A 60,948-nucleotide genomic window follows, 5' to 3' on the forward strand; every position below is an offset into this window, starting at 1 on the left:
TCAGTAATGATGTGGGGTGGCATTTCTTTGGAGGGCTGCACGGCCCTCCATGTGCTCGCCAGAGGTAGCCTGACTGCCATTAGGTACCAAGATGAGATCCTCAGACCCCTTGTGAGACCATATGCTGGTGCGGTTGGCCCTGGGCTCCTCCTAATGCAGGACAATGCTAGACCTCATGTGGCTGGAGTGTGTCAGCAGTTCCTGCAAGATGAAGACATTGAAGCTATGGACTGGCCCGTCCGTTCCTCGGACCTGAATCCGATTGAGCACATCTGGGACATCATGTCTCGCTCCATCCACCGTCACGTTGCACCACAGACTGTCCAGTAGTTGGCGGATGTTTTAGTCCAGGTCTGGGAGGAGATCCCTCAGGAAGCCATCCGCCGTCTCATCAGGAGCATGTCCAGGCGTTGTAGGGAGGTCATACAGGCACGTGGAGGCCACACACAATACTGAGCCTCATTTTGACTTGTTTTAAGGACATTACATCAAAGTTGGATCAGCCTGTAGTGTGTTTTTCCACTTTAATTTTGTGTGTGACTCCAAATCCAGGCCTCCATTGGTTAATAAATTTGATTTCCATTGATGATTTTTGTGTGATTTTGTCATCAGCACATTCAACTTTGTATAGAACAAAGTATTCAATGAGAATATTTCATTCATTCAGATCTAGGATGTGTTATTTGAATGTTCCCTTTATTTTTTTTAGCAGTGTATATGATCTTCACAGTACAAACATACAGTTCCGTGTAGTTTCAACAACATTTGTATTGATTAAATGTATTTAGACATACCTGCGCATTGAAACTATGGACGGACTTCCTATTCACATAATCTACTTCTATTTAGTGAGTGTAATCTATGCACCAAATTATGCCTGGAAATCCTAAAATATGAGTAGGTAATTAGTGCTTGGGGTCTCAAAATATGAAACTGACTCAATTATTACTGTCACTGATCTCTGCAGTTCTGTGGAATTCTTATTCGTTTTTGTGGGTCTGTGACGAGGAAACACCACAAAACTGGACAGTAACTGCTTGAGTGCAACAGTAACATTTCTAACTGCACAACATACAGTTGCAGTATTAACAAAAAACTTACTACAGTCAAACTATGTAGCTAGTAATGTTAAACTAAAAATACACAGCAAAAAAAATTTTTTGAAAACCAGTAAACTCAAAACAATAAGAAAATTGATAAAAATGTATAGAGTGGTGACGTTGTTATGTATGCATTTTTTTCCTTCTATCTGTTTCCCGTGTCTTTTTTCTTCTTTCTCCGTGCGGTGTAGGTGTAGTAGCAGACTTCTAGGTTTTGTTCTTGGGTGCTACTTTGCCAGAAAAGAAACATTTAAAAAAAAAAAAAAAAAAAAAAAGGTAAAAATGGGCAAAGAATAAAACTAAAAGACTACTAACTAATAAAAAAAACAATGCAGTGGTATCACAGTCAAGCGTTGATGTGTGCACGTCCATAAACTATGACAGTTGAGGGCATTTAAGGACTACAAAGATGGTGGCGAATGAGTTGTATGGTTTCCAAAGATGGCCGAGGGACAGAAAGCATGGTCATGTCACATCTGGAACTTTGTGGCTCAGTGGAGCCGCTGGTGGCTACTACTAGCATTAGCAGCTAGGACAGACACTACAATTCTGTCCGTTTCTAATGTCCATCCATGCTGGCACATATTTATGTGGGTTAGTGAGAGGACAGAAAGGCGAAAAGAACAAGCTGACAATGCCAGACTACTAGTACTCCAAGCTTCTGATAGCCTTGTTACTTGGACCATTCTGATTAATATTGAAGCACATGGGGTTCGACAATGTCCAATAGGCCTAGAGAAATGTAGCAGTCTCTTGCAGTCAGCACATGGAGCTGCAGTTTCATTGCCGTCTTCTTACAGGCAATGTAATTAGAGACACCCGTCTCTTCTTTCAGAATCTATGTTCCGATTCCCCCGCTGCAGGAGCTCAAAAAGTGTTTAAGTGGCTAGTCCTATTTTTTGGCCAGTAAAGTACACAAATAGCATGCTGTACTTGGGATCCAAAGTTCTTCTGCGAAGATAGACTCTGTCCATCCTAAAGATCACCTTGAGTAAATATTATATAATATAAAACATAAATAAATAGAAAAAAAACATCTAATGTAATATCTGCTAATATATTTATCACAAAATGTGCACCTAATTAAAATAAATATTTTAAAAGTCCCCAAAAAAAGAAAAAGGAAAACCACTTCAAGCAAATGTAAGAACATTTCTGAGAAGCTGAAGGAAATGTTCAGAGATGATCGATTTTTTTGTTACTCATTCAAATGCAAAACTTGAAAAAAAAGCAATTATGGTAATGGGCAGCCAAAGGCAGAAATAAACAAGCATTGAAGTGACTCTGTTCCTGGAATCCATTTGACTTTAACTGATGTTAATTGGTCCAGGAACTGACATCTATTCAACGACATCAAACCTTTGTCCAACAGGCCTTTTTATTGCCTACCCAAAGCAATAAATTGGTTTTGAACATTGACAAATAATCTGCCTTTCACTTTAAAACAAAACCATACCTCTGATTTGATGACCAGCATTTCTTTATCCATTAGAATGACGTAACTCTGCCTTTGTTTTACATTACATTTGTACATTTAACCCCTTCACATATCATCCTGTTTCAAGCTTCTATTGATTTTTCTCCTCTTTGTCTAAATATGCAGTTTTGGAGCTGGTCCAAGGACCAGCCTAGCTCTCAGGTGCAGCATGGTGAATGAACGGTTTTAAATATAAAAAGAAAAACACATGTACAGCATGACATGAGTAGTCTGGACATGGACAGGTATGGAAACAAGCATGCAAACAGTAGAATCCAGCATTGAACAAAGAGAGGTCAGGAGCCTAAACAGGAGGAGAGACAGGTGCTGGCCATGGACTGGAAAGGGTGGCACAAGTGAGTACATCTAGTTGATGACATGGTGGATATGGATGAGGGTGGGAACTAATAAACATGAATAGAGCTGAACAAAGATAACGGGAATAACCTAACAGAGAATACTTGCAGAAATAACAAAGTATAAAGAACATGAGAATAAACTAGAAAGCTAAATGCAGTGAAGTGAAATGATGTGGCAAAACCCAAATGGCAAAAACAATAACAGAATATGGCAAAACTTGCTAGAACAGAGCCAAAAAATGCTAAAAATATATAAACACAAATAAAAACCATAACTTAATACATCAGGATTGTGACAGCTCTCATTTTGCACCAATTCTCAGTTTATTTCATGTTTGAAGCTGGTCAAATTTAGTTGAATAAAGCCACCAAGAGATATAGGAACCTGGTAAAAGCTCTTATTTATGTCTACCACAGTTTATTTCTCATGAAATAACAAGTACAAGATGCAAAACCACACTTTCCACCCCTCCTCCAATTTATCATCTCTTTACTCTTCACATCTCTTTGATTTCACAGCTCTAACATTATCACTGTCACCATCATTGTGCTGTTCTATTAAATCTGTGCATGTATCATTGGTTTGTTGAAGCCAGGGTTTGTTAGACAACAACTATTACACGCAATTAGAAAAATTGCATGACAGCACAATGCAGCCTTACAAGTAAAACAGTTGTAGTACTTTTGTCACTATTACTCACACGTTGAACATAACCACCCACCAATACACATCGAAAGCAACATTATTTAGTTCGGAATATCTCTGACAAAGTTTTGTTCAAGCAATTTACTCCTTAGAACTTCATAGATTCTAAGAGCAGTGAAAACATGTTTAACACACCAATTCTCATCTGAATGTGTCTTAGAACTTTGGTCAGGAACATTTTAGTTGCTCATGTTACCATGAATGTTACTGGCTCCAGAGCTAAGAGCTGGACAAGAAGACTGTAGCAATTAGCATGTTTATACATTATGGTACTTTTACACATTTTGTCAAATTACAACCACAAACTTCAATGTCTTGGGATTTTATGTGAAAAACCAGCACAGTGTAGAGCATATTTGTCAAGTAGAAAGTAATAATAATAATATTCTGAAATCTATTCTGTAATTTTAATATGCCTGCTTTACTCTGATAACCCTAAATAAAACCAATACAACTACTTGTGTCACGGGGGGTTTAGGGTTGGACCAAAGTGCAGACAAGAGCTTGGCAGAAGCATATTGAATAATCTTCAGCTTTATTCAAAGGTATCCAAAATGTAACATAAATCACTGCAGGAATTAACCAGAGTCAAAGTCCAAAAACTTACATCTGCAAGCTCTGCAGGAACATGGAACACATGGCAGTCAAGGGTAAAGACCCAAGCTGAGAAACGAGGAACCAGCTAAGGGCAATGAAACAAAACCACCTAATATACTGAGGGAGAACAAGGCAGGTGATCAAAGGAACTAAGAACAGGTGAGACAAGGAGGCAGAAAGGCAGAGGGAGCAGGTGAACCTAATAAAACTAAAGCATGAGGAAAGGGACTAATGACAAGATAGTGAGCAGACCTAAAAAGAAATTATAAACCAAGATAAAATAAAACATAGAATCAAGAATAAACATGAACTAAAGGGAAATGAGACACTGGGGGTAACACAACAACCTAAGAACTAAGGACTTGGCAAAAAGAAACCATAAAGAAACCCTGACTACAAAAGTAAACAAACCTAAACCAATACTGATAGAACCAACTGAGAAAGTGGCAGAGGAAGCGAGGACAAGAACAAGAGTAAACAAAAGCTAACCTATAAAGGAGGGACTGGAGAATAAGGACAAACTAGAGAAAACAAAGCTAAGAGGGACAAGAAATGTAAAGGGGACTAAAACTGAGTAATAAATAACTAAAAGAGGAAAACTATTGACGAGAGAAGTAACAGAAAATAAACTAATAAATAGGAGAGTGCAAAGGAATCAATACAAAACATGAACATAAAACAAGACTAAAGCTAAAGAACCAGAGGACTATAATAATAATAATGAAACCATACTAAGTACACAAATAGGGGAGAAACACCAAGAGAACTAGGGGCGAGAGGAGAACACACTGGGAGGCCAAAGGAAACCAGAACAGTCAGAAAACATAAAGCCATAAACATGATCCAAAACATGATCTAAAATAAAAATAAAAAAACTAACTGCTCCTCTGTGTAATTTCATCTTAGTATGAACGGGATAATTATTTTCAGTGCACCACACAGATCTGGCATCAAACAAAGAGTAGTAAGAAGAAGGCAATTTTAGGAAAAAAAAAAAAAAACAAGAAGTCCTGTTTGCATTTTGCTACAAGCCAAACAGAGGATATGGCAACCATGTGGAAGAACATGTTTTGGTCAGATAAGGTCATCATAAATTCTTTATAATCCTTCACCTTAACTAAAACAAGGGAATCCTGCAGGGCTTTAGTTGTTGTTCTGGGTTATTTTGTGTTCTCATGGCCAGTTACTCCTGTGATGGTTCCTCACTGTTCCATGTTATTTCCATTTGTTGTTAAGAGCTCTCACTGTGGATAGCCTTTCCAGACTGATTGTGGTGAAGGACTTTGTTCTTATCTGTTCTTAAATCTCACATGATTGGTGAAGGGTGTGTTAATTTTCAAGATCCTTTAGCCTACTTCATGTTGACAGGCTCTTTTGAAATGATTTCCTGATTGTACAGGTCTGGTAGTAATCAGGTCTGGAGAGAGAACCCAGAAAAATGTTCTTAAACACCGTTAATTTATGATCCAATCAGAGGCCGAATTAGTTTTGACAGCTTTTTTTTATCTTAATAAATGAAATAACCAATTGAAAACTGTTTAATTGGATTTACTCAGGTTAGCTTAGTCTGAAATTAAAATGTGTTTCATCAGAACCGTTTAAGTGTGACATAGAAGCAAAAACAAAAGAAATCTGTGGGAAGGCAATTATTAGAGCTTAGTATACTGAGTGGTGTTTCTGTGGAAGTGAAGGTACAAATTGCTGAGCAATTATAAACACTGAGAAATGCTTTATGTTTACTCATATGTTGTGAATAGAAGTTGTCAGGTTATCTTAGATTTCACATTTTAAAAAACTGTCACACTTAAATTATGACCGATGTACATTTTGTGATAGTTTGGGCTCAGGCCCTGCTATGACAAAACTAAGTCAAAATACAACCGTGAAATGTTCAGTCTCCTGAGTGTGTGCTCGGTAAACCAAACATCAGCCTTGGGGATAACGTGCTAAATAAAAAAAGAATGACCCAGATTCAGATCAAAAGTATGTCAAAGTATTTCAGTATCTAACAAGACCATCACATTTCATCAAGCCTAACCTTTCACCAAGCTTAACTTACTGTAATCTTAAGACATTTTTGCTTAGTCCTTAATAAAGATTTAATATCTTTATGGTTGATTTTAAATATTGAAACTTACAAAAAATGTTTGAAATGAGTGTTTATTTGTTGTTAATAATGTTCATGAACTAGCTGGTCACTGTTTGACCTTATTTAACCAGTCTAGCTTGCGTTCAAACGTTGTCTCCCTGCTAGCACAAAGCACACAGAGACTATAATGTCACATAAGGGACACAAATGTCTTTAGGAGCTGCGGGGCAAACCACTGAGCAGAAACAAACGCTTTCTGTGAAGCTTTTCCTTTACTGAAAACTCAAAATGGAAATACCCTGATTGATCACAATGAAAGTAGCACACTTTGGAATCAAAAGGCTTAAATGTTGCTGCTTCAGTTGTTGGTAGAAACTCAAACTTTTAAGTGTTCTGGCGATTCTAAAATGCATACTTAAAAAACTCCTCAATTTTATTTGTTAATGTTATCACATTAAAAACATAAACAGGAAAATAACCAAAAATAATCACAACTGAGCCTGGATTATGGCTTTGAAAGGTAGCACCTTGGATGTTTTCACAAGAAAAAGAGCTTACTGCCCTACCTCAACATAGAAATGTGTTCATCTCACTAATGTGTCAGCACTTCAACAGTTTATTTTCCCTTCCCCACCAGTCATACTGAACACTGTGGGCACCAAACCAGTCCTCTCCCATGGGAGTACCTCTTAGTAACCAGGTGTGCACAAACACAACAGACAGAGGGGCGAAAATTTGATTATTTCAGATTATTATTTCAAAAGACATTATAAGCTCGTATCGCTCAAATAATCAAAAATAGGTCATACTCATAATATTAAGTGAACATCAACTGTTATACGGGGGTTGGACAATGAAACTGAAGCACCTGTCATTTTAGTGTGGGTGGTTTCATGGCTAAATTGGACCAGCCTGGTAGCCAGTCTTCATTGATTGCACCAGTAAGAGCAGAGTGTGATGGTTCAATTAGCAGAGTAAGAGCACAGTTTTGCCAAAATATTGAAATGTACACAACATTATGGGTGACATACCAGAGTTCAAAAGAGGACAAATTGTTGGTGCACGTCTTGCTGGCGTATCTGTGACCAAGACAGCAAGTCTTTGTGATGTATCAAGAGTCACGGTATCCAGGGTAATGTCAGCATACCACCAAGAAGGACGAACCACATCCAACAGGATTAACTGTGGACGCAAGAGGAAGCTGTCTGAAAGGGATGTTCGGGTGCTAACCCTGATTGTATGCAAAAAACATAAAACCACGGCTGCCCAAATCACGGCAGAATTAAATGTGCACCTCAACTCTCCTGTTTCCACCAGAACTGTCCGTCAGGAGCTCCACAGGGTCAATATACACGGCCGGGCTGCTATAGCCAAACCTTTGGTCACTCATGCCAATGCCAAACGTTGGTTTCAATGGTGCAAGGAGTGCAAATCTTGGGCTGTGGACAATGTGAAACATGTATTGTTCTCTGATGAGTCCACCTTTACTGTTTTCCCCACATCCGGGAGAGTTACGGTGTGGAGAAGCCCCAAAGAAGCGTACCACCCAGACTGTTGCATGCCCAGAGTGAAGCATGGGGGTGGATCAGTGATGGTTTGGGCTGCCATATCATGGCATTCCCTTGGCCCAATACTTGTGCTAGATGGGCGTGTCAGTGCCAAGGACTACCGAACCATTCTTGAGGACCATGTGCATCCAATGGTTCAAACATTGTATCCTGAAGGCGGTGCCGTGTATCAGGATGACAATGCACCAATACACACAGCAAGACTGGTGAAAGATTGGTTTGATGAAAAGGAAAGTGAAGTTGAACATCTCCCATGACCTGCACAGTCACCAGATCTAAATATTATTGAGCCACTTTGGGGTGTTTTGGAGGAGCAAGTCAGGAAACGTTTTCCTCCACCAGTATCACGTAGTGACCTGGCCACTATCCTGCAAGAAGAATGGCTTAAAATCCCTCTGACCACTGCACAGGACTTGTATATGTCATTCCCAAGACGAATTGACGCTGTATTGGCCGCTAATAAATTATTGCGGTCTAACCAGGTGTTTCAGTTTCATTGTCCAACCCCTGTAGCTTCTGTGCTGTGTGTGTGTGTGTGTGTGTATATATATATTTATGCAGTTGCAGGCATTTGATCAATTTGTTTTTGTTTTATTCTGGTTCCTCCTGATTTACCATATCTCTGTTCTTTGATAGGACATGACATACGGTGGTGGATTGATGAAGTTAAACACAGGGAAACACAGAAGAGAACAGGACAAGAGCCTGAAATATACTGACAGTGCTACAATGGAATGATTCAGAATGGCCTAATTAAAGTCCAGACCCAAATCCAATTGAGAACCTGGGGCAAAACCTAAAAATTAATGTTCACAGATAAATGGATTGAACTTATATAGCACTTTTCCAGTGCTATAGAAGCGTTTTACACTAGCGCCATATTCACCCAATCGCACATTCATACACCAATACGCAGATCAGTAGGCAACTTGAGGTTAAGTGCCTTGCCCAGGCACATCAACATATGGAATCGAACCCACAACCTTCTGATTGCAAGACGACTACTCTTCCTACTGAGCCACAGTCGCTCAATATGACTGAGCTTGGGCTGTTCTGTAGAGAAGGAGCAGAAATATGCAGCTATAATTGCACTGATCATTTTTAGGCTTTTCCGTTAGTAACGGTAACGTAGAACCGTTACAGTTTTTAGCCATGGACTGAGCAGTAATCATGTCTATTGTGTTTGTGTAACTACAAATCACATCACGTTACTTTTTCAGACTGTGGTGTTGCTATTGATGATCCAGCCCACATTTAGATGCTACTCAATTGTATTATTATTATTCTGAAGATGCTTTTTAACATATAAAAGGCATTTGAATTAGTATTTTATTTACAATTCAGCTGAAATATTTAAGCATGCACTGAACTGTTTCTTTTACCATACCTTCTAGTTTGTTTCTAATATTTTTACTCACACAGAACACTTCAACCGATATCTGTTCAAAATGATTAACTGTTAAAATGCAGACCCACACAACCTTTTTAATATTCAACAGCTGCTGGAAATTTAATTGATATGGAAATAATATGAGTCTTCCTTTTTTGCCCTTTTTTTATCCCGAAATGACACATGTTCTAACCACAATGGAAGAATCCATTTGGGATAAATTGCAGAGCTTTCAGGAGAGCAGGGAGACCACAACTGCAGAGCATAGCATTGGTGTCTGAGGAATTTCCTGCATGTGGGAAAGTCCTGGTAGCAGCAAATTTACATTCTTGTTTACTTATTTTCTAAAAGAGACACTACACTTTATAGAAGGTTCTAAAAACAAAAACATTGCCTTTTTTTCCCAATCAGAGCATACCTGCAGATCAAGCCTAAACGATGCATAAAAATAGATTATTTGCCAAAGCCGCTGCAACATCTTGCAACAAAATGTTTTTCTAAGAATCAAGCTAAAATAATCTAAGGTGTGCTGCTCACAATGCTCAGGAACAAAAAGGCTGAAAAAGGTAAATATTTTCTCACATTCACAACTCAACCTTGTGCCTTAAAACGTGGTTAACAATGCTGAGCCTCTGCTCCCACGTGTTTACCTTTGCTAATACACAGAATTTAAATAACTGGATCATCATCTGACTTCTGAAGAACTTGATCAACCACTAACAAGCTGAAACATGTATGAATAGATAGCACAGTGAGACTGAAAGAGAACTTGTTTACTTGGCCCATACTCGTTAATGTTACGTAGCCACAGTATAAACAAGCTGAATCAAAATATCATTCGTATTGTTGAGTCTCGTGCATGGACCAGTGACTTGTACAAGGTGTACCCAAGACAGTCATGCATTGACCACTGGAGGTAGCCCCAGTTATAACAAGAACCACTTGAGTGAATATTAAGCATAGCATTGATATACTGATAGAAATGTAAAACAATTAGATAACAGGATCCTATCAGTTTGTCATGTCATGTTTTTCAAAAAACAAACAAAAAAGGAAAGTAAAAAGCAGCTGAAACGGTCTAAGCCTGGGTTGATCTGTGGAATGACTGGAGGCAACACATCTGTCTGACAGACTTGGATGTTTTGGAAAGACTGAGTCTTTCGGATCGCTGTGGTACAGCGTGTCTCAATATAACCGCACATAAAAGAGAAAGGTTACTTGTCAGGTTGATAGATGATAAAGAAACCGTCTCTCAGGAGTTAGACAACAAGCAAAGTCTCTTCTCGGGAATGCTCGTACGAACAAATTGTCTCAGAAATGTTCCAGGGGAATTGCTCAATAGTGTTGCAGGCTGACACACAGGAGATGTTGAAAATTAAACAAAATAAAAGATTTTCAAACAGCTCGCTAGAAACAGCTGATTAGACTGGACTGCATTAATAGCATATCTCCTGAATGGATCAAACCTTCACACATTCCTTGCCTTCTTCTTCTGATGTGGAGTTGATGTCACCAACTTTTAAAGGTCTTTCCAACATTATCGAAGCTTCCTGCCACTCGAGACGTTGTTCCAATAAAGTGGAGATACAAACAGAAGATGACAAGTAAAGCTGGGAGAGATTTACGATGATCTCTTGGTTGATAAGCATTGACTAAAGTCATCAAGGACAGAGAAACTTTCATACAAAACCCCAGGAGAATCATCCAAGGGTCAGGATCAGTGTTTGTGTGGCGTTTTTTTCTTCTTGGATTTACAGGTTCCTGGAGGGCAGGGCTTAGCAATGTGCTCCGGCTCAATCTGTGATCTGCTGGAGCTTGCCGATCCAAGTGGGACCTCTAGCCCTCTGAGACCTACTCTAGTAATATTGTTCATGTGATCTGACTATATGCTTACCTCACTCTTGCAGCCTTTTTCTAAGGTTGCTTCCCAGGCACTTCCTGGAAACTGCCCCTTAGTGACGCCTTCAGAAGTTGCTACTCATACCTCCGTGTGCCATGAATCTCCAGAGAACCAGTTTCATGACCAGCAACGTCAGGACTGCCTTCTCTACCGGATCTTCCAGCTGACCTGTCTACCCTCCAAAACTCCTCCATTAACTTTCTTATTGGAGCGTAGCCCACCGCATAAAACCTTACCACAGGACCCTTCTCACTATCCCCACCTTCCTCTTCATCACACAAGTACAATCTGAGCCTATTAACATGCATCAGCATTCTTGTCCTCCATCTAAATCGTTCATCTCTTCACAGTGAGCCGCCGCCAAACGTCTCCTCAGACGCTCAGCTCTTTAAACCTTTTCACTGTCTCCTGAGAGTTCTCTTGTAGGTGGGTCAATAAACCACCATGAGCAATGACACCAAGGTCTTTAAACCAATCAAAACAACATATTAAAAAAAAACTCAAAACCTGCTCAAAATCATCCAAAGTACAATATTCATAATCATTGTAGAGCAGCATATTCATTTAAAAGTACAACACTGTCAAAATTAATAATTATACCCACAAAATATTCATTGGAATATTTCAATGGTCCAGCTTTCTCATTTAGAAAGAGAAAGACCACAGCCTCTCTGTATGTATCACATAAATTCTCTTATCTACCTCAAGGCCTCTGCTCCCTGAATGGAAACAATAACTTTCTCTATCACACCAGGTTTGGAGATAACAGCCTAGGTGAGCTCAGCAGAGAAGGAAAGATTAAAAATGTCACATTTTAGGGTCGCATTATGCTAAAACATATTAAATGCAAAGAAGTACGCTGCCATTAGCTTGTATTGCTAATAGTAACCAGTTTGTCACCGAGCACAAAGATTAGCCAATTTCTCTCTTTTTGCAACCTGGAATTGGAACATGTTTCAGACTTCAGGAGGTAACTAACTTACCAGCACCTCTTTGGTTCACTGTTGTCCCCCTCAGTTTATATAGGAGAATTACTCTCAAATGCAATTTTTTGGGTCGTTTCCCTTTGAAGTAAAGATTAATGAGTTTGAATAACTCATCTTTTTGATGTTTTTTCTACTTAAACACAGCTAATTGGCTTTGTGTTTAACTCGTGATAGGTTGATACCAAAGATTATTTTGCGTACCACAAAGTACCACAAGTGGTAGCTGTGCCACAGTTTGAGAAACTTGGCTTTAGCTCCTCCAAAAAGTAAAGGAGTGCTGGAGCTCACTGATCAGGTTCACAGCTGTAATTGTGGAAACATACAGATTAAGACTAATCTTTTAAAAGCACTTTGTTTTTATTAGAGTAAATGTGGATTCAAACATCCAATTTTATGTAATCAACTAATTCATTGGAGAGGAAGTTAGGTACAAGTTGCAGGACCTGAGGTGGTTTGGGACCAAATAGTCATAAGGTCCCTCTGAGGCGAACTGGTTACTAGATATATGAACTAGTCCCGTGCAGTCCGAAAAGGCCTATATCATTATTGGACTTACTGGAAGAACTTACCATAGTATCCTCAGTCACTTCAAACTCAAAGGAGCAATTATTTATCAAGGTCAAAAAAAAAGATTAAGGTACGCAAACATTAGTCTGCACAGTAAAAGCTTGTGATTGATCACTAGTTGATCAGTGAGTTATAGTCCTTCAGAAAATTTAAATGCTCATCTTAATACTATCTCTCTGGTTTTCCACGTGTTTGTGGCTGGACTAAATTAAGATTAATATCAGCTGTCAGAGAGAAATCAGTTAGCAATAAGCAGAGAATTTTAGCAAGGTGTGTTGCTGACATTTGTTCTTGATGTCTAGCAAGAAAAACCTGTCTGAAGGAGGCATGTCTGTTAACTTCCTTTAATTCCAAATTTTTTAAATAACAGACTTTTTTTCTTTTTGCCAAATGAAATATTTTGCTCAACTTAAGCAATTCCTCCATGTACCTAGAATAGTATTAGGCACACCTTAAAGTTTTTCTTGAAGAGTTTTTATGAGCTACAGGCATCACATTTTCCAGTTTCCACAGGTCACTGAACTCCTCCTCTTTAGGTATTTATGCACATGTTGCCGTCAGGAACAGCAGAATCTATTTAAAATGGGCTGGGCACATCAGTAGCCAATCCACGAGTTATGGCCAACTGAGGTTCCCAGTCAAGACATATTTCTCCACCAGCTGCGCTTCTGCACAGCTATTTATGTCCTTGTTTTATATCTATGGTGCTTTTAAGTGGTCCAAAACTAAAAACAGTTTATTGACAACATAGAAAGTGATTGTTTCATCCAGGCTTTTAAGCAGGTTCCAAGATGGCACTGAGGTGGAGAGGTAAGTGGTTATTGTATAAAGCAATGTTTGATTATTTGTAATGAGTCAGCAAAGGGTGGACATGCTTCAACTTGGAAGAGATCTAAGCCGTGAAGAGATCCGAGGAGCACTGCCAAGAGGATTGAGGGTGAACTCTGGGAAACAAGACAGAGGACTATAGACCAGAAGGAGGACTTTAGGACTGGAGAACGGGTTTCTTCCTGTGAGGAACATGAAGTCAGAGCTTAAACAGATTACTAGAAACCTGATTGCCACTCTGCAAGTTAGGACAATTTAGCATCTGCATCTGGGAGCCCACTCCTCCTTATGCTCCTGATTGATCTGCACAAGCTCCACCTACGAGGACACACCTACCATTCACACCCTGCAATGGAAAAGGTAAAGCACACACACACCGGACTTCCCATGATGCCACCAGCCATATAAAACCCCACTTCTCCCACAAGTCACTCTCTTCTACGTCACCCAGGGGCCTGGACAGACAGACACAGCATGCTAATGTCTCTTTGCTGGCAAACAGACATAACTCTTCAACTGGATCCGAGAGTGTCATACGATCATCGATCATATGCACTGAGTTAAGTACAAATGACTCACTGTTCGTGTATCCGGTAGATTCATTCATAACTGGATAATTAAGGTACCAGCCTGCCTTGACTTTTCTCTCTGAGGCCTACAGAATCAAGGTGTGTTATAGAGAGTTCCCGGCAGAGACGCTGTCTCTACGACTCCGATTGGAGCAGTTTCCCGAAAGAGGACAACAGACGCATCACCGTGGTCACCAGTAACTTGCCGTTTGGGTCGGCGGACAGCGAGCCGCGCCACCCCCATTTTAAGGGGGCAATCACTTAAAATCCGGGTAAAACACTGAAATTGTGATGTCAATGTGACGAAATGTGTATGAAGACTATTGATTGGTGTTGTGGGTACAGTTCGTAAAAATCTGTGGGTCTGCAGTTTTATGAAATCTTTTATGATCTTTTTGTCAAAAAATTTCCATCCAGTCATCTTAAAGCAGCCTTCAATGTGGCCCTTTCTTTGTGGGTCTTTGTTGACATGAGTGCTGCTTCCATGCAGTCAATGATGCTGCAGCACAAACAAAATAAGTACCTACCTTTCGGTAATGAGACAACAGTTAGTCACTTGATACCAACACAGTAACCTTGTTAACCCTTGGGAAGCAACCACTTCCCTTCAGCAGAAAAAAAAAAGCAAACACAAGTCTTCAAAACAATCAGTGTTTGAAATTGAGTTCCAATAAAACATTCACAAATACCTGAATGTATTTTGGTTACCAAATAAGGATAACTTCTGGCAGTTGACAGGAAGGCCAAGAATATTTGCATCTTATATGAATCAAAATGGTGTTCACAGCAGAACAAACAGCTTCTTGCAAATTTACATTTCATGTCCTCTGTTGTACTGGGTAGTTCGTGTTTTAATTTTGAATGAACAGAATTTAGGGATTTATTAAGAATCCACTGTAAATGTTATTTGGTCCAACATCTCCTTCTGACACGCAAAATGCCAACCTCACATGTATGAGTCACTTTCCATTCGTGTGTCTGTAATAAGAGAACCTCACAGGGAGCATTTGAGTGACAAAAGGATCTCATTTCAGTGTCTCTCAAATTGGCAGGGATTGAGGAAGGTCTGAAAGGATGAGTGGCTGACATACTGCAAGTTGAATTATGCTTTTTGTTGCTTGTGTTGTGTGAGCTGTATGGAAAGGATGAGTAGCTAGGTGTATGCTATATGACCCTCAATGAGAAACCCACCATTTCTCTCAAACTTTGCAGAAATGTTTGAACACTTTTTATTAGCATTTTCAGCTTTCAGCATTGTTTTGAAACCTTTTACCAATAAAATATAACTAAAATCTTACACCTTACCTTCTTTTAACAGAGCAAATCTTTTTCTACTTCACCGAGCTTCGGTTGATATAAAACTATGGTTTCACAGTTTCAGTGAGAAGTTTTCATACACTTGTCCAGAGCAGGAATATTAAGTTAAAGCTTTTAATTTTTGATCACTTCTATGATTTCTGTTTATTGTTGTGTTGGTACCCTCAGCTGTGTCCAAGCTTCAACCTTGTAGCTGTTGATTTAAGGTGAAGTTGAATAATCTGGAGTTAGTCCTCCTTCATTTTTCCTTCAACCTTGTGCCAGACATCTGTACCACTGGCAGCAAAACACCCAAACAGCATCATACTACCACTATCATGCATGCTGGTTGTGTCCATGTTTCATCCATCTTGCTAGTAATTTAAGATAAAATTAAAGGTGTGGAGGTGGTCTTCCTCCTTATTAAATCTATCCATTCTGTTCAATTAATCAGTACTCATTGCAATATAGCACCCAAAACCATGATGCTCCCACCACCATGTGGGACAGCTACCACTGGCAGCAAAACAGCTGCACAGCATGGTCCTCTAAATGGTACTGCTTGACATGTGATACTACATACAGGTCTTGGGTTTAAAAACCTCGGCTTGACTCTCTCAAACAAATATCTTGTCATTGAACCCAATAAGGCCAGTCTTTGCCTCCTCCGACCATAGTGTTTTTCTCCTGGGCATTGTGTTGTACAGGGACTTGCAAAAGTATTTACCCCCTTGGCATTTTTCTTGTTTTGTTGCCTCACAACCTGGAGTTATGTGAGAGTTTGCACCATTATATTTACAGAACCTGCCTATAACTTTTAAGATGCATTTTTTGTGAAGCAAACAACAGAAAGGACAAAATAACAGAAAACTTCAGCATGCATAACTGACTATTTGAATAAGTCTCTATGAGCTTGCCATATCTTGGCACGGAGGTTTTTGCCTATTCCCCAAGGCAAAACTGTTCCAGCTCCTTCATGTTTGATGGTTTTTGCTTGTGAACAGCAATCTTTAACAAGGGATTCTCAATTGGATTGAGGTCTGGACTTTGACTAGGCCATTCCAATAAATTTAAATGTTTCCCCTTAAACCTCTCCAGTGTTACATTAGCAGTATGCTTCGGGTCATTGTCCTACTGGAAAGTGAACCTTTGTCCCAGTCTCAAATCAGAGGCAGACTGACACAGGCTTTGCTCAAGAATATCCCTGTATTTAGCACCATCCATCTTTCCCTAAACTCGGACTAGTTCCTCAGTCCCTGCTGCTGAAAAAAATCTCCACATGATGCTGCCACCACCATGTTTCATGTTTTCCTTGAGGTGATAGGATGTGCTGGGTTTGCAATAGATAGTGTTTTCCCTGGTGGTTTAAAAAGTTCAATATTAGTCTCATCTGACCAATGCACCTTCCTCCGTATATCTAGGGATTCACCCACATGTCTTTTGGCAAACTCAGAATGTGTTTTCTTATTTTTAACACTAAGTAATAGCTTTTTTGGCAACTCCTACATAAAGTTCAGCTTCATGGAGTATACAACTTATTGTGGTCCAATGGAGAGATACTTCAGTCTCTGCTGTGGAACTCTGCAACTCCTTCAGGGTTACCATTGGTCTCTGTGCTGCCTCTCTGATTAATGCCCTCCTTGACCAGTCTGTTTTGGGGGCTGTCCCTCTCTTTGCAGGTTTGTCGTGGTACCATGTGCTTTCCATTTGAAGATGATGGATTTGATGGTGCTCCGGGGGAACATCAAACATTTGGATGTTTTTTTTATAACCCCACCCTGACTTGTTTGAAGAAGCTTTTTAATAATTATGATATGTGAAGGTAAATGGTTACACCAGAACTTTTGAGGGGCTTCATTCTTTTTTGTATATATATTTGTGTCATTTAACTTTACCAGCATAGACTATTTTGTGCAGATCCATCTCATAACATAAAATTTAAAAACCTTTAAATTACACGTAATGTAACAAAATAGGCCAAGGAGGATGAATACTTTGCAAGGCACAGAACGTGTGGGTACCTGCAAGTTTCAGTTGAGCCTGAAGATGTCAACTTTGAAGCAGGAGTGTCCTTCTTGGTGGACACCCTCTTAGCGAAACATGAAACTGGTTTTGATGTGGAGAGTAACAAGGTGTTCCAGCATTCTCCAGGTCATGGCTGGCTTGGGCCTTGCTGGGTCTAACTTACATCCTTGCATTTGAGGGGGACAGTTAGGGTCAGATAGTTGAAACCTGAAACCAGTTTGAATGAACTCTTACCAAAATGAGTGCTTGTTAATGGATACAAAGTGTTCGATTTAGGTGTTCCTAGTAAGCAGCGCACTTGCTAAAAACAATTTAACCAAATAGGACTGTATATATATATATATTTCAGCCTGTATGTATATTTTGTACCCTGTGTTGGTTAGAAAAAAACTGGGAATAAATGTAAACTTGTGCACACAAATGTTTAATAACTGAATTAGTTTGCTGTATGATTGATCTATCCTAAGGAAAGATCATTACTAGGTCAAAATTAATATCATTAGTGATTATATTATTATGGCATGCCAATGATTACTGTATTTAAACATCTGACTAGAACTGCATGTCCTTCTGAAAGCATGATTGTATATATACAAAGGAACCTCTGATAGTTTATGAGAACCAGTCCCATTTGGATTATTTTCTCTCTGCACAGACCTTAATCTGAATCTTGACCTAAATCATTAGATTTAAATGATGACTGTTTTTTGACTGAATCCTCTTTATGAAATAAATCAGTGCAAGGCTGGATAGTCTTATGTCAAAACATGAAACCTTTTCTTCTCCAGTTCTGCACATTTTGTGTCTCACCTTACCAGATCTTTGGCTTTCAGCAAAAAGGATGAGTTCAATGAGGAAGAGAAGTTTGAAACAAATGTACACAGCAGTATTTCAAAATTAAAGTCACGTGAACTTCCTCACTTTTGGTGAGAGATCTTATCCCATGACCAAGTGGGTAAAATGTTAGAGACATAATGACTAGAATGATTTGATCTTTTTCAGTTTATGTAACATAGTCTAAACCAGCACCACAGACTTCAGAACAGAAGTCTTCCTTTTTATGGCTTGTGAGTAAAACACATGATACTGAGCATTCTTCACATAGAAATTTTATTTTATTAGTCGCCCAAAGAAAACTAGAAAAAAAAATGCATTTTTCCAAAAATGCAGTGTGAATGCTGTGAGCTGAAATTTTTAGCTGAAACCGAGAGAAAGAAGCTAAGGTCAACAGAAAGAAATTCCAAAAATGTAAAAACAAAATACAGGATAAACTAATAATAATAACAGAAAAAACTGCCAGCTAACAAGCTGAATTCAATGCAAAACCCTCTGTTCAATAGTAAAACATTTGGGAGAAATTTTGAAAACCAAGGCAGAACTTGCAATTGACATACTAAGGATGGAACGTTTTGCTGAAAAAGTTTGAAGTTGATGCAAAAACAGATGTTGAACTACAAAACATTTGTCAAAATTTTATTACAGATAAAGCAGACTTGTCAGCTGATCTGCAGAAAAGTGAATAGGCAGAGCAAAGGTCAGCTCATGTGTGAAAGTAGCTTGTCTTGGTGCAAAATATTCTCACAAATCTAAACTATTAGTGAATCTACTCAGTAATCTGAACAGTCAAGGGTACTGCACAAACAGAGGTTTATATGCTATTTTTAGCTAATATATTAATAAATGTTATTAGCCTTCTACCATGTTTCCCAACATTAAGGTATTTCATCTAGTATGCTTACAACAATTTGTAAAATAAATTGAGCTAAAATGTTTAGGAACATTTATGTAGTCTATCTAGTAAGCTAAAAACAAAATGTGAACTAAAATGAGTTAAAATGCTAATCTTAACTTAAATGCTATGATTAGTATGTGAGCTATTAGCATGTTGACTAACTAACCAAATTCAGGGGCTGCATCTTTCGAAAGCCACATTTGTAGGTTGATTACAACATGGCACGGCGACAAAGGTTTTCTAAATTTAATTTTCCCTCCAAATGTGGCCGACCAATTTATCTTTTTTTTCCACAGATTATAAAGATAGGTCTGGTGTATCCTTCGCAGCCCACCCTATCCCACGATTCATTGCGGGTCGAAGCAGATTTGTCAAACGTAAGTAGCAATGACAGAGGAGAGAGAAAAGCTGTGAATAAAGTTGGATATATTACACATTCTGTGAAACAAAATTAACTTTTACAATGTTTTTATGCGAGGATGTAGCTCTGTAAACCTGAAATGTCTACTCTGTTTAGTAAGATATTGCTTTATTGGTAAAGTGCTCTGACGTGTTCAGAGATGTCTGCTCCCAAAGCCCAGCAGCCAAGTTTCCTTCTCAGCTGTCAGCTGACCCAGCGGGTCAGCGCCACGGTGTTCCCGGTGTTCATTCTCACGCTGGGTTTTACAAATGAGTGGAAGTTAAAAACAGATATAATTCAGTCAGATGATATCTAAAGTTAATGTTTGGTTTGTTTATTAGTATTATACCCTACAATTAATTGATTTAAACTTTGTTCAGAAAGTTAATATGTTAGTGTTTAAGTTGTTCAAAATTTTACCAATAAACTAAACAAATTGTATTTGTAATCGGTTATTTATAGCTCCAATCTCCTCCATGTCTGCCTCTGGTACTGGTGGCCAAGTCTGCGGCTCCTCACAACTGCTACTGAATATTCTTATGGAGAAACCTTATGTACACAAGCGCGCTCACACATACACTCAGGTGTTTGGATGTGTTTACAGATATACAGATGCCCTCTGTATTGAGCTGCAGTTGCCACTGAATACATCTTGTATTAATTGGTACTGTGTACTTTTCAGTAGCGTTGTTGATACATATGCTTTATCCTTTATCTCCTCTCTTCGTATCTCCTCTCCCTTTTAGTTTTTTGCTCCATCTCTCTCCCTTTCTTTCTTCTTTTTTAACCCCCTTTCGTTTATGTGTCCATTGCATTTGAAATAATCCCAAAGCAATTTGTAAAAACGTTTTTTACATACACTACTGGTCAAAAGTTTTAGAACCCCTTTCTCATTTAATAGTTTTCCTTTATGTTTATGACTATTCACATTGTCCAAACACTCACCAGACACTTTATTAGGTACACCTTGCTAGTACTGGGTTGGACCCCTTTTGCCTTCAGAACTGCTTTAATCATCCGTGGCATAGATTCATCAACGTACTGGAAACATTTCTCAGAGAGTTTGGTCCATATTGACATGATAGCATCACACAGATGCTGCAGATTTGTCGGCTGCACGTCCATGATGCGAATCTCCCGTTCCACCACATCCCAAAGGTGCTCTATTGAATTGAGATCTGGTGACTGTGGAGGCCATTTGAGTACAGTGAACTCATTGTCATGTTCAAGAAACCAGTCTGAGATGATTCGTGCTTTATGACATGGCGCATTACCCTGGAGCCTCAGTTTCCTGTTCTTAGCTGACAGGAGTGGCACCCGGTCTGGTCTTCTGCTGCTGTAACCCATCCGCCTCAAGGTTCAATGTGTTGTGCATTCAGAGATGCTCTTCTGCATGCCTTGGTTGTAACGAGTGGTTAGTTGAGTTACTGTTTCCTTTCTATCAGCTCCAACCAGTCTGGCCATTCTCCTCTAACATCAACAAGGCATTTGTGCCCACAGAACTGCCGCTCACTGGATATTTTCTCTTTTTCAGACCATTCTCTGTAAACCCTAGAGATGGTAGTGCATGAAAATCCCAGCAGATCAGCAGTTTCTGAAATACTCAGACCAGCCTGTCTGGCACCAACAACGATGTCACGTTCAAAGTCACTTAAATCACCTTTCTTCCCCATTCTGATGCTCGGTTTGAACTGCAGCAGATCATCTTGACCATGTCTACATGCCTAAATGCACTGAGTTGCTGCCATGTGATTGGCTGATTAGAAATTTGGGTTAACGAGCAGTTGGACAGGTGTTCCTAATAAAGTGCCCAGTGAGTGTAGATTCTCACTGAAGGCATCAAAACTGTAAATAAACACAACTTTAAATATGTTTTATATTTTAGGTTCCTTAAAGTAGCTGCCCTTTGCTGTGATGACTAAAATATTAACCTCTCAATATGAACCTTAATGAAGTTCTTTCAAGACTCTTTGGAAAACTATTTCAGGCGACTACTTCATGAAGCTCATGGAGAGAATTGACTATATAATTCCATATGTGTTCATTCATAGTTTTATTGCCTTTGGTGAGAATCTACAAATAAAGAGACACATTAAGTGAGAAAGTGTATCTAAAACTTTTGACCGGTAGTGTTCATCAAGCGGAGCACTATAGCAAAAGCCATAATGCTCCAAAATTACAAAAACTCAGCCAATGATTGACTAAAGGGTGTTGAAAGCAGGCTTACAGTTATCTGTGAGTACTGTGACAATTAGAAATGGCCTATGCAAAGCAAAGCTGTGGGCAAAACAACCCTGCAAAAGGTTCATTGTTAAAAAACTAAATGTGCTGAAGAGTTTACAGTTTGCCAAAGAACATCTAAAGAGAAATGGAGAAACATTTGAACATTGAATTCCAGCCACACAATGCTGTAAGGCATGGTGGCTCAGACATCATGATATTAGGAATGTTTCTCATTCTAGCGTTTTTGGCCTATTTTTCAAATTCAGTGAATCATGGTTGAGTTGAAATACGTCAAAATAAAAGAAAAATGGCAAATAACTTCTAAGACACCAGCAGACAGGCAGCATCTTGTTTCCAGACCATCAAGATTAACGTTACAATTGAATGCCCAGACCATAAACCAACAGAAAACCTATTAGGTAACATCGAACAGTTTCTGAGGCAAAACTAGGACAAGATATTAGTTTAGTGTTTTAAATGAAAGTTAAATCCTTAAGCATTTTTCTGTTTATTAATGTATATGTTTGAGTTTGCAAAGAAATGTTTTTTTTCTGAACAGCCTAATATTAACTTTTCCTTAGTTTCTGGAAGCTGGTCAGACTGATGGCAAGATAGAGATACATACCAGACAATCCTAGAAAACAAAAAAACAGTCTTATCTACCTAGATACCTGGGCTATTCTGCAAAGAATATGCAAAATCCAGATATAAAAAGCTGGTAAAAACTTATCCTAAAAGACTGGCAGCTATGATTGCAGAAAAAGGTGAAACTACTGCTCTAGGGGAATTGCATATAAATGTGTCCACTACTTAGACTTCATTTGTAAAAAAAATTGTAAACAATATATGATTTTCCTTCTTCTTCTTCGCACTAATACACTGAAGTTTGTGATTGTAACATGACAAAGGGTGAAAAGCTTCCAGGTCCTATAAACTGGTTTGTGAGGCACTGCACATGTAAATGTGAGAAACATAAACTAAGGAAAATAAAAGTTAACAATAATGTTTTTGTTTTTTTTAACAACCACCTCACAAAAGCCTGAATCAAAGCACACAAGTGACTTAAAACAGAAGACAATGTAATGAGCAGAGGAGGAAAAACCAGCTCAAATCAGCTTAAATGTCTCAGTGAAGTAGTCATCAGTGTTTGTTTCCTTTTCAAATACCCAGGGATCAGGCATTTCAGATATAGACATGGAGAGCATTGCAGAGGGTCATGACCAAGGCACTGAAAGCTCCGTCACAGAAAGCTTTTCAGTATGATGTGAGGAATGTAGAGCAGACCCGCATAAGAGGACCTTTGGTCATGTCATTATGACATATTGGAGAGGAGGTCAGACAGAGTTGAAACAAGATAATTACAAAACCCTTTTTTTCAGATTTAGGTCAATTTGGATTGACAAAAGTATTTCTATTTGCTAAATGCCAGAATAATAAGAGGGTGAGAGAATATTTAAAATATATAAAAAAATCTTTTTTAATTTGCTTGGATTTAGTACCAATTTTCTTCATCATACACCTTCTGGGGTCAAAAATCTCCCTGGCTGGTTTTAATGACATCTACAGTATATAGTAAATATTTTCAATCTGTTCTGAGTTACACCTTTGGCCCAACCCATTACCACAATTTCTTACTTTCATTTTGCAGTTTAGGACCAATAGACTTTGTTTATGTGAAAGTATCCCCTGGTTTTGATTGACTGTCTGCTTTCAGTGTTTCTAAGGTAGCTTTGGGTAGTGTTCTTTTTTCTTTTTCTTCTGGCTTTTCTCTTTCAGTGGTTCCACAGCAAGTCATCCGTCTCCATCTAATCCTTTCTCATTCACACACCCACTACCTCCATGTCCTCTTTTACCCCATCCATTAATCTCCTCCTTGGTCTTCCTCGGCATCTTTCTACCAAAGTACTCACTATGCCTCCGCTTTACTTGTCCAAACCATCTCAGTTTGGCCTCTCGGGCTTTATCTCCAACACTTCTAACATGAGTAGTACCTCCTAAGCTTCTAACCTTGATACCTTTCCACCTAGTCTCCTCAACACAGAGTATGTCCACCTTCATCCTCTGCATCATGTCAGCCAACTCTCTACCTTTTCCTGTCATAGTCCCAGCATTCAAAGTCCCTACTATTTTCTCTGAATTGTATGGTACTTGTATACTGGTAGTGCTCCAGAGAAATGTTTCCTTTTATGGTTGATTATCTGATCTGCTTCTGATTGGCTGAGTTGTTTTCTGGCCTATGTATATATACGTTTCTTAGCTTTTGTGCTGACAACTGCATTTAGCAGAAACACGTCCACGTTGCCCACATTAGAGAAAGAAAAACGGTAACAGAGTGCTGGTTATTTATTTTTGGAGTGATGTGTTCCCATGGTTTACTGTGGACTGGAAGCCAGCAGTAAAGCAGTTTTTTGTTTGTTTGTTTTACAATTTTAAGCTTTTCCAGAGCTGCACTGTTTATGCCATAAACTTACTGCTGCAGCAATACAGACGGGACGTTATACAAACATTTTCTAAATTTCTGTCACAAGCTCAGGAAGTGATGGTGTCCTGTTAAATGAACACAGGCAGATTTGGGGATGGATATAATTTATGACTCAAAGAGGCCAGGAGGATGCCAATTTTACATATATTGGAGTTCGAGCAGTGGAGCAAACCCCAAATCCAAACCACCCACAACCACAATTTTGCTACTGTTGACATCCAGACTCTGTTGATCATCTAAACGTGTGAGGATAGTTACAAAACAGTTTACTGCTGATAAAGATTTGCATCATATCAAGGAATGATACTGGTACATAAATGGACAGAAGTCAGATTATGAAAATGTAGGTTTTGCTTTCACTAGAAAGTAGAAAAAAAGTTAAATGTTTTTCATGTTTGGGCTGCATTTCTCCTCAAATAGAAACTTTGTTTTTCCAGCAGAGCAGCACACTGTGTGCGGACTCTCAGTGCTATAATCATCTACTTTTGTCTGTTTTCAGAGCTAATGATTAACGCTTTAACCAGCTCAGGGAACATATTTTTGCCACATTTGTTGACCTTGGGTTGAAGTCTGCACACTTTCCAGATGAGCGGCCGGTTTCAATCCAAAAACATCACGTCCACTGACTGAAACTAAAACACTTTTCATGTTTTATCACAGTCAAACAGGTGAGTTTATTACATTATTACAAATCTGTGGCCTTATTGTGATTCATATTAATGATGAGGGCTTTTAGTCATCTTCATTCTATTAATACAAATCTATATTTTTTGTATTTGTCATGTCCTAATCTTAGTGACCACTGTTGTGCAAAAGAATTACAAGTTAGCTCATTGTACTGGAAGCAGATGAAGCAAAAGAAGAAACAAAGCAAGACTCTGTTACTGTTGTTATCAAAGGCTTGAGATCTTTGAATACGTTGCAGACTTGGATTTCAGGTTTTTCCTGGGTTTTAATGACCAATTTGTAGTTGCTGTCCTGTTTTGGTTTTTTTTTAAGCCTGCAAGCTTTTGTCCTGCTTCTATAGATGTCTTGGTTGTTTTCATCTGCTTCTTGTCAACTTGGGAGTTGACGGGAATATGGGTGGAGCTAAATAAAGGACAATCATGGAAGAAAACCTGTTAGAAGGTAAGCTAAACTAATCTTCCTTCCTGTTTTAACCATTTTGTCCCCAGCTTGACAGTTTTCTGTTGTATTCTTTGGTTTCTAGGACTTATCTTTGCTACTCATATCAAAGCTTGGGATCTTTTATTAGTCTTCAGACTTGGAGTCTTACCATCAGTTATTTTAGACACTTCTTAAAATATTTTGTTTTCACTCTCTTTCCACCTGTCCTTCATCAGCCACCATCCAACAATAACAACACAGTTCAATGCTTCTGATGTTCCACAGAGGTTGGTTTACAAAGGCATCTTCGAGGCCCTTAATGAAAATCATCTTCTATAAATCAGACTGTAAAAAGTACTCAGCTAATGATCCGGTTGAACAGATTATTTGGTGACTGTCCTAAACTTAATGAGGCTTTAGAAGAGTTGCAATGTTGGGAGTTCATTTATTGTCACAACATGCTGCCACATACCTTCTGTGCTGCTTGGTTAGTTGAGAATTAAACCATGTCAAATCATCAATCTATCCTTCCTTTCACCAAACATGAAAATCTGTGACTGAGTGCTTCACCGCTTGCATAACTTTCACGCTCTCACGAGCAGTCACGTTGTCACAGGGACAGAACCTACCACTGGAGTTCTGTCCCCTGGAGGTACATTTTGGTTTCAGAAGCACAAAATGGCTGCACAATTCTTTGTAGACCGAGTTAGGCTTACTTACTAAGACTTACTAAAAACTAATTAGCTTTTAAATGCATATACAAAACATTTGTCCCAAAGAAACATTGGCTTGTGTGAAAGGAATAAACAAGCTGATGGCCAGGACCCAAAGTCACAGGACCCAAGGACATCAATGCCAGGATCTGAGCAAAGAGCGACAAAGCTGCTATTGTTACTTCAAGAGGAACTCTGGACAGACTAGTGATAGAGAATTTCAACCAGTGTTTCATCTGCAGGAGCTGAAGCTGCAGATGCTACTTTTTGTCCTTTCAAAATGGAATGTGAACAACACATTTAGGAGGTAGAGGTTCAGGTCTGGATTTAATCTTTCTATAGCATTATGTGAGGCAGGAATGCAGGTATAGCCCCTAAAATCTGAACACATGTACAGTGCCTTGCAAAACAATCCATACCTAATCAACCTTTTCATATTTGTCGTACCAAACCCCGAGACTTGATTGTTTTTTATGTAACAATCTAACTCAAAGTAGTGCATGATTTTAAATTCATATTTCTTTACAAATTAAAGTCTAAAACATTTGATGTACATTTGTATTCTATCTTTTTAATCTGCCACCCCTCAATTAATTCCAGTGCAGCCAAGTGGCTGCCAAAGTCACAATAGATTCCACCTGTGGGTAATTTAATTAGTTGTGCTGTGATAGCCTCAAAGGTTTGCTAGTGAACATTGGCGAACATTATGAAGACCAAGGATGGTAACTTTGGAGGAGCTGCCGAGATATTCATCTTAAGTGGTAGGACCTGAAAAGACCATTACTAATTGTGCTTTCTACAAATCTGACCTTTATGGAAGTGAAACAAGAAGAAAGGCATTGTTCAAAGAAAGTCAAGATTTACCACAAGCTATGTAGAACACACAGCAAAAGTGTGTGTTCAAAGACACTCCCCATCTGCTCTATGCGCAATGTTGGTAGAAGCAGCTGTTTTGCATGCTAACATTTTCAGATTTTGTAAAATTCCTAAAAACCAGAAGTCAATTTCCTTTAACTTAATATTTAACTTTTTTTACTCTAAAGGAGATAGCCTCAGTCGCCCTAATAACTGACTTGTAAAATACTCAAACCGGTATTTTGTGTGACAAATTAACAAGCATGACTTTAGGCAAAAATAGCTACATTACTGATGACTGCCAGCCTGATCAAACAAACATAAAGATGGAATACTTAATCAAGCATCCCCAGGTTTTTATACCATGATGGTGACCTAATGCGTTTACCGTTGAGCTCTTTTTATTTTCCTTCCAGCCATTGGGTTCTCTTTGTGGGTTTACTATGAAAATTACAGGAAGCGGGTAGATGGGTAGGTTTCATTGGAGGGCCAAGAGCGAGGGGGTTTTTCTAAAGGAAATCCAACTGCTTGATTTCCTGAAGCTAGAGGCAGCTGGTGACAGTTGTAGGCAGTAATTTGCTCTGGGTTGGATGGTTTAGATCAGGGAGTGTACACTTTAAGCTTGAGTAAAACATCTATTAGAACATGTGATCAACTGCATCAACAGCAGACTTAAATGAGTAAAACTCAAGAGTTAATTGGTAAAGTATCTTTATTGAGCCAAATAGGTAACACTGCTGATTAGACACGTAAAGAATGATCATTTAGTCTGCAGCTACTGTTTCCTGTTCAGTCAGTTCTTTTATCTTAATGTTTTCAACTGTAGAGGGCTTCTGCTTTCAGAGAAAAACCACAATTTAGTGCTTTACAAGAATCAAGCAGCAGACAGATGCCGTGCGCAGCTGCACAGTGTAGTTTTAAAATGAGGGTTAAAGCCTTTGTTCAGAAGATGAAGAATAAAATATAATGTTAGAGTGGTTTTAAAGTCCATAAACGAACTAATACAATTTTTTTTGTCAAGTCTATCCCAATAACTGAAAAACAATACACAAAGTTAGTTAGATAAGCAGATTAACTCATTTAAGCCAATCATTACATTGCCAGCTTTTGTCATGAAGGCATATTTTCGATAAAACCAGCTTAGATTGAAAAATGTGGCAAAGGCTTTCATTGGTTTTGAAGTAAAGGAAGTGCCACAAAGAAATGGTTTTTCGGAACAAGGTTGACACCGAACAGAAATGAAATAAGAGCACTCCTTTTTTGTAGGTCAAAGTTTGATCAGAGCAGATGAAGAAGAGCACTGCAGACTGAAAGTTGAAATGCTGTAGGTGAGGAGGTGTGCTGAAAAGAAGAATCATACAGATCGTAAAGGAAACCACCTTCTTGGGTAGTAAAAAAATAGAGTGGAAATTCTAAAGAAAAACATGCTCCGAGAAATCCTTTAAAAAAGCAAATAAAATTGATTAGTGTTTCAAAACTATGATTCTAATGTTTTGCCTACTGAAATAAAGACTTAGGAAGAATAATTAGTCTCTTCTAAAAACACAGAACCATGGGTGCGACTCATCTTTCCCTTCATGCGTCAGGCATGTAAAGCTTCAGTAAGATTTTGTGAAGTACATTGTCATCACATGTTGTCACAATAAGCAACCTGTTTTGTAAACATGAGGTTTTCTGGTGCAGACACACACACATACACGTCTAAAGGAATCAGGCACACCCTTGTTTTGCATTTACGGAGCAATACGTCGACAAGTAGATATAGGTTACTGAGATATCTTTCAAGTCTTGCTAACGGTTTTGCCATTCTAACAGGAATATGCTTTAAACTGAACCATTCCCTTATAGCTCTGATTGTATGTTTAGGTTTGTTGTCTTGCTAGAGGGTAAAACTTAACCTTTGCTGATTTTCTTCCAGGGTTGTCCTTGTCTTTAGCTCCATCCATCCAACCATCAGTTTTGATCAGCTTCCTTTTCCCCATTTGAAAAACCAAACATCACCACAGCATGATGCTGCCACCACTCTGTTTACTCATGGAAATTGTGTGTTCAGGGTTAAACTTAGGCACATTTCTATGAAAGTAGCAGAAAAACTTGTGAAAACAATTGGCCAAGTTCAAAGGCAAACATTTGAAAAAGACTTTAAAAAGCCTTAAGATCTGATGAGAAGTTGTTGAGTTTTCTCCACCTTAATGACTTCAATAGTAACTTTTTTTTTTTTTACTTTTATTCTATATCAGAGTGTCTGGTTATTTTTCCCTTGACCTAATGGATTTATTACCCCATTAGCAAACAGACTGAAATGAACACGGTCTCTTAAGACAGTGGAAGAAGACACTCTGTCTGAGTTCCTGACAGCAAAGCCTGATCTCAATCCGAGTAACTGTAATAGCATGAATCAGCTGTATAATTATTGCTTCTATCCAACACTGAATTAGAGTCTCTGGTGTGCTGATGAAAAATTTGCTGTGTATGATCGTTAGACCGTTAAATTGCAATAGTGTTACAACATATGCACTTCCATGTTGCCATACCTCATCTGTTGTGGTTTCCCTTTTTGTCAGTCAACGTCCGCTGATTAACTGGAAGCTGCGGGTGACTGGTACTGTGTGCATAAATGCTAGTGCACAGCCCTGGGTGCTATAAAAAAGTTATTGTGTACAGCATTACATCTAGAGCATTTATTTGTTATCATCAACAAGAGTCCCTCTCAAAAAAAGATCGGGAAACATTCAACAAGCCATCCATACCTTAGTTTTACATTTTGTTATTTTACAACCAGAAACTATACTGCATTTTGGAGGTGATTTTAAGTAATGGATCAAGACAAATGAGTGCAGAATTGTAAACCAAAAGGAAAAGGACACCTAATTTTCTAACCTGTTTTCAAACAAAATTAGAAACATTCTGTATGCACACGCATTCACCCCTCTGGAGCCAATATTTGGCAATTGCAGCTGAAAGTCAGTCTGGGAGGCATGTTCCGTGCAGATCGGTAACCTTAGGGAAAAGGAGCACAGCCTCGGTAAGAATCAGAATGACTAAGATCAAAAAGCAAAACTCTGAACTGGTCTTGTTGGTCTGACTACCCCGAGTCGGGGGTTGATGCCTCTTCCTGGGTTCCAGCAGCTCAAGCTGTTGCTCCTTGACGAGCAACAGCTGTGAGGTTGCACCTGCCTGTCACAACCTGAGGAGAGAGGGAAACGCCACACAACTCATTACCAACCTGCCCTTAGCTCTGTGACCTGACACATTTAGCTTAACAAATCTACGACATGTAATTGTTGACCACTATTCTTTAAATACATCATTGAACCTCAGTCAAATTAGTAGGTGACCATCTGTGAACATAAAAGTCTTGTCACAGATTCTGAACTAGAATTAGGTCTGGGCTTTGACTGGGCATTTTTAACATATCCATATACTTTGATCTAAACCATTACATGTGGCTCTGTATTAAGGGCCACTGTTCTGGTTGAAGGTAAACCTCCACCCCAGTCTCACGTCTGTTGCAGCCTTTAACAGGTTTTCCTCCATGATGTAGTGCCTCCTATCTTCTCTGTCCCTGCTAAAAAAAAAAGCATCCCTACAGCATGATGCTGCCACCAACATGTTTCACAGTTGGCATGGTGTTTTCAGGGTGATGTGCAGTGTAGATTTATCAACACACAAAGCACTTTGTGTATTGGCCAAAAAAATCAATTTTGGTCTCATCTGACCAGAGCACCCTCATCCATGCGACTGCTGTGTCCCTGTAAGGCCTATGGCAAACTTTAAATGTGATTATTGCTCTTCCTACTCTGTCAGATTAGGTGAGCAATCATGTCTTGGTGGGTTTGCAGTTGTGCTATACTTTCTTCATTTTCAGATAATGGATTCAACAGTTCTCAGTGAGATGTTCAGCCTTTGAGATATGGTTTTATAACGTAACCCTGCTTCAAACTTCTCCACGATATTCTCCCTTATCCCTCTGCTGTGTTCCTTAGTCTTCATGAGGCTGTTTGGTCACTGATGTTCTCCAGGAAACCTCTGTGGGCTGCTCTTTAAATGATATCTAAAGGAAAATAATTGCACTGGATTTAATTTTGTAGTGTCATATTTAAAGGGATTGTTCCATAATCTGATTTATCCAATCTTGGTCACACATTGATTAAACCCGATACAGGAGCAGCTGGGCAGCAGCAACGTCCACAAGTGCCAATTTGACACGCTCAAGCGATCGCATAGACTGATAATGACGGTTCCCTGGCCACCCAATACCCCGCCTGGGACAGACACAGCTGACACCTGAGTTCTGGCCGTCTTTGGCCCTTTTACACCTGCAGCTGTGGTCATCTTACAACGTCATTGTCCTAGTTGGGCATCTTGGTCTCTGTTCTGGTGACACAGTTTGGGTATAACATGCATGGAGCTCACGATGAAGAACTGTAAGCCAAAACCAGGTCCAAAAATGTATCATTCCTTTATTTTAGCCATGTCCCACATCTCCTCAAAAATGTATCTCGTTTTTTATTTACCTTGGTACTTCTTCCACTTCCAAATCTCTCTTTGTTATTTTGTGACATAAACGCAATCTGTACCCAGAGTGCTGTGACCAAATGGTATTTTGATCACTATGTCAATTTCCTTTGGAATGCACTGCAAGTGAATGACATGCATTTGACCTTTTCTGCTTTATGAAATGCTCATACTAACTTTCAGGCAAACAATAGGGTCACCAACAGAATAATCTAATCTTAAAGGCCTAAAAGTGATAGTGTAGCTTCCAGTAAATCTATTGAGAATGTGCTTGTTCATAATACTTTTAGTAAATGAGAACCCCAAGAGGCTAAAGGGCCAATGTTTCCACTTGTGGGAGGACTATCTGTGGAATTTGTTCAGAAAGATAAAAAGCTTGTGGTGTTCCACCCAGCAGATAGTTGATGTCTCTGCCCTGTCATTAGCAGCAAACAGCCTGAGGACCGACCTCCTGCTGTTTGAAGATCCCACGCCACTCACAGGAAAACACACAGAACATGCCTCCAGCTTCCTCCTTCTGGATGTAATTTACAGATCATTGAGTCAAGATACTGAAAATTTAGTATAGCCTTTTTCTTTCAAACTGAAAAAGCCCTGGATGGATCAATTTCCAACAAATATGCATAAATAAACTGTGTTAAGGTTTACACCTTTGGAAACATGTTCCAGAAGCAGGTCTATGATTTACAGTGGCACAGGGGAAACACAGCTTTATGTTGTCATGGACTGTGATGACCCAAGTTCAATCAGCAGCTTTTATAACTATGCTTTAAATAACTATATAATTTGATCTTTTTTGCTCAGTATGTATATCTGAGGTCTTGAAAATCACAGTGAAAGCTCAGAGGAAAATCTGAAAGGGAAACAGCAGGCATGACAGAACTAAATCAGTAGAGACATGAACTAGTGATCATTTTAAACTCAGATATAAACTTTGAGACCCGCTGGCAAAATGTTCTACCGAAAGTGCATTTTCATCACATAAAAACCCTTCCTATACATACTAGTTTGTGTTTGTTTCATACTGGATTACTGTAACCATGCTTGTTGTTCCAAAACTTAACTGCATGAATGCCCATTATACTAGTTTTAATGCCGGAATACTGGTTTCTCCAACAATTGGTATTTGTAGAACAAAGAACAAATGTTCTTTGTCTTTTTTACTTTGTGAAACTGGACTTTTGTAATTATACCAAAAGCGAAAACTAAAAAATATAAATGGGTGGGGGGTCTCCATTTACCATTGCTCAGGCCTGTGGATTGGCCTGCCTGAGACCGGAGGAGAGCAAAAAGGAGAGTAAACAAATGGCAAACCTTTTTTTAGGCCTTTTCTTTATTTTGAAGTAAGACAGGAAGTAGATCTGTTGTGTTGGCAAGTTTCTACTAAAGACTTCTATTTGGGCTGGCCAGCAGCCCTTGGTTTTAAAAGCATTGAAGAAGATCCCCACCATTTTTAAACTCTGGCAACATTTTGGGTACTCAGTAGAGAAAATAAAATATGGCAGACAAGATACAAGCAATTTATAAGCACTATATTGAAATATGGCCAAACTGAGAAAATACAGAAAGTATTTGAAACATATAATACTGAAATGGCACTTAGTTGTTTATACATTGTGGCTATCATCCTAGCTTTGGAACATTATACCAGATATTTATCTCGGTGCTTTAACACCAAGACTTTAGAAAGGTTTTCACCATGCCAGGGTTCGGTTTCTGGAGCAGATCATTTCAGTGTGTATCGTTCCCAGTGTAAGTGAAGAGGTGCAGACACACAACTACATTTGAACACCAAAGTAACAACAGAAACCCTGATGACATAGACTTTCTTCTTCATGCTTTTCCTCTCGTCAATCAATGCAATACTAGAGCAATAATCCCCCCGAAAAAATCCATTTCAACTACATGACTTTGTTCCGGTCTAAAAATCTCTGTGTGAAAGCAAATCGCGTCAACTAAGGGTCTAAATTTTCTCATTTCTTCCGATCCCTGGACCAATCCCTGGACTGGACCAGCAGTGTGAATGCGCCCAGAGTTGTGGGGGTCATGAAAGTGTGGTTGTCCAGTCCAGAGGTGGAGGGGAGCAGCATTTGGTTTGGAAACCTCATGGTCTGATCTTTGCAGTTTATAAATAATGTGATTCTGTTAATGTCAGCAAACATTGACCTTATAGCATGTACTGGAGCAGTCCCCAGCTGATTGTGAAGCAGCTGGGATGAGAATCAGCTGAGACTGTGGTTCTCAACCAGAAATAGTGGACTGTTCCATCCCTCCAGAAAAAAAAGATGAGTTCAAGTGAGTTGGTATTTCAAGGAGGGCAGGATGGAACAGGAGATAAACAGAGAGAGAGTAATGTGGGCAATATACTTCAGCCTGTCATGATGAATAAAAAGCTAAACAGAATCTGATTCTGATTCTGAAAAGCAACACGCTAGATTAGCGGCCTCTCTAGCTTCTAACCCTCATGTGTGGTCATGATATATGGATTATGACCAAATAACAAGATCTTAGACACAAGTGGGTAAAAAGCTTTTTCCAAAGGGTAGCTTAACTTATCCTAAGAAATAAGGCCAGGAGCTCAAAGTAAAGCTGCAGGTTATTCCTGGAGGTTTTCTTGGGTTGTCCTGCTGAAAAGAGACTCTGAATCACACCCAGATTATGCAGGTAGCATTATATATGTGCAGCCTTTCTGCATCCTGGACATTGAATTGTTTGTGTTTGACTTTGTTGATCTAAAACTATATACTCCAGCAATATTTCCCTTTTATGGATTGGAAACAAAGAACTGAGATGCATTTTCTCAGCAAACTAACCAACAAGATGTGGTTAAATCTGTGGCCACAAATGGTTTACTGCCAACTTTTATATATCTGATGACTTCATCGTCTTCAGCTAAACTGTGTCTCTGCTGGTGTGTTGGCTGTGACAAGCATGTCAGAGTGGATTATAGTGCTTTTCTTAAAAATAGATTTCAAATACCTCATCAATGTATTGCTGCAAGAAGCATCACACAGCCAGTGAATCACTTCCTTTGAAGCTCGTTGTCATGACTATCTCTCAAACAGTTTCTAGAATTGAATGGTTTTTTTTGGAATATTATTTCTGACCTAAGGTTGTAACAACTCCATACACATATGTTCTCCTTTATTCACTTAAAAAATGAAAATAATAGGAAAAAAGATTACTAATAATAAGCCAACCCAGAGATTTCTGCTTGTTTAGCTGTTGGGTCATTAGCGGTGAGACCGATGTTCAGCTTTAACTGTGGGGCCACCCAGAAGACTCCACTGTGGTGGTCAGTGGCTGCACCTTGACAACAGCTCACCGGGCTACTTCAATGTTAGCAGGAGCTCTCACGCGCGTGCGTCGGTGCTCCTCCCAGAAGAGCGTGAGCGCGCGCGGCCCTCCCATCCCCGTTGAAAGTTGTACGGACTGTTTCTCCAGCCGTCATCGGCAGAGCTGAACAGAAGAGCGCAGGGAGGCATAAAAAAAGGCAACAAACGACAGTGGAGAGACGTATGGATTAATTTTACCCCCCGCCAGTTTTAGGAGACTTTTGGCAAGACGAACAACGGCGGAAACCTGGTGAGTTTTCCGCTTTGTTCGAGTTATGTTCTTGTACGAGGTGGAAACTACTTAATAACGAATCTTAAACCGCTGACATGTACGTAGCTGACCTGTTTTTCAAAGTTCACGCTTTAAAGGGGTACCTTAAGCACAGGTTTCCAAACTTGTAAGCAAGGTTAATAGTTAAAGTTCAACACTGTTGCCATATTACAATAACTTAAAAAGAAAAGCAAAACTAGATCACTTGGATAAGATGGAAATTGTAAAAACACAGCCAGACAACAAAAAGCCAATCTCCTTTAGGGAATATTTAAATGAGCTTGTCTAACCTAACTGGACCTAGCTCTCTTTTGCCATATTACAAGAACTAGAGAAAAGGAAACCTTTTCCTCATTTGGCTCGAATACCTTAAGTAGTCTCTGAATTTATAATTTAATAACAAAGGTTTTTGTTCAGGTGTGTGGGCGTCATCAGTTTAGTTCTTCTGTGCTGAGACAGAGATATATAACCACGTTTAGTCCGCCTCCTTGATGTGAGTTTCGGTCTCACATGAAATGAAGATAACTATCGAAGTGCCCCTTGGTAATCGTATTGCTGCAGACATTCGTGAAGACTGCGTATAGGGACAAGCAAACAGAATGTAGAAAAAATGTCATTTTTGTTGTTATTTTTCTACAAGAAGCATTAGATGTCAAGAGACAGGCTTGACATCTAATGTCTAATTTTATTCCGGTGGGAAATGGGTTACTGGGATGTTTCATATGAAAGGGTTTGTTTGTTGGTGTAAAACAGAGCTAGGAGGGGACGAAACTGCAACAAAATGGGGTTAAAAGTGGTAAAGGAGCGAGTCAATCCAGAACACGTCGCCCTGGTCTGATAATTGTATCCACAGGATAAATTTCAACATGACATTCCTCTATATGCTAAAACCTGTTTGACTTGTTTAAAAACCAGAAACGGTTCAGAACTTGAAAAGACTGAGCCCTAAAGAAAGATTGGACCAACTATTCATGCCCTGTTTCAAGAAAGTAGAAATATGGGTGAGACAAAATGTTGCTCTGGACATATTAGACTTTTATCAGTTAGGTTGTATCTTGAAAAATGCACGTTTGTTGTTTTACCCAACATGCAAGCTTTGCAGTGAACAGGGGACTTGCATATACTGATGGGACCCCTGAGAAACGTTTTATGTTCAGAAATGCTCTTGCTATTAAAGTTCTCAAATAGTTTATATTTTAGTTTGGAGTGAAGAGCTAAAAATCTGACTGGCCGCCAGTCATAGTTGTACTAACAAGCAATGTACTGCATGTTATTTGATATATGTATATATAAAAATAACTATATGTTATTTGGTGTAAAGTGCTTTGAAAGGTTCATTGATGCTGCACAATGTGAAAAAGTATATTTGCAATATAGGGGCTAGTTAATTTGTGATGACTATCAATTTTCTTCCCATTTTCCATAATCACAATTTCCTGACCATTTTATGTGAGCTTAAGCATTTAGTCAACTGTAATCTATATTAGGTTTGCACATCAAGGGCAGTGAAAGGCAATCCAGCTGCCCAATATATATTGTTTGAATGTAGACATTTCCCTTTTAAATATAATAGCTAACCAAATACTGTATCCAAGCAGTCTTTTACAATTGTAATATGGCCCAATTCAGTATAATGTGCAGCTTTAGTTACCAGCAGTAATTTGTGTACAAATATGTTTACATGACCTTGGAAAGCTGCCCTCTGAACCCTAAAGGTGCATGCCCCTCGGAAGGAACGTCCTATTCTGATCAGGGCCATGAGGATCAGGATGCTTGGCTACTTTTAAGCCAAAAATATCATGTTTATTTGGATTTGGTTTAAGGCAAACTCTTGAAAAAGAGCTTGGAAAACTCTAGCTTTCCATTACAGAGTTCTGGATTCATAATGGTTAATCAGATTTATTTTAATAATTATTAGAGCACTTTATATCCTGGTAAAGAACATGTTGTTTTGAGTTGGTTTTTTTTTTACTTTTATTTAGACAGATAATCTCTTTTACAAGAGAGAGACCTGTAGAATGAACCCATCAGTTAACACAATCATTGTAAAACTTTTCCTCGGTATTTAAAAGAAACAAAGTTTAAAACAAACCTTAAAAACAAGAACAGACTTTAAATGATTTTTCTTTTCCCATTTTTGTTAAAATGTCTTAGAAGGATCAAACTAGAGAGTTTCAATTGTTGCTGCAGTGAATTCCAGGAAGTTGGAGCAGAATAGGTAGATGCCTTTTTCCCTCATTCAGTGCAAACTGAGGGGACACTAAAAGAAATAATATCCCGGCAGCGTAGCCAGTGACTATACTGTCTTGATGACATCTTAGAATGTAAACAGGGACGCATGGATTTATAAATGAAAGCATGACACTGTAGAAGTCTGCAGGTAGATAATGACGGCCAGTTTTCCAGTGAGTATAGGGTACAGTGATGTTGGAGAGGCTTACATTTTGTTATAAATCACAAGGCTCCATCATCATCCAACTTCTGCAGAGAGCTGGGTGGGTCGTTCATGTTCACTCCTTCACGATAGACTAGCGCTGGTAGGAAGGTTGCAGACACAAAATGTTTACGAGCCTCACAAGAACAACATGAACTTTTTCTAAAAAAGGAACCACATTTTAGCCTTAGATTTTTTGTGGTCAATGTGATACTTGGAGAGCTTTTCATCACAGACAGTTGCAAGATATCAATAAGTTCGTGCAAACTCTATAGCCATTTGTAGACCTAGTAGGCGGTATAGTTTGTGGCATTTTTTGTTGTTTGCGAACAGCATAGCTGTTAATGAATTTAAAGATTAACAGTGAAACTGTCTGATCAAGCTTGCTATAGTCAATTAAATTGTGTTTCATATTTTAAAATCTTGCCATATGAAATGAAAACACTTTTGGATTTACACAACGTACCATGAGATTTGATTTCGTTCAGTTTAGACACAGTTTACACTAAAGTCTTTCAAAGTTGGGAATGCTTTATTTATCATAGACAGGGGAAGGATTATTTACCATGCATCTTGTGTAATGTTATAGCGTTTTAAAGGGATTTATATTAGTTAAAGAATGAAAATGTGATTTTTGGCATTATGCTTTATTTACCAGCTGTTTTGCTGTGCATAGTTTTGGTTGCTTCTGTTAAGAAATCCTCATCTGGTCTTTAGTAGTTTTTCGTTGAGGTGAAACGTGGTTTTTACTGAATGACTCTGCTAAGGGAAAGCTGCCTTTTTTTTATATCTTTATTGTTTTATCATTTCTCTCCTAGTTTTAAGGTCAGTAATTTCAACCCATCTTAAATGTGGGAGTCTTGGTTATACTCCTGGGTGTTGCCAATTATATTGGAATCTCATTAGGTCTGTACTACATTCACATTCTCATTAACACATATCTATTCTTTGCTCTTTATGCAAACTGCTGCTTAGACGTTTGACTGCTAGTTAGTGCCTAATAAAACAGTTAATAGTTTACCATGTATGGAACTGAATAAGTATTTTGTTGCAAAGTTCAGCTTATTTTAATCCTAACCATGACACTTCTGCTTGGGCTCTAAACGGGAAGGTTGGCACACATGTCAAAGGAAGTTTTGTTATTATTACCATTCAAGAAGTTCTCTTTTCCTTCATTCTGCTCTGTTCAGGCAGACAGATTAATGAATGATGAACAAGATTGCAACTCATTGGTGCAGTTGCATAAGCTAATCAATATAATCAGTAAATCACCATCAAATTATCATCAAAAGAAAGTCTAAGGAATATGGCGGTCATGTAGAAGAGTAAAAATATTGCTTTATCATCAGTGATTGTCATTAAAAGATAATGCAAAATATCGTACAGCCTTGTTGTCCTTGTCACTCCACTTGTAATGTGTTTACATGTGCCAGGCAATTTAATTGCAGTCTGCAGAGGAGCAATAAAAATCTGCCATGCTGAGTCTTTGTCTAAGTTAAGTGGAAACAACCATAGTTTTTTACAAGAAACCAGGTGTTCCTTAGCATGCAGTAACGCTGGTGGTGTGTGTTCAGGAAACGAATATCTATTGGTTTAAATTTTAAAACATGGCTTGGCTTCAGTATTGTCAGTTCAGCAGGTTGTTTCACAATTCACTGATGATAAAGCTATAAAAGAAGTTCAAATGTATTTTATTTATTATTTAATTGCACCTCACCTTCAGACACTTTTATATAGCTAATTCTTCTAAGACCAGGGAGAGGGGAAGAAAATGTACCTTGTAGTGGATTAACTTAAGAGCATGCATATTAATTAATCATGAACTATAAAGACATTTTAAACACACTGTCCACAGAACAGTTTTCATAAAACTGACTATGGTTATAATAATATGTGTTGTCGTGGCTAAAACATGCAGGGTTTGAGTGTTATATTGTTTAGGGTACTGTAAACTACAGTTTCTGCAATTTTCTTTACCCTCTGTAGGGATGTTCCTGTAATTCATTGTTGGCATGCAAGCAAAAACATCTTTGGAGGGTTATATAGCTCTGTTTGTGCTCTCTGCTGCAGATGCAGTGAAAGAGGCAGCTTGTGTGGATAAATGATTCCAAAATGGATTTTTATATCTCTTTTTTATTAAGATTTTATAAGGAAATTCAAGAGGCAGAATGGAGTCAACTTTAGTTGTGGAGGTTGTAATGAAATTGATATACAGGTCCTTCTCAAAATATTAGCATATTGTAATAAAGTTCATTATTTTTCATAATGTAATGATGAAAATTTAACAGTCATATATTTTAGATTCATTGCACACTAACTGAAATATTTCAGGTCTTTTATTGTCTTAATACGGATGATTTTGACATACAGCTCATGAAAACCCAAAATTCCTATCTCATAAAATTAGCATATTTCATTCGACCAATAAAAGAAAAGTGTTTTTAATACAAAAAACGTCAACCTTCAAATAATCATGTACAGTTATGCACTCAATACTTGGTCGGGAATCCTTTTGCAGAAATGACTGCTTCAATGTGGCGTGGCATGGAGGCAATCAGCCTGTGGCACTGCTGAGGTCTTATGGAGGCCCAGGATGCTTCGATAGCGGCCTTTAGCTCATCCAGAGTGTTGGGTCTTGAGTCTCTCAACGTTCTCTTCACAATATCCCACAGATTCTCTATGGGGTTCAGGTCAGGAGAGTTGGCAGGCCAATTGAGCACAGTGATACCATGGTCAGTAAACCATTTACCAGTGGTTTTGGCGCTGTGAGCAGGTGCCAGGTCGTGCTGAAAAATGAAATCTTCATCTCCATAAAGCTCTTCAGCAGATGGAAGCATGAAGTGCTCCAAAATCTCCTGATAGCTAGCTGCATTGACCCTGCCCTTGATAAAACACAGTGGACCAACACCAGCAGCTGATACGTCACCCCAGACCATCACTGACTGTGGGTACTTGACACTGGACTTCTGGCATTTTGGCATTTCCTTCTCCCCAGTCTTCCTCCAGACTCTGGCACCTTGATTTCCGAATGACATGCAGAATTTGCTTTCATCCGAAAGAAGTACTTTGGACCACTGAGCAACAGTCCAGTGCTGCTTCTCTGTAGCCCAGGACTGGGGAATGCGGCACCTGTAGCCCATTTCCTGCACACGCCTGTGCACGGTGGCTCTGGATGTTTCTACTCCAGACTCAGTCCACTGCTTCCGCAGGTCCCCCAAGGTCTGGAATCGGCCCTTCTCCACAATCTTCCTCAGGGTCCGGTCACCTCTTCTTGTTGTGCAGCGTTTTCTGCCACACTTTTTCCTTCCCACAGACTTCCCACTGAGGTGCCTTGATACAGCACTCTGGGAACATCCTATTCGTTCAGAAATGTCTTTCTGTGTCTTACCCACTTGCTTGAGGGTGTCAATAGTGGCCTTCTGGACAGCAGTCAGGTCGGCAGTCTTATCCATGATTGGGGTTTTGAGTGATGAACCAGGCTGGGAATTTTAAAGGCCTCAGGAATCTTTTGCAGGTGTTTAGAGTTAACTCGTTGATTCAGATGATTAGGTTCATAGCTCGTTTAGAGACCCTTTTAATGATATGCTAATTTTGTGAGATAGGAATTTTGGGTTTTCATGAGCTGTATGCCAAAATCATCCGTATTAAGACAATAAAAGACCTGAAATATTTCAGTTAGTGTGCAATGAATCTAAAATATATGAATGTTAAATTTTCATCATGACATTATGGAAAATAATTAACTTTATCACAATATGCTAATATTTTGAGAAGGACCTGTAGCTGCAGTGTTTGGGGTTGCATGCCGACAAACCAAAAAAGTCTGTTTTTTAGAGTGCGTGAATATCTACAGCTTCAGAATAACATTTTTATGAATGTTATCAGCTGATGAAGCTATTCAAACTATGGCTTGGATTCACAGACTGTTAAAGCCAGCCCAGTTTATTTAGAATCTCAGTGCAATAAAATAGTGGCTATGGACTCTCAGCAATAAATAGTTTTGACACAATTGTTTCTATGTCTGCACTCTTCCCCTCTGTCTGCCTCAGACTGTCTTCCTGTTCTCAGTTCCTCAGGATGTATATTGTCACCTTAGCCAATAATAGTTCACAATGGCAGATGGGTAGTCTTGCCACAAGAACTGCATTCACACCACCGTTGTTTGTTTTTGGTGCAGACATGAAGGAAACGTTTACCTGAAATGTTTTTAGAACACAGTAGCTTCTTAGAGCCAATTAAAAAAATACGGGTTGTATCTTGGAGGAATTCTGATGTTCCAACACTGCAGAGAGCCAAATATCAGTAGCTGTCAAGAAAACAAAAATAATGCAGTGTCCTGAACCTCACTGGTGAGTCACTGGACGCAGTTGTACTGATGCAGGCCATGTAATGAAATTTAGAGGAACAATTCATTTTATACCTAAACCACTTTTATTTTTAGAACAGGGCTACTCTGTGTACTCAAGTAAAGCATGTGAGGTGCTTTATTTTAAAAACCAGAATTATTTTTAAATGATTCAGAGGTAGATGTTTATGCACTTTACTAAATAGCGAATGTTCTCTTGAACTTAGGCTTTAAAGGAAACTAAATAAATTGGTAAATTTTGAATATCTGGCTATTGTTAAAATTTTACACATTTACTTTATTAGCTTTTTATAAACCGTTATTCATCAATCAATCAGAGATTGGAATCGGAAAGCTGTCTTTACACTGCTCTGATTGGTGACTGACAGGTTAAATACAGAACAAATCTGAATTTTTTTCCTGTTTAATAAATGCATTAAAACTGGTCTGTTAACAGATCAGAAACCAGCATTAACTTTGATGTGCTTTCTTTAGAGTTCAGCAAAATTCAGGCAAAAGTTATGGAACGATGGTACGATGCATAAATAGGGATAATTGTCATTCCTTCTGTTGGGAGCTGCATCATATGTCAAATTGCAATCATCTTACAAGCTCCAACAAAGATATTGGTCCAACAGTAAATGGACTGGAAGCTACAGCTGTTAAAGCTCTTATTGAGTGGAGTCTGGAACGAGCCCAAGAAGGAGTGGAAGGAGAAAGGGGGGAAAACACTCATGGCTGTGAAGACGGGACAAAAACCAGACACTGGTTGATCTGAATCTGTGGGTCATGCTTCAGAAAAACATGAAAATAAACCAAGAAACGTCTTATTGGTGTATCATTTTGAAGAAAATCTGGTGAAGATGTAACACAGAGTTTAGAAAAATGGAAATTCAGGTGAAAATAAAACTGCCTAGGGATCTGAAACAGGTTTCATTGAGCCCTGTCTCGATTTTTCTTCATCCTTAGATTTGCTCCAGTTTGCAGTTTATTCAAAGAAAGGCCTCACGACTAGGCGTGTTGCAATAAACAATTAATCGCATGGATTAAATTCATCGCATGATGAATTAAAATGAGCTCGATATTTTCCGTTTACATGTTTGTTTTCCTCGTGTCTCCCTTTCTTTCTACTAAATAGGCTGGATGACAAACGTTTTCACTCGGGTGCATCGGCCTCGTCTCACCCCTCCCCTTCTCATTTCTTTAGTGTAGGTGGGAGTGAAGTCTTGCGTCAGGTACTGAACAGGCGCATGGTCTCATTACATACCTCAGAGTGTAGCATGAAAGTCCTGTGAGGAGTAGCAACCCAGAGAAACGCTAGTCGAGATTGGAAATACCAGAAGTGGAATTGGTTTCAAAGCCGAACACAACAGCTTTAGCGTGGGAGCATATTGGATTCAAACCGATTGACCGTGGTGAACCACTTCTCCTGAGTGAGCCGGTGTGTCACATTTGTTGTAAAACAGTAGCACCTAAACACAGCAATACAACAAACCTGCATCTGCACAAAAATATAATCATCCAATGCAGTTTCCACAGCTGAAAAAAACTCCTTCGTCTTCCCGACAGTGGACAATCACTGGAGCGTTTAATCTGCCAGACTAAACTAGCAACAGATTTACATATGGCCTGTTAACACATCTGTTCTGATTCAAATCAAGTGCTTTTGTTGTTAGTTTGCTCTTTCGTTTATAAAACCATCAGTTTTATGAGGATATTTAAAATGTCTTCATGTGTTGAATATTATTTAGAAATTAAAGGTTATTGATTGACAGCCATGCTGCGAGCAACTTCAGTGTTGGCCCCCTTACAGATTTTTTTGTTTTTTTTTTGTTTGGCTTTTGCGTCACACTGAAATGTATTCGATCAGCGAACATAATTAACATTGGTTAATGATAATCAGAGTAAATGTATAAAGCAGTTTTCATCATTAATAGAAATTATGAATTTCACTCTCTACAGAATAATTCTGCTGGAGAACATCTAGCTGTCAGTACAGGTCCATAAACCCAATCACACTTTGGTTATAGATGAGGAAAATGACCCAAAGCACAGTAGCAATGCAAGGTTTGAATGAAAATAAATATTAAAACAAGGAGGTTTTGAAGTGGCCTAGCCAAAGTCTGGACTTAAATCCAGTTACCTTTGATACTTGAAAACCCTCCAACAGGGCAGAGAATGGCCGAAAAATCCTCATTGCTGACGTATAAAACTCATAGGATGTTATCACAAATGTTTGATGTTGTTCCATTTAAAGGTGGCACAACTGGTTATTAGGTTCAGAGGGCAGTTACCTTTTCATACTCATTTTGCATAGGACAGGATTACTTTAGAAAGCTTATTTTACCCTTAATCATTGATTTCCTCATCAAAGTGCTTTTTATATTTGCTCAGGTTTATCCAGTATTAAAATTTGTTTCAACTAAAACATTTAAGTATAACAATAAAAGCAAAATCAGAAGAAATCTTTAAGGAGGCAAACACAACACTGTAGGTAAACGTGGAGCCTTTATCAGCTGAAAATGCTTGAATTTTTCATAGGGATGAATCAATATGAAAATTTGGGCTGAATATAATATTTATTTCTTTACCCTTTTGGCACTATGAAAAAGTGACCCCACTGCTGACATTCCTCTTCTCTGCTTGAGTAAAACATCCCCCAACCCTGCGCTGCATCACTATCACAGTCACATGCCCAAACAAACAAACACCACATGGCCTCTCCCTCCTGAAACAGTTACACTGACAGTAAAAAGATGGAAAAAAAAAAAAACACAGGCTATTCATACTGGCCCAGTATCACTTATGGGATCTAACATCTGGTTATACTGATCCTGATATATCAGGCATCCCTAATTTGTTCGGAGAAATTGATGGAGAGCTATAAGAAATGCTGGAGTTTATAAGCACTTTATTTCCAAGTTTTAGAAAATCAAACTTGCGCCCTAGAATACAGAGCCATCTGTTTTTAGGAGCTTTTTTTGGGTTGAAAAGTGTTTATCTATTTTAAACATCAGTTAAAAGATTGTTTGACTGACTGTGCTTGATTAAGAAATTATAGTTATAATAGTATACAGACGTACGCTGTGTTTGGGCTATTATAAGATTTAAATCGGATATATTTGTAATATGGTGACTCGCATTGACATGCATGGTCTATCACACGGTTTAGGGTTTAGATTATGTTGCGTGTGAGTCAATGAGTCACAGCAAAGGGAGAGGTGACCTTTCAGAGTGGGGAGTCAGAGTCACAACTATTTGTTGATAATGAGAAATTCCAGTCTATTTTAGGGGTATGTGCATTGAAGTACTATTGTTGGTGAGTGCATGTTTCTTTCTTCAGCATTTTGTAATTTTGGTTGTTTTGATCGAATTCCTTGTTCACCTGGTTTGAACATCATTTTGCTTTGAAGATGTGTGTCAATGAGATACTTTTTTCTTCTTTTTTAATCTGTAGTCAAATAAGTTTCTATCCTAAACAGCTGCTGCTGTGTTTTATTTTACTTTCCTGACATATAAAGATAAAGTGAATAAAATATTAAGTCCTATTTGTTTGGGGAAAAGTCTACTAGAGTCAACTAGAAAAAGCAGTCCCTTAGTCATGTAGAAATTCATTGGGCAGACTCTATTGCAGTTGCCCCCTCTTCACTTGTAGCCTTCAGGCTATTTATGGAGCTCTTGACTTTGCACCGTGTCACTAGTCCTCACTTCTACTGTCAACCCCCTCCCCCAAATAGTGGTCCAAGTACCTCTGTATTAGTCACAACTTTCATACACTACACTTCAGATAATGTTTTTTTAGCATGTTTTGGTGACATGTTTTTTTCCTTCCCTCGTAGTATTTGAGGATATCCTTCTAGCGTCCAGTGTGTCATTTTGGAAGTAGATCAGTAACAAACAGCCTTGCAATTTCTGTGTGAAAGATTTGAAAAAAACCTCTCCCAATACAGGGATAAATCCTTTTTCCTTTTGGTTTTTTTTATCAAAGCTTCACATAAAGCTTCTTCATGTTTAAAGTCAACTGTTCTTTCTTCTAATTTTCCTGATTTCCTGCATCACAGCTTCTGCTTCTTTCTAATCGTATGAAAATCCAAACATCAGCTGCTTGTCCTGAGTGCTTCTACTTTTTTTTTTTTTTTTTTGCTGATTTGCTAACCACTTGAAAGAAATTTACAAAACATTTGAATGTGTACCTAGCTAATTATCCCTGCTGTTAGGTACCTAGAGAGGATGGCACTAAATACATGAGAGAAACACAAGGTTAATTTAAATTTAGTTGAATATTAAACCAAAATACCTTAGTTGACTCTGTTTTATCTGTTTGCCTCCATGGTCAATAATTTCTTAAACTTTTCAGTGTAGTTGAAATTGCCAAATTGTGTGGCTCCTGTGGCTTTGAACTTCAAAGACATGGTCAGGCCTCAGGAGTAGAGATCTTCCCTCAGGGCTGCCTTATCTGCTGTCACTCGTTCAGCAGTATGAGCTTCTGTTTGCTTTACCTTCCGTTGGTTTCCTTTACCTTAGTCTTAAAGACCTTTATTGCTGTAATGTTGGCAGGTTCCCAGGATAACTGGAAACTCTAAATAGATCTCAAACAATAGATGAGATTAACATTTTCTAGTGAATGCAAACACACACACACACACTAACTGCTGCTAACATGAAACGTTGCATCGAAATATTCACACCAAGAACATATCAGAGTTCCTCACAGAAAGTATGGTACAGACTTCCTTGGATATGAGAAACCCATCAGATCGTAGATTGTTTTGTTGACCTACATTTGTTGCTGGTAGTGCAGCTTCTACAAGCCATTAAATCATTGTGTGAACTTTAGGTTGTTTTTTGTGGAACCAAGTAGGATCAGAAAGTTTTGTACAGGAATGTGAAATCTTCAAAAAACAAAAAACGGATGATGTTTAGATATTGTCAATAACCAGAAAAAGAGGAATTCTTTTGGCTTCCATTTGCCTGGTACCAGTCAGGGCCCATCAAACTTAAAATTGCCGTTTACGGTGATTGTCCGATTTCTGTGTGCATCTCCAGGTCAAAATCCAAAGTAGCTTTCAGAATCTACCACTGTACTAACTAAAACAGGCGGGCCAAAATAAACTCCCATGCACTACATTTGTCATTATTTAAAATACAATTTCCATATAATAGCCCCAGTGAGGTAGCAGTAACACCCTGTACTATATTACGAGTTGGTATCTGTATGGATCTTACTTTTCCGAATAATGTAGCATTTGGATGACTTTCATCTTACTGCTGCCTGCTTGTTTCTGCAAGCAATCGGGATGTTTATCCACATATGGAGCGGCTCACCCAAGCCTCCGCAGTATGTTGATTTAATCTTGCACACAAGGAATCTGATTTTCCACAATTAAGATGGAAGATTAGAGCAGTGTCTCCACCCAGAGGGAGTATCCTAGGCAGAGCTGATTATGTTAAGTGTAAATGATCAATGGCAATAAATGCACTCTCCTCACTGGGCTAGGCAAATGGCCGGTTTCAAGTATTGTGAGTATTGTGTACAATGTTTAATTTAACCTGTTCAGAGGAATGGAACAGACTGCATATTAAAGTTTATGAATCATTACTGTGTCTCCTGAATGAAGTAGAATAATCATGACATCTACACATCTTAAAAGGTACAGATAACGTTGTGTCTGAATTACATTTTTAGAGATTTTTCCTATACTGTATATTCACATTGCGTAAACTTGGGGGTTATGATTACGATTTGCTATTTAGTTGTCTATATTTATTTTAATAACTGCATTGTTTTGTTTTGTTTTGGTTGTTTGTGCAGAACTCAACATCAAATTTTTAATCATATGTTTTAAATCTTATGCACTTCATGCTGTCTTTCGGGTTGAGGCCCTTTACTCTGTATGATGCTGTTTATTCTGTATCCTTAAATGCAGCAACTTCAATGTTCTGTTTATGCCTCTTTTCTACATTAAAGTTAAACCTAAACTATATTCATTGACGTAGCGTTTTATGATAGAAGCACTAAATACTAATTCTGATCAACTCTTATTTTAATTCTGAAGACTGATCTAAAATGCATAAAAGAATAAAATAAATGCAAAATAAGGCAGTTTTCAAAAATAAGAATAAGTTCTAACTCATTCCACTGTCTGAAACACTTTTGTTTGGGTTTTTTTAGGTTTATCCCACCTCATCTCGTCCTCCCCAGTCTTCCAATCCTTGTTCCCCATTGGCTCTTATTCCCAGAGGACGGAGATAAGCATGGGGTAAAACAGCTGAGACTAAACGCCAAGACAACGCAAGCTGTAGAGGCCCACTCACCTGCACAGGTAAGATCGTTTAGTCTGTATGTTAATACGTCTCTTGGAATTAAGTGGCATTTCCAAAGGTTCATTTATTTCAGTCCGGAACATTAATGTTGGGAGATGATTATTTACTGATACAGGGAACCATAATAACCTCAAGTCAAAGCTCATGTCTTTGCTCAGTAATACTCATTGATAAACAGTCAACCTACCATTGTTCCCTGGTGCCCCACAGCCATCCTCATCCCACTGAACCTTTTGTCTGTGGCATAAGAAAAGCAGGGTGGTGGTTTTATAGGGTAAGCTAAGATCGATTTGAATAATGTGGCTTAGACCGAAGACCATGTGAGTGTGGGATGTTGAACACGGCTCAAAACAGAGAAGTTTCAGATCTTTAGCTTACCTTGTGAACAGGCATTTAAGCTAGTGCTGTAAAAGCTAGTGGATGCTGAATGACCAAGACAGTATTTCCTTTGACTTACTAAGGCTTAGCGTGTGGCACAAAACACAAACTCAATGAGTGGGTTTGGTTTTATTCATTTGACACTAAAATACACCGATGGTCCTTCAGTCCAGTGACTTCTGTGATCCAAATTAAGTGACCTGGAATAATTCTAATATAATTACATGAATTTTCTTTTACATTATATTTCCAGGTGAATCTTTCTTTTCATGCGTTTGCTTACGTTTTGGTGAGGCATAAAACATGTCCAGAGAGGTCAAACTGGAAATAAAGTGAACTTATAAAAAAAGAAGTGAACATCACTTTATAATCAGTGATCATAGAACTAACAAACATTTCAGAAAAAACTTGTAATTATGTTAAAAGTGAAAGATTCAATGTTGATAAAACTGGCTACAACAATGGTGTGAATATTCGACCTGAAGAAGTAGGTCTTTTTGTTGAGGAGACAGCTCTAAATAAAACATGTGATGTTGACCAAATATCAACAGAGCACCTGCAGTGTGATAATCGACGGATCCATGTGTTTTACAGGACTTTAAAATAATGATCTTGTACATGATCTCATCAGTTCCTTTAGTGCAAAAACTGGGAAGAAGTCTAGTATTCATAATGATAAAACAGTTGCCATGGAAAGTATTTTTTCTAGTGTTTGAACACAATCTTTTTAGAAAGATTTGAAGAGTATAAAACTGGTGATCAGTTTGGTTTTAAAGTAAGCCCAATAAGGATCTGTGTATATGTACCTTGATGGAAATTGCAAGTAAATATCAGACAGAACTCATCCCTTTTCATGTAATGTTTAGATCCTTCAAAAGCATTTGACAGAGTTTACCTTAAGAAGTTGGTTGTTAAATAGTGAAGCTGAGGGGTCACTGCACGTTTGATTACAAACTATCACATCAAACCTTTACTGGATCTATTGGAGCCTGACAAGGTGGGATATTATCATCTGTCTGATCTTTCTGTCATGCTAAATGATTGCGAGACTGGTTGTCTGGTGTTTAACCTTCTTGTTAATCATTTAATGTATGCTGGTGGTTCTGTCATTCTGTTACCTTACAGCAGTGTTTTTCAACCTTGGCCTTAAAGGTTTTAGATGTTCCCCTGCTTCAGCACACATTAGGTGTGATGGCTGATTGATGGCTGATTAACAGGGTTTTGCTGAACTGTAGTCATTTGAATCAGGCGTGTTAAAGCAGGGAATCCTCTAAAACATGCAGGGTAGTGTGCCTTGAGGACCAGGCCTGAAAAACGCTGCGTTACAGTGCTGGTCTCCAGCTGCTACTTAGAGTTTGTGTTAGTTATGGTTTTAGTTGTGACAGTTTGATTAATCCACAGGTGTTGCTGTGACTTTCCAACTAAAGAGGATCAGAATCTAAATGTTCCGGGTTTTTATCAATGTCTTATTGTGAAATACTTTGGTCATAAAATAAGTGACCTTTGTAATGATGATGATGTGCAGTGACAGTGTTGCAAGTTGTACAGGCAAGCTAATATGTTGGCACATAAATTTTACATGTGTACAGATGGTGTTGAAGTGACCTTTTTTGAGCCCAGCGGGCCTCCTTTTTATACAGCTAACTTACACAGCCAAAATTAAAAACACTGCAGGTGGCTTTTCAGGATGTTATAAGAATCGTCCTTAGGCTTCCGAGATGAACAGCTGCAAGTCAAATGTTTGTTACGAGGAATGTTCCAACTTTCCATGCCTTACTAAGGAGCTTCATGTTTAAATCTATGTGCTGTTTTAAAGAGTAAAGAGAAATTTAATGGGAGCTTTAACTGCTAGAACAGTGACACAAGGTTTCCTTTAACCTTTAGGAAACACTGGAACAATTGTTTTAATTTTCTGTGATGTGATTTAGGATGATGTGGACCAATTTGACCAGTAATTATTGCAGAAACCCTAACGAGAATGTGTAAAGTTTAAAATTACATTTGTTCTTTTGAGGAAAGGCTTCTATTTTTCAGCTGACTTCCAGCTAAGGCGGGCTTGTCGTTTATATGTCAACCTTCTAGTGTTATTAACCCAGCTTTGGGGGTTTTTTACAAGCCAGCCTTCTCTCCCACTCATCTCCCTGAGGTCCCAGTGTCTGTGTGGGATACACTCAACAGGAAAACTTAATTGTCATGAGGAAAAAACAAGAAAATGAGAGATTAGACTGAAGCTTGCTTGTGCTTGTCCCTGTTAGTAATTTGATACTGACTTAACAAGCATTGTACATACGCTTCCTATGTTATAATATTCAAATGGAAATCATCAGCAGAGCAGAAGACGAAGGGGACAGGTGCCATGCTGAAAGTTGTGCTAAATGAGACATGAAGAGGAGAATGGACAGAACAAACAGGGGGAAACCAGTGCAGTTGTTGCTAGGAGGCAGAGGGCAACATGATACAGAAGAAGGAAGAACTCAGACAGCACTACTGAAGATGATTCACTTAACCATTTTCATGTCAGACTTCAATCTATGCATCTGCCTTTTTTCTCTTCTTTATTCTCTGATATTGAAATAAATATTGACATTCTTGATTTAAGTCTTAAATATATAGAATGTCCTGTTGTCATGCCCATAATAGCATTTAATAAAAACCATGTCCCTGTTGATAGAGCTGCTAGCATTCCTGTGCCCTTTTTTAAATAATGTTGTTTAAAAGTTACAGGATCAGCCATCTGCTTTGACCGATCGTCCGCTGGCTTATTAGCTTAGCTTCTGAGAAAATACTTCATGCTTTCTATCATTTCTAATTTTCTGTACCAACTAGCGATGCAAATTATCGATTAATGAATTAATCTAAAGTTGATTGATCTTATCGATTGACTAACGATTAATTGATAAGTGGCCATTTTCTTAAAACCCAGTTTTCTCTTGTATCAAGGGTATTTCCATTCCATGGAAGGCATTTTATTATGCCGACTTTAAACAAAGAAGCACATCATATTTTAACAATTTATTGAGCCAGCTTTATTAAATACTGACTGAATACACACAATTGTGGTTTTCCCTCATATTATAAGCCAAAACAGGAAACTATTAGGTTACTGAATAGAAATATAAAACTAAGATTTAGCTCAAACTGGCAACTGAACACGATGCAAGAGCACTTCCAGGCTTCCTGAGCTGAAAACAAACATCTCTCTGTGTGCTTTGAATGAGGTAGAAATAAAGCTAGACCCAAGTATTTTTCTTTTTAAAGCAGTATGTTAACATGTTCTGGTGTGAGTTTACAGTGAGAACAGCTGCAGAGAATACACGTTCAGATGAGACTGATGTTCCTGGTATGCACAAGTATCGTCGTGCCCAGGCTGCCAGCCTTGGAGACCTTCTCTCTTTGACCTTCCACCACTCTGTGGGACTGGAATCAAGAGGTGGCTGAGGATCTTTCAGATAGCAGTCTACTTCTTTCTCTGCGTCATCATTGTGGGAGGTGGAATAGTTTTCACCAAGAGTAATACCATTGCAGAAGTGCGTCCCTGAACTGCACCGTCCTGAACAGTCATACCTCTGGCCTCCTCCTGTGGGGTTGTTATGTCTTCTGACTTGGACCTCACATGTTCTGCTAGATCCACTTCAAGCAGGTTAGAATTAGCAGAAATCTTCCATGGAGGGGAAAGGAAGGCCAGGCGCTTGTGCCGAGGGTCTAGCATTGTTGCAGCATTGGTGGTGTTGATATGATTTCAACCTTCAATCTGTTTTCAACAAACAAATCAAATATTTATTATGATTACCATTAAGCTAGCATCACATTTGTATGTATTTAAGTTTCACACTGGAACTACACTTCAGTACATCTTTACTCCGTGACTGTAGAAATGTGTCTAAACATTGATTTTAATTACAACTAACTCAACAATAATTACAAATAGCATTATGGGTAACAGATCAGCAAGCTTTTTTTAACTCAAATTTATCACATAAATTATTATAACGTCTACCTTGAACCTTCCACCAAGTGAGGACTTCACTTTAGATTTGAATTCTGCTGCTTTGCTGCTGTCTCTGTCCAACACCTTGAGCTGCGTGTTGATGAGGCTGAAGGTGATGGGGAATATGTTGGATGCAGACGCCTCACTCTCAGTAGACATGATGGTAGTTGCACACTTAAGTGCCTCCAGCACAGGTATCACCTCCTCCATCAGTGGCCAGTACTCGTCTCTCAACTCCAGCATCCTTGCGTCTGAAGGTTTTGGCACACAGCGGTCCGATAGCATAGCAGACACGGTCCATCTCTGTTCCAGAAGTCTTTGAAACATCTCACAAACTGAGTTCAACCTGGTTTTACAGGACTGAATTACACGATGACCTGGTAACTGCATTTGTTTTTGCTTCCATTCCAGTGCTTTAGTAGCGGGAGGGTTGTGGTTGAAATGTTTTACCAGTCTGCCGGCAGCCACAATGATCCGGCTAACACCAGTAGCGGTGAATCCATCATTGACAGCCAAATGCAAAGTATGTGCAAAGCATGGATCTGAACTCCTACCTACTCTGGTGGGGTTGTTTGCGGAGACGATGTTTTGTGCATTGTGGACGCAGGCTACAACATGACCTTTGAGCCCCCACGACTCCACTGCTTGATTTAGCCTGTTTGCTAAATTGTCAGCTTTATGTCGCTGTTTGTGAGGAGGACCGCAGACTTTACTTTCCAATCTGAGTCAATGATGTGAACAGTTACTGTGATGTGGTTCTCTGTTGTCAGTGCAGTCCAACAGTTGTTGGTGAGAACACGCTTTGTGCTCTTAGCTGAACCTTCAATTCAGCTGCCTTCTTGTTGTAGCGCGCCTCCAAACGGGTGGTTATGGTTGCTCTCGAAGGAATGTTAAAGCTTGGCTCCATTATGTGCATTAAGTCACGAAAGCCCTTACCATCAACCATGCTTATTGGCATCAGGTCTTTCTCTATCATGTTACAGATTTTTTGCGTGATGTCCTCTGCTTTTCTGTCGTCACATACTTGCCTTTGGAGCGCATCTGTAATTTATCGTTGAGAAGTTGAAGCCCCTCCGCCATGTTCCACAGCTGAATGAGCACTATTAAGGTAGTAATTTAAGGAGCTTGTGGAGTGTTTATATTTCAAAACCGAACCGCACAAAATGCATTTTGCATCGTTGTCATTATTAACCAGAGTAAAATAATCCCACACTGGACTTCGTTTGGACCGTCTCATTGCTGCTGTTCTGTGATGCCTCCGCCATTAGAGAGCCTGCTATACAAATATCAACTGGCTCAGCTTAAGGGTGACCAGCGCCCTCTTCTGGTGGCAACCACACTACAACACTGAGATTATGTCTGTCCAAGCCGATGTAATCAGTTAATCGGATGGTACAAATTTTAATCTAATAAACCATTAATCGACAATTAATCGTAAATCAATTATTTGTTTGCATCCCTAGTACCAACCCAACCTGCAGGGGTTTATTTTAATGGCCTGTCCCCAGTACAATACAAATTTAGTTTTCAGGCTCTAGTAACGTACAAATATAGATGTATTCATTCTGTTTACTGTAAGTTTCACCTGATTTGTTAGACGATGAATAGGCTTCATGACCGTGCCAGTCCAGGAATCTGAGGCGGTCAAACCACCTGAATGGCTGTATTGTTAGTTTTTTTTCAGCTCGCATGTTTTCCTCGCGTTTTGTCTTGCTTGACTGAGACATCCTACCCAACTCTGCTGCTTGTTTTATATTTTGCTTCCATGAAATGTTTTTGCTGTTTTATGAAGACATATTTTTTTTGTCTTCAGCAGCAAACAAAAGGCAGATCAAAACATCCTGCTGCTGTTTCCCAGGAACTACTTTTATTGCACGATCATCATGACAGACTATTCTTCCTCAATGACGTGCTGTTGGTTTATTTTTAAGATGACCAACTAGACTAGAAAACTGAATGGTTTTTGTTCTGCTTTGGGCTGTTTTTCCAGCCTGCGGTCTGTGCATGTATGCATGACTGTTTACTTTATCTCATCTGCTGCCACACAGAGGATTGCTTACAATCGTGCGGGAACAAACACTTTCTTTCTGGAAGGTTGGAAATGTATAAACACAACTTTGTGAGCCAGCTGATCAGGGGGGATAATGCAGCAATTAGAGCTAAATAAAGAGATTTTATTAATTAACTTGTAGTTTAGAAAAACAGGTTTACCTGTGCTGGCTTACACTACCCCTCTATAGTCTGTTTGAGACAGAAACTAATACCAGTTTCTGTGTTAACTGATTACCAAACTGAAGAGCCACAGTGTTTACTGTAGAAAATACCGTAAGATCACTTCCTCAAATGAACTTCCGTAGCAGAGTTTAAAAACAAGCCAACATAGTTTGAAAGGAGTTATGGAGAAATATATGAGATTTGTTTGAGAGAATCAAAAAATTAACCAGGGTTTTAATAACATCACAATCAACCAATGAGCGTTTAAATGGAGACGATGTGCGACAGGGCAAGTCTGTTCACCTCATCGGTTGACCGACACATAACAACTAGCTTGGAAGCAGTTTTTTTCACTCAGACGTATCCCCTGGTTTGCTGACAAGAACGGGTGTTTCTTTAAATAAGGGAGGATCTTTCCGAGTGATTGTGAGGTAAGCACTGGTCTACAAGTTGTGAGAGGCAAGGTCAGACAGGTGAAAAGAAGAGCAGGGTAGAAATCACGATGGATACTTAGCTGTTGGGGTTGTAATAAAGAGTTAGAAATAAACGGACTTGCTTCTTCTCCAAAGTAAGGATAAAAAAATGTATACTACTACTAATGTAAACTAGCTTTTTAGGAGGAAAAACGGATGCCAACCATAAGCAGGATAATTGCTTTAAAAACTGCCTTTGAAGAGTGGAGCACTGAGCCACAAACTGTGATAAAGTGACATCGGTAGCTTACTGCATATTTCTGCCCAGCAACTGCTCTGAACTTCATTAGGCTGGCCTGGTCCTTATCTCCTAGGTTCAGTTAGGGAGAGGCAGGGTACACCCTGATGCATCACCAGTCCCTCACAGGGCCAACAAAGAAACACACAACAAACGTGTAGATACACACACCTGACGATAATCTGGGGAGGCCTAAAAAAAAAAAAACCTGCTTGGTCTTAGTCTGAAGGAGGAAGTTGAATCCACGCATGAAAAGGGTGAACATACAAAACGTTCTGCATCACACAAGAAAACCCCAGCCAATATTAGGAAAACATGCTGTGTGCAATAATATTGGTGAATGTTGGAGTAATGACGTGAATAATGTGTCGCTGTTTTTCTGCTGTACGTTCATAGCAAACAGGTTCCAGATGAGCCGTCTGACCACAGACTATTAAAAACAATAAATGTTCTTCCATGTCATCAAGGTCTTATGGAAAAAGCTGCTTCTGACTAAAACAACTTAGTTGGAGTTTTTTAATGACTTTACCACCTCTTATCTTCTGAAACTGCTTATGCTGCAATGAACAACTAGTGTCACCAAATATATTCCAGGCATGAAAAGCCTGGATTTTAAATTATATACCAATCTATAATTATCTACCAATTGTTGCAGTTTCTTGCGATATGCATATTGTCTGCACTGTTGTGAAAACAAAGCATTTGTGGTGTACTGTAGGAAGTGCAGCTCTACCCAAGACTTTCTTGCTGCAATACAACAGTGCTAACAGCTGCACCATCAGGCAACCCCTTTTATAAAATGTACACTGTGAATTAAATATGCAGCCATTAAAACGCTAAATGGTTTTAGTTTGGGGTGGGGATGAAATGAGATGAAGTTGTCTTGTCCTTTAGTTGTAAATGAGGAGGGGAGAGAAAATGAGAATTATGAAAATGCGACCAATATGTTTCTGCAGTTTGTCTTAAGGATTTTAACATAATTTGTACTTTTGACTTTTTTTCCCTCCATGTCCATTGAAGATAGATTATAGTCATTGTTTAAAAGGTTTACAATCAGTGATTTTCGTGATGTCTCTGCAGGTGGTGTTCAGTGTTGGATTGTCATGGCGCTGCTGCGTTGGAACCTAAAGCTTATGGTGACGCTGATGATGGTCAACCTCTTCATCTTCATCCTCCTCACCCGTAACAGCAGCACAGACAAAAATGGACGTCAGAAGCCCCACATCCCCACCAAACCTTTTTGGACCAAGCTAGCCCCCAGTTCCCCCTTCTGGAACCGCCAGCAGCAGATTATGGACCTTCAGCACAATCCAATCATCATGGTGAACTCTAGCAGCCTAGAGTTGCCCGACTGGCTCAATGACACCAGTTTTCCCTCTGACCCCTGTCAGCCCAATCACAGGGTTACTACTCAGGTTAAGGACTACAACTCTTTACCAAATCGCTTCAAGGACTTCCTGCTCTACATGCGCTGCCGGTCCTACCCCATCCTGATAGACCAGCCGGAAATCTGCAAGGAGCCCGCCCCATTCCTGCTCCTCGCAGTGAAATCTCTTGTGCCGCATTTTGACCGACGCCAGGCCATCCGTCAGTCCTGGGGATCAGCGGGTGTAGTAGCCAACATGACGGTGGTCACCGTTTTTCTTCTGGGAAACGCTACAGCTGTGGACTACCATCCAGATCTGTCTGAGATGGTGCAGCACGAGAGCCGCCGCCATAAGGACGTTGTGCAGTGGGATTTTAGGGACTCCTTCTTTAACTTGACTGTCAAAGAACTGTTGTTCTTAGAATGGATTCAAACTCGTTGTTCTGGCGCTCGCTACATCTTCAAGGGGGATGACGATGTCTTTGTCAACACGTACCGCATCCTGGACTTCCTCAAGGGCTTATCGGGGCCCAAAGCCAGGGACCTGTTTGTGGGTGACGTTATCACAAACGCTGGGCCGCACAGAGACAAGAAGGTCAAATACTTCATCCCAGAGAGCATGTATGCTGGGACGTACCCTCCTTACGCAGGAGGAGGGGGCTACCTTTACTCTGGAGACATTGCTGCTCGTCTGCACAACATCTCGCAGCATGTAGCACTTTATCCCATTGATGACGTCTACACCGGGATGTGTCTCCGTAAGCTGGGCCTAGCTCCAGAAAAGCACAAAGGTTTCAGGACCTTTAACATAGAGGAGAAATATCGGTCGAACCCCTGCGCATACAAGAGCTTAATGCTGGTTCACCCGAGGACCCCGCAGGAGATGATCCAGATATGGTCCTGGCTCAACAGACCTGACTTGTCCTGCTAGTGATCGGTCTGATGGGACCCAGCCTTGGTTTGAGCCCAAAAGCCAAAGTGACACGTTTTATCTTTAACAGGGTCATATCTGAAAAGTTGGCAGCTTTAAGTTCAAACTATATGTAGTTGACCTCTCGAGGAGACAGCTTGGTCTGGAGGGAAAATCACATTTCTGTTTCAGCTTATTATTTTGACTTCCTTGAGCTAATTCTGCTGTCCCATTGGTTGGCTGGGCTTCCTCAAAGTGAATGTCTTTATTAGAGTACAGATATTTATATCACAACTATTTATACAGGCTTGAACACTGTGTGTCACCTCCCCGATGGAGGGTCTCAATGCTGTATTAATGTATAGGTAAAACACCTAAAGTGTCCACCTGGGACTCATGTGGTCTCAGTCTGTAATGGGAGCGTCTTTACAGTAGCAATGTTTCTAAAGGTGTTGGTAAAAGCATGAAATTGTCCATTTCTCTGTAAAAGACGTTCCTGGTGAACACTTTGTGGTGATTTCTGCTGGAGGCTTAAACTGTGCTGCTATTCCTGAACTCCCTGAAGTATTCAAGTGACACTCCTTGCCCGTCTGAACCAGTTTGGCCTCATTAAGACTTGTTTTTTATTAGTATGACTTTGTCTATTAATAAAGAGTAGACTTACAGAAATCCTAGGTGTCTGTAATAGACAGATGCTCTGCTTTTATTTGTTGCTGTGGGTGTATTGTTACAACAGACTTGGTCTCAGCAAAAAGCTTTGGATAAAATGGGATGTAACGCAGAGCACACCGTACACTTTGCCCTAAGGGGCCATAATGAATGTGGACCTGGCTCTGCTCGGCTCAGCAGGTCGGTAAAACCAGCTCCCATAAACCCAGCTAGGTGATGCTGTTTTTATTTATCACAAGTCGATATTCAGTGATAAAACCTCCCACCGAGCGTCTGTAAGAAAATGCTGCTTTGCTGCGCTGTGTTAGAGAGCTTCATAGCCAAATTTAGGACAAAAAGTTACACCCAAGCTGCTTATGTTTCCATCTCCGTTAAACAGGCTCCCCCTGCTGGTCAGGGTAGTAAACTCAGGCTTATCAATGCTTTATATGCAAACTGATCCCTCTCTAGTGTAGAACGTCTGTTTTAACCATCGTATTATAACTTAACTCTGTGGCTTCTTAAACTCCAAACAGTAATCCAAAGCAATCTCTGTCTCTATCTACCTTTAAAATATTAAAACAAACACTAAGATGAGCTAAAGAATCAACAGTCACTTAATTCTTACCTCAGAAACATTTAGGTAATGCTTTTAAAACCACATTTGATTTTCACCTATGATTTGCTAGAATCTCTCACTGAATACAGTTGGTGGCTTATGAAATGTTTACTTAGTGTTTATGTTCACAAATATTTCTCCGTTTTAACCCTAGAGTCCGTTTTCTTTTTTCCACTCTGGTTTAAAAAGAAATGTCATGCTCTGCTGTCTGAAATCTTGCTTTTATTTCTTTTTTTCCCCATTTCCCCATTATTGTCTTCGTTTTGAAGGAATTTTATCTTTCATGGAAAAACTTTCAATTGTTTACTTTTTTCTTTTTTTTTCTCTCTTTAATGTTGCTCTCAGCGCATCGTTCGCCTCAAACATAACTGCCTAAGTCACATTTTGGCAAATATGATTTAGGCAGTTATGTTTTGAGGCGGACGATGTGTCAATGCTGTGATTCTAGGGCAGCGTCGTACCCCTGCACAGGGACTGATGAGGTCGAATAAAAACGCCTCAGATTATCCAGGCTAATGTTGGGAAACTAAAATGTTTCAGTTTCATGATTCTGTCTCGTAAACATGTTTTTGAATATTACAGCCAGAATACAGCACAAGGAGTCCAATATTATAACCAAATCTTTGCGATATTTGCTTGTACTGTATGTGTGAAAATGTTTTAGGCAAATTATTTAATTTTCGATAAAGCTATTTTTTTGTATGCTGATCTGTTATTTAAAAATAAATTGTGAAAATAAAATCTAGGAAAACGTGTTGTTTTTTTAGATTTTCCAACTTATGAAATGTCCTGTTCCTCTTTCCATGTGCTTTATAACCCTGGTTCTCAAACCTTTCATAACACTTCATTAAATACAGTCTTTGGCAAGAACTGCCATACTGCCGAGGCATTTTAAAACGGCTCTCAGCTAGAGTTAGACTGTCCATTTTGTTGTCACAGTAAACCCAGTCATAACCATTTTGTCAGTACAGGGTTCCTATGCAGTCTGAAAAAGTACTGGAATTAAATCAGCTGCTTCCAGGTCAAGGTGAGTACGGGGGAAAGTATAGAAAATCATTTTGTATTTTAAGACTTTATTCCCTATCCCATTTCATAAATGTTGTCATTTCTTTTTATACTCGATCTTTCCTTTTCCTCACTCCCTTTTCTGTTATCCTTACTTTCTTTTATCTGTTCCATCTCCATTTCTGCTTTTGTCCTTCCTTTTTTTCCTTGTGCCTTTCTTCCCTTGCCTCCTTGTCCTACCTATATTTGGTTCCTATCTTCCTTCCTTTTTCCATCCCTTCTTGCTTTTCATTCCCCTGTCTTTTTTCTATCCTTCCATTTTTCCTTGTGGTATTCCTTTTTCTTTTCTTCCTTGCTAGTGTCCTTTTATTGTTCCTTCCCTCACTGTGCTCTCCTTCCCTTATCGTTTGCTTCATTGTTGTCCTCCTGTTCTTCTCTTCATTGTGTTCTCCTCTTCCTGTTTGTCTCCTCCCCTTCCAGTCCTGTGTTTTTCCAGGATTCATATTTAAAAGACTGCCCGCTGTATAAAAATCTGCCATAAGTTAATAATAAACTTTCAATAGTTTATATTTTAAAACGAACCTTTGAAAAGTTGAGTCTGGAAAAGTATGGAATTTTTAAATGAAAAATGGTTGGGAAGTCTTAGTGCACGTTTGAAGAAAAAATCCCAAGGTTAATGTTGGGATAATTAAACAGGAAGTCAGATTTCCAAAGTTCTCTCCCTTAACCTCGGCAGTTAAAACCCAACATGGATTCATCAGCACCTTTGTGTCACGTTGAATCTTCCCAAATGTAAATGCACGTGCATCTTCTATGAGTGAACCTGTTCCTTTTTGAATGCGTTCACACATGCAATGCTATTAGCTTGATTTGCTAACAGTAACTAGCCTTGTTGCTAAGACATCTCCACCAG

At 39.1% G+C, this 60,948-nt stretch overlaps 1 protein-coding gene across 3 annotated transcripts; it reads left to right on the top strand.

Moving 5' to 3' along the window:
* Positions 1-19,485: 19,485 nt before the first annotated feature.
* b3gnt2b (UDP-GlcNAc:betaGal beta-1,3-N-acetylglucosaminyltransferase 2b) lies at positions 19,486-59,771 on the top strand. Of its 3 annotated transcripts, none has more exons than XM_047352261.1 (5): positions 19,486-19,566; positions 24,794-24,962; positions 25,294-25,422; positions 48,045-48,195; positions 56,568-59,771. In XM_047352261.1, the coding sequence occupies exon 5, from the start codon at positions 56,591-56,593 to the stop codon at positions 57,782-57,784; it is 1,194 nt and encodes a 397-aa protein (XP_047208217.1). In that variant the 5' UTR covers positions 19,486-19,566; positions 24,794-24,962; positions 25,294-25,422; positions 48,045-48,195; positions 56,568-56,590; the 3' UTR covers positions 57,785-59,771. The 3 variants fall into 3 exon arrangements, with proteins under 3 accessions (XP_047208217.1, XP_047208216.1, XP_047208215.1); XM_047352260.1 differs by having other exon boundaries at positions 19,494-19,566; positions 25,322-25,422; XM_047352259.1 differs by lacking the exons at positions 19,486-19,566; positions 24,794-24,962; positions 25,294-25,422 and adding an exon at positions 34,869-35,072.
* Positions 59,772-60,948: the final 1,177 nt, after the last annotated feature.

Source organism: Girardinichthys multiradiatus, chromosome 22, assembly GCF_021462225.1.
Source record: "Girardinichthys multiradiatus isolate DD_20200921_A chromosome 22, DD_fGirMul_XY1, whole genome shotgun sequence".
NCBI classification, from domain to species: Eukaryota; Metazoa; Chordata; class Actinopteri; order Cyprinodontiformes; family Goodeidae; genus Girardinichthys; species Girardinichthys multiradiatus.

Bases quoted from the DNA above. Each gene is read 5' to 3' on its own strand.
- b3gnt2b (XM_047352261.1), top strand. From the start codon at position 56,591: ATGGCGCTGCTGCGTTGGAACCTAAAGCTTATGGTGACGCTGATGATG.